This window comes from Marmota marmota, unplaced genomic scaffold (genome assembly GCF_001458135.2).
Source record: "Marmota marmota marmota unplaced genomic scaffold, marMar, whole genome shotgun sequence".
NCBI classification, from domain to species: Eukaryota; Metazoa; Chordata; class Mammalia; order Rodentia; family Sciuridae; genus Marmota; species Marmota marmota.
In genome coordinates this window covers 20,073,702-20,145,790 of record NW_026000174.1, presented here as the reverse complement: position 1 = coordinate 20,145,790, position 72,089 = coordinate 20,073,702, and the positions used below count along the sequence as shown (strand labels likewise).

General features: G+C 37.0%; 5 protein-coding genes and 2 non-coding genes across 7 annotated transcripts; 4 read left to right on the top strand and 3 right to left on the bottom strand.

The window, feature by feature from the left end:
* The first annotated feature begins 10,568 nt into the window (after positions 1 to 10,568).
* Positions 10,569 to 11,492, top strand: LOC107133902 (olfactory receptor 2D3-like). The gene has a single exon (XM_015476053.1). The coding sequence runs from the start codon at positions 10,569 to 10,571 to the stop codon at positions 11,490 to 11,492; it is 924 nt and encodes a 307-aa protein (XP_015331539.1).
* A 20,008-nt stretch (positions 11,493 to 31,500) lies between these two features.
* Positions 31,501 to 32,436, top strand: LOC107133891 (olfactory receptor 2D3-like). Its single transcript, XM_015476043.1, has one exon. The coding sequence runs from the start codon at positions 31,513 to 31,515 to the stop codon at positions 32,434 to 32,436; it is 924 nt and encodes a 307-aa protein (XP_015331529.1). The 5' UTR covers positions 31,501 to 31,512.
* A 9,093-nt stretch (positions 32,437 to 41,529) lies between these two features.
* On the bottom strand, positions 41,530 to 42,490 carry LOC107157760 (olfactory receptor 2AG1-like). Its single transcript, XM_015504154.1, has one exon. It carries the CDS (start codon positions 42,478 to 42,480, stop codon positions 41,530 to 41,532), a length of 951 nt encoding a protein of 316 aa, XP_015359640.1. The 5' UTR covers positions 42,481 to 42,490.
* Positions 42,491 to 49,053: 6,563 nt separating this feature from the next.
* LOC125612221 lies at positions 49,054 to 49,157 on the bottom strand. Its single transcript, XR_007342555.1, has one exon. It is a non-coding gene; the product is annotated as a U6 spliceosomal RNA (small nuclear RNA).
* Positions 49,158 to 55,100: 5,943 nt separating this feature from the next.
* LOC107133870 (olfactory receptor 2AG2-like) lies at positions 55,101 to 56,051 on the top strand. Its single transcript, XM_015476023.1, has one exon. The coding sequence runs from the start codon at positions 55,101 to 55,103 to the stop codon at positions 56,049 to 56,051; it is 951 nt and encodes a 316-aa protein (XP_015331509.1).
* Positions 56,052 to 61,650: 5,599 nt separating this feature from the next.
* LOC107133880 (olfactory receptor 2D3-like) lies at positions 61,651 to 62,574 on the bottom strand. The gene has a single exon (XM_015476031.1). The coding sequence runs from the start codon at positions 62,572 to 62,574 to the stop codon at positions 61,651 to 61,653; it is 924 nt and encodes a 307-aa protein (XP_015331517.1).
* Positions 62,575 to 62,618: 44 nt separating this feature from the next.
* Positions 62,619 to 62,725, top strand: LOC125612203. The gene has a single exon (XR_007342540.1). It is a non-coding gene; the product is annotated as a U6 spliceosomal RNA (small nuclear RNA).
* Positions 62,726 to 72,089: the final 9,364 nt, after the last annotated feature.

Below are 72,089 nucleotides of genomic sequence, written 5' to 3'. Positions count from 1 at the left end.
AGGTAGAATCACATCAATAGGGTATTTGTATCAATTTCCTGGGGGCTGTCTTAAAAAATTACCACAAAATTTGTGCCTTAAAAAAAAGCAGAAAAATAGAAAAACAAACAAACTAACAACAGCAGCAACAACAAAAACGAAAACAGGACAAAAAGTTCTGGAGGCCAGAAGTCCTAAATCAAGATGTCAGTAGAACAAGCTCCCCCTCAAGGCTCTGGAGGAGGAGGCTTCCTTCCTCTTTCAGTTCTTCTGGCTTCTAGGCTTTACTTTTCTTTTTTCTGTTTATTTTTTTATTTTTTTAAATTTTAGAGACAGGGTCTTCCTGGGTAGCTGAGTTGCTTGGGGCCTTGCTAATTTGCTGAGGCTGGCTTTGAACTTATGATCCTCCTGCCTCAGTCTCCCCAGCCATTCCCTGTTTTTTTTTTCTTTTTTATTTTTTTAACATAAATCCAATCTCTACTGCTGGCTTAACATGACCTTCTACCATGTAACACGCTGAGAACTTCAACGTGGACATACCTTTTTGCATGATGAAATTCAACCTTTTGACAGTTTTGAAAGTTCTGAAAATGTGACTTGATTTCATTTTACTTTCAATAGAAAACCATCCTGATATTGTGTTTTGAAAAATCACTTTGAGGATTACTTGGAGAATGAATGGTAAAAGAACCAGCATGGAAGCAAGAAAATCCATCAGTGAATGAGTTCTAGCTCAGGTAATAGATGAGGGTCTGAGCTACGGTTGTGCCAATGGTGAGGCCAAGCAGATGGCAAGACAGGTGGATAGGTAGGACACACAGTTGATAAAAGAGAAGCCTGGAATCTTTGCTAATTTTTGGCCTCAGAATTCTGTGGATGGTGGAGAGACTCAAAAGTAGAGTATTAGCAGGGGAAATCAAGAATTCTTCTGTTGGACTTGTTCATATTGGCTTGTGGTGTGTGCTGACTTCACACTACTCTTCTGTATCTCAGAAGCTACATTTCAATTTCAATACCTTAGTTTACATAGTATGTACATCTTGGTTTGTGCCCATACCTCTAGGTTTTCGTGTGTGTGTGTGTGTGTGTGTGTGTGTGTGTGTGTGGCGGAGTGGGGGGAGGGCTTTGGATGTCTTTAGCAGAAGACAGTTCGGACATTTTGAGTAGAAGTGTAAAGGTTCTGAACTACCCTGGTAATTATTAGTTTGTGATGTATCATCCAGATGATGCATGATATGCTTGAGTCAGCTGCCTTACATTTTATTATTAATACATTGATTTTAAATTTTTTGACAAGGAACATGGCAACCCCAGAAAGTCACACTCAAAAAGCCTCATTGTAGTACCCAATATCAGATGAGACTTGGGCTTGTAATTATAATTTTAAAATGCTTCAGGGATCTCTTATTGTAGAAAGGTTAAGAAAGTTCACTGCACTGGTTGCTCCAGGGAATTCCCTGAGTATAACAGCTCTCAGGACCTCAGGTTTGAAGACTTCCTTCAGGAAGATCCTCCATGTTGGTTCCTTATGATTTGGGATTGTGTCCTATATTGAAATAGTACTCCTTGCCTTGGGACAGGGTAAGATGATGTCCCAACCTCAGCATATTTGGGAAACTGCAGTGAAGGTTGCCTATTAGGAGAAGAATTAGCAGGCTGCAGATCTGCACCTTTCCTCATTTGCCAATCCTCTCCATCACTGCACTCACTTCCTGGGCTTACACCTGCCAGTGCTCCAGGTGAGAGTGGGTAAGATGATGGGAGGGGGTGGGGGGAGTTCATCCTTTTAAGCAGCCTGATTCTTGATTCTCTCCATGAAGAAGCAGGCTTTGCTTTTCACTCTCCTTTCTTCCCTTCCTAGCTGGCTTCTATAGATAATAGGTGTTCCTCATGAATCCTGTTCTGCAACTCCTCTGGGGATGGTTAAGGTCTTGCAGGACCAGAGCAAGGGCTGTGGACACCCACTGCCTCTCCTTTGTCACTAAAGGCTAATCTGGAGGTTCTCCTCTGCCTCTGGCTGTCTCAGAGCACCCCCTTCAGGGCTTCCTCCCTCATTCTCTTTAGCCACTTGAGTTTGGGCATTGGGAACTGATAGGACCAGGCTAGAATCTGAGCCTTCAGTCTTGGAGACACAAGCAGGGACTTGTTGAGTTCAGACCTCCCTGGATGTCCACAGCAGGCTGAGTGATGTTTTGAGCAGTATGTGAAAGCAGGCAGCCACCTTCCCTTCCCATAAAAGAAGTGAACTCACCCTCCTCCATGGAGACATGGCTGGTGTTGAGTTCCTGAGCTTGTTAACCTGGTAATGAATTCTGGTGGTTCCTAAGTCAAGACCTTGCCATCCTGAAGTCAGAGCTCAAGGTCTCAGTCGGCCCCCCGCACCCCCCCCCGTTCTCTCTCATACTTCCCTTGAAGGAGTAAATGTGTTAGCACTAGGGTGTCATCATGAGCCCATTTATTCATTCATTCACTCATCCAACCCGGTATGTGTGAAGGAATATTGAAATACTGATCATAGAGATAAATAATATATATTGTTTATTGAAGGAACAACTCAGTCTGGAAATATGTTAACAAAGAATTAGAAGACAATGTAACAATGACAAGTATGTGGAAATCTTTTTTCTGTATATCGTGAAGATAAAGGTCAACTCTGGCTTGCCCAGTGAGTAAAGAACATTAAAAAGTGGTTCATTTTAAGATGCTTGTAGGTAATTGGGGAGTTAAAGTAAAAGAAACTAGAATAATTTTGTGAAAATTTTTCAAGTTTAGGAGAACTGTGGAATTGTTATTTATTTATTTTTTTAATTTTTTGCTAAATCCCAGATTTAAAGCTGTGGGAAGAGGTGAAACCTGTGCTGTATATTTTTAATATGTGTCCTCATTTTTATATGCATCCACTTTCCAGGGTTTTAGTTATACTTGGGTAAATTATTTTGAGAAGAAGTGTGAATACAGTACAGGAAGATATTTAGAGAAACCATGTTCATGAAACTTTTATTACAATATATTGTTATGTTTTCTTTTTTGTTATTACTTTTTATTGTCTGTCTCTTCCTTTGCCTAATTTATAAATCAAACTTTATCATAAGATTGTACATGTATAGGAAAAAACAGTAAACATAGGATTCAGTGTTATCCACAGTTTCAGGCATTCACTAATGTTTCTGGAAGGTATCCCTTGAAGTAAGGGAGGACAACTGCAACGGAATACTATTTGTCCTTAAGAAAGAAGGAAATTATGTTGTTTGCAAAACATGTATAAACTTAAATGTCATTATGTCAAGTGCCATAAACAAGGCACAGAAGATAAATTCCAGAAGATCTCACTTACATGTGATAAGCAGATAAAACAAAAAATTAAATATCAGAAAAGGCAACTAGTGTTTGTTTGTGTTGGTATACAGCAAATGAAAAGGGGCTTGATTTCACTCTTCCTCTGCTCTGCCACTAATTGTTATTTCAACTACCAGGTTTTGAAAAGAGAGTCAAAGACCCTTAGAAGAGTCTTGGATAAATTATTGTGAGAAGAAATGTGAGTACACTACAGGAAGCTATTTAGAGATACCCTGTTCATGTAACTTTCATTACAATATATTGTAATAAAATAATCTACTCATAGTAGATTAAGAGTCTGGGAGCCCAAGATGGAGAAATCTTGGATCCATTTCAGTGGTAGAACAGTGAGAAACTTAATTTTATCACTGTCAGGCTCAGTTTTATTGTCTACAGAAAATGGACAAATGGTACTACCAAAGGGAAAGATCATACTGAAGATTAAATGAGATAACACCAACTTAATCAATCTTAATGCTAGGCCTCTTAATGAACTTTAAAAAAGGATGTTTAAAAGAATATTTAAAATGTTCCAGTATGGAAAAGAAGGAAGAAATGTTAGGGAAGAAGTAGGCAGGGTCTGGATTTCCAAGAATTTGTTGCAAGCTATTATTTGTTTTCTGGTTACTAAACAATGTATTTTTGTTACAGAATATTTGAATAATATAGAAACAAAAATAGATGAAAAGAAAAACCTACTTTTTTCTGAGCACCATCACTCAGAAAAATACAAACATGCACACCCTGGGGAGACAAATATTAAAATGAGAATTATATTGTGTAGTATATTTTGTGAATTTTTTTTTCTTGCAGTACTTAGGATTGACCCCTGGGATGCTCTACCACTGAATATATCCACAGCCCTTTTTGAGTTTTTATTTTGAGACAGAGTCTCACTAAGTTTCCAAGCTGGCCTCAAATAAATTTGCAATTCTCCTGCCTCAGCCTCTAGAGTAGGTGGGATTATAAGAATGCATCAATGTGCATATTTCACTTTTTTTCTAGTGTTTGTATAGCATCCATCATTTGAACATTTTATGTTCATGTAAGGATACACTAGTACCTTCATATCCACAGTGGAGATGTTCCAAGACCCCTAGTGGATGTCTGAAACTGCAGACATTACCACACCTTATATATATCTTTCACCTGCAAATTTAATGTATGTTTTATCTTAACTAAGCATTTAGCCTGCACTGTAGCCATAACTTGCAGTCGTACATTTAACAGCAAAACTAGCAACAATTTTTTTCTTCATAATTTCACAGACCAATTCATTAGTACCATAGATCTTATCAACCTTAGCATATGAGTTTTTTCCCTTCCTTATTTAGTTGGTAACTTTCGCCTTTCATTTAAAAGAAGCATTTTCCATCTTTTCTTTTGCCTATACAAATCACCAATATCATGATCTTACATTTGGAGGGGCATTATTAAGTAAAATAAAGATTCCTTGGACACAAGGACTGTGATCCCTCCTTATCTATATGATAACTTAACTGGCTGTCAAGCAACTAATGGGTTAGTAGCACATACAGTGTGAATACACTGTACAAAGGAATGATTTACATCCTGGGTGAAACACAGGGTGACAGCATAAACTATCACTCATAAAAGTGTACAATTTCAAACTTAAGCATTGCTTTTTAAAAAATTTTTCACTTAATATTTTTCATCTAATATTTTCAATTGAGTACATTTGACCACAACTAAATGACACCACAGAAAACAAATCACAGAAAAGGGGAGGGGGCTACTATTCTACTATTTTTGTCTTTTTTAAAACCTTTATTATATAGTTGATATTTAATAATTATCCTCACTGATTCACTTTGTACACATTATTTTAGACAAAAATCTTGGTATTTATATATTGTAAAATAATATTATATTTAAACTTAGATATTTTCATTTTAATGAATTTTAATTTAAAAGAAAAGCATCCAGTTTAATTTTCTTTTTAAAAATTTTCCCGAGATTGAAATTTATTATAATTGTCAATTCATAATTATACTTTTTCTTTTATAGTATTTATCTTTTAGTTTCTTCTTAATTTATTACTTTCTATAGTAAAGGTATTAACCATTGATCTGCTTTGTTTTTCATAGTTATTTTTCAGTATTATTGTTTACTTTCAATTTGTATTTTGGAAATGTGTATAGATTTAAAATATTTTTTGCAAATAAATGTTCAATGTTTTGCTTTATACTTTCTTTGTCCCTTGGTTGTCAAATATAGCAAAGTCTTCTACCTCATGAATCAATGTAAAATCACCTTATTGTCAAATGTTTAATGTTGCTTACATATGTGTGTCTGTATGAAATGCACAAACACATCCTGATTTCTTCTCGAATGTTTTCTCAATGATAAATTATGTGGACAAACATCATTTGTTTGTCAACTACTAAGCAATTGTCCTAGTATAAATTACAGAAGTAGGTGCATTTTTCTGGAAGTGATAACTTTAGCATATGCTCTACTGATTCTGATTTCTACTCAGACTCATAATTTGTCGTCTATTTTTCCACTACTCTAACATTGTTGTCATTGCTACTACTTAGATTTTCTGTATTCTATTAAAATTCATGTTTTATTTTAAATGATTTGTATTTTATTTTTTACTTAGAAAATGTAGGTTAAATTGTAAAGTAAATGACACACATAAGCATAAAAACAACAAAGAGGAAGCCTCTCCTCAGCCATTAGTCCTATTCCCATTAGAATCCTACTTCCCAAGGGCCATCACTATTAACAGAATATTTTTCTGTGGATTGACTATCCATGCATACAAACTGTTCTGCTATGGCATGATAATAGTTTTCCTAAGAGTCTTCATGTATGGTTATTTTTATATTTTTAATTTTTTACATCTGGGAAAGATTAGGTTCCAATTTCAGATTTATATAAAATGATAATTTCTCTTGCAGAGTTTCAATAATAAAGGAGTTTTAAACTAGTTTTCAGTAATTTTGTTATTTATTTTTGTGGTACTGGGAATTGAACTCAGGGCCTCATGTGTGCTAGGCAAGCACTCTATCAGCTTTATCCTTAGACACTGGTAGATTTTTATTATAAAGTCTAACAAAATAAATTATCAATTGATAAAAATTAATTGATATTTTGGAATTTCATCAACAGATATTTGAAATTTTGTTGTGCAATCATCTATGAATTTACATGTTTGAAATCTTTCATAATAAAAAAAACAGTTTTTTAAAGTAGAGAGAATAACCTTATTAAATATACCTGGATGTCTTTCAATTTCCCATACCACATTTGACCTTGAATTTGGATTTTGCTAGCAATAAAGTTGTAATCACAAAGGATGAGCAAAGAACAGAGGATGCAATGGGTAGAAATAATTAATGAGAATCATAATCTTCCTCAATCAAATACAGTAGTCATATGTTACAGCTTTGTCCTTTATAACTCTTGCAATAATAATAGGATGGAGATCATGATCTCATTTTATAGAGAGATATATATCATTGTGAGTTAGCCATATGTGTTGTCCTCATTTCTTCAAATTCTTTATGTTTTGTTGAATGGTTACATAAAATCATTAGATAGGTGCAATTTGCATCACCTTTTTATAGCTAGGCAAAGCTAGGCACAGACAACCTAAGTCATTTGCTGTTGGTCACACATCAACTAAACAAGCCAGGATTCAAACCCAGCAGCACAACTTTAGAACCTAGTGCTAATCTGTTAGCTTAGCTGACTCCATAGAACTGAGAGCCTTCCACGATAGTGCCTTGCTAGGTTGCTGTAGAAATGGATACAGATTGAAAATGCATGCACGTATGCAAACACACTTCATCTAAAAAGCACTAAGATGTACATCACAAAGGAAATCTGACGGCTGTTTTTCACTTAACCATCTATCATAGCTATCTTGCTATATCATCAAACTTGGAAGCTACATCATTTTAAATTTTACCTAAGAGGCAAAATATGATGTCTTATTTTTTCAATCTGCATTTTTTTTCACATTTATTTTTCAGTTTTACCTATCTTTTGTGAATGTGAATTTATATTCTTCACATTATACTCTAATGGATTTCATACCTTTTATTACTGATTATAAGAGATCTTCATATACTAAGAATCATAAAATAATTAGGAATTTTTGTAAATATTTTCATAGATACATTTTGATTATATTTTTATTTTATTCATGATGCCATCCACTACACAGAAATCTGATATTTTTAATTACCAAGGTCATTAGCATTTTCTTTTATTCTGTCTATATTTACTTATTTATTTTACAGCAGTGAGGATTGAACCAGGGCCTCATGCATGCTAGAGAAGTGCTCTAACACTGAACTTCCTCCCTCAGCCTTTTTAAAATTTATTTTGAGACAGTGTCTCACTGAGTTATCTAGATTGGCCTTGAACTTAAGATTCTCCTGTCTGAGCCTCTGAGTAGTTGAGATTGTTTATGTGCACCAATGAGCCTGTCTAATTTTTAAAAATCTTTGATACATATTATGGAAAGCTTTACAATCCAAAGATTGGATAGATGGATGGGTGACAGAATATATAGGCTATTTAATTTCACATGAAACCTTAATGATATATAGTTTGGATGTGAGATGTCCCCCAAAAGCTCACATGTGAGACATTGCAAGAAGGTTCAGAGGAGAAATGATTGGTTGTGAGAGTCTTAACCCAATCAGTGAATTAATTCCCTGATAGGGATTTGGTAGCTGAAGTGGTAGGGTGTGGCTGGAGAAGGTGAGAATTGGGGAGTGGTTTTGGAGCATATATATTCATATCTGGGAAGTGGAGACTTCTCTCTCTTTGCTTCTGATCATGATGTGAGCTGTTTCCCTCTGCCATACTCTTCCATCATGATGTTGAGCCTCATCTCCAGTCCTGAGGAATGGAGCCAGCCTTCTATGGACTAAGACTTCCTCCTCTACAATTGTGCTGGTCAGGTCTTTGAGTCACAGCAAGGAAAATAAATGCCTTAAATATTAAATTATTACTGCTTCCACAGAGACCTATATACATAATTTTCTAAAGTGATTAAGCAATTCTTCCATAATTTTGTTAAGTAACACACTGATGTAAGATGGTATTTTATCATACATTTCTATTTATACTAAGGTCTATTGCAGTTCTAAAATATACTTATTGGTTGGAGGTTTTATGCCTACTCAGTGTACACTATATAAAATAAAGGGAAATTGATAATATATTTTATATCTTCCAGGATATGTTTTCTGTGCACCTTCATTTTAATAATTTTATTATTATTATTTTTTAATTTTAATTTTTATTACTTTTCTTTTTGTTTTGTTTTTGGTACCAGTGATTGAACCCAGGGGCACTGAACCACTAAGCCAGATCTGCAGCCCCTTTTTAGTTTTTATTTTGAGACAGAGTCTTAGGACCTGCTTAGGGCCTTGCTAGGTTGTTGAGACTGACTTTGAACTTGGGATCCTCCTGCCTCAGCCTCCTGGGATGCAAGAGTGTGCATCTTCTGACTCTTTTGAAATATACATTAAATCATCATTAATGAGAATCACCCTACTGTGCTATAGAGCTCTAGAACTCTATTTTCCTGTATAACTGTATTTTTTTGCCTGTTTACCAATTTTTGTCTATGCCTTTCTCTCCTCGCCCCTGATGACCATCACTCTACTCTCTACTTCTATGAGATCAACCTCTATAGCTTCTATAAGTGAATGATTTGTCTTTCTGTTCCTGGCTTATTTCTCCTAAAATGAAGTTATCCAGTTGCATTCATCTTGTGGCAAATGTTAATATTTCATTTGTTTATGACTGAAAAACATTCTAATGAATGTATATACCACATTTTCTTTAATCATTTAATGGTTGAGGGAAATATTGTTTTTTTTTTCCTAATCTTGGCTATTGTGAATAGTACTGTCATAAGCATGTCATTTTTCCTATTGCAAAACATTTTCCCCCAATTTTACTTGATTATTTTGGTACATAAAACACAGGAATGTTCAATTATTAACCTTATATCATATAATATTTCTTCAGTGATTAAAGGCTTGATTCAAGTTTTTTTAAGTTTTTATGTACACCATCAAATTATCTACAGATATTGGTTTTTTATTGGGGGGGTACTGGGCACTTGACCACTGAGCCACATCCCCAGCCCTATTTTGTATTTTATTTAGAGACAGGGTCTCACTGAATTTCTTAGCACCTTGCTGTTGCTGAGGCTGAACCAGCAGTCCTCCTGCCTCAGCCTCTGGAGCTGTTGGGATTACAGGCATGCACCACTGTGCCTGGGTGTTTTTCTTTTTCTTTTTAAAAAATTTTTCATTGAATTCTTTCAATTAATTTAACATGGAAACATTTAATTTAAAATGGAAAATCTTGTGGGTTTATATTCAAGGAATGGATGTGAAGGAGAATTTGGCCTTCCCTACAACCTGTTTTTGAAAAGGAAAGACTGGTTAGTGGCAATGAATTCCCTCTGCTTTTGCTTGTCTAAATATGACATTATTTCTTCTTCATTTCTGAAGGATTGGTATGGTAGGCCTAGTATTCTTGGCCTGCAATTGTTTGCTAGTTTTTGTTTTTTCTTTCAGTACTCGTATATTGCCCTATTGTCTCATAGCCTGCAAATTGTCTGCAGAGAAACTTCTCGAGGGGATTCCTTTATATGTATGACTTGAATTTTTTCTCTTGCTTTAAGGATTCTGTTTGACTTCTGACAACTTGTTTATAATAAATCTTGGAAAGGATATTTTTGTATCGAGTCCATCTTGTATGAACTTTGTGGATCTGGATGTTCATATCATTCCTAAGACTTGGGAAGTTTTTACTGATTATCTTATTAAATATGCTTTTTAATGCCTTTTCCATCTCCTCTTCTGTACTGTTTCCATCTTAAAGCATTTATTTGCTTAATGGTATGACATAGGTTTAATGATTTAAGAGATGGAAATATTTCTTCCCTGATTCAATAATATACATTGTATACCTGAATTACATGACCATATTATAACCCATAAAGATATACAAATTTAAAAATTTAAATGGTAAATAAATAGAAGATTCAAGAGGAGAAAAATAGAAATGATTTTCATTTGTTAAAGCTGAAAAAAGAAACCTCAGTCTTTGGCATATGGAAACTAAGTATAAGAGAGGAATCAAGAACCAAATTTGATGCTGATTAAAAAATATCTATGTTATGCAGGTTTTCTGAAATAACTAACGCACTTCTTATCTTGATGCTCTTCTATAAACAGGGACAGACACTCATGGGAGAGGAGAACCAAACCTCTGTGACAGAGTTTGTCTTCCTGGGCCTCTCACAGGACCCACACACCCAAGTCCTGCTCTTCCTCCTTTTCCTCATCATCTACCTGCTGACCTTGCTGGGAAACCTGCTGATGGTGGTGCTCATTCACATGGACTCCAGACTCCACACTCCCATGTACTTCTTCCTTAGAAACCTGTCCTTTGCTGATCTCTGTTTCTCTACTACCACTGTGCCCCAGGTGCTCGTTCACTTCCTGGTGAGGAGGAAAACCGTTTCCTTTGCTGGGTGCTCAGTGCAGATCATTGTTCTGCTTCTGACTGGGTGTACAGAGTGTGCTCTTCTGGCAGTGATGTCCTATGATCGGTATGTGGCTGTGTGCAAGCCCCTGCACTACTCCACCATCATGACCCACTGGGCATGCGTCAGGCTGGCTGTGGGGTCCTGGGCCAGTGGAGCATTTGTGTCCCTGGTGGACACCACATTCACCTTGCGTCTTCCCTACCGAGGAAACAATATCATTAACCACTTTTTCTGTGAGCCTCCTGCCCTCCTGAAGCTGGCCTCAGCAGACACTTACAGCACAGAAATGGCCATCTTTGCCATGGGCGTGGTGATCCTCCTGGCTCCTGTCTCCCTCATCCTGGTCTCCTACTGGAATATTATCTGCACTGTGATCCAGATGCATTCTGGAAAGGGGAGGCTCAAGGTCTTCTCTACCTGTGGCTCTCATCTCATGGTTGTGGGTCTCTTCTATGGCTCAGCAATATTTGCCTACATGAGGCCAAACTCCAAGCTAATGAATGAGAGGGATAAAATGATCTCTGTGTTCTATACAGTGGTGACTCCAATGTTGAACCCCATTATTTATAGCCTGAGAAACAAGGATGTCAAAGGGGCTCTCCGGAGAGTAACTGAAAAATAATTTTTTTTGGTGATGGAGCTCTTGAATTATGATGACCAGCTCAGTGACTTGGAGAGAAGAGATTTTTCTTGAAAAGTTTTCTGCTTTCTTCCCATTCTTTCACTTTTTTCTTCTCTTTTCCAATTTCTTCTCAGATCAATTCAATACATTTCAAAGTAAAATACCTTGGTAGACAGAAAAGAAGTTAAATCAAATCACAGGAAATGAACAAAAGTAAAAGAGAAAAGAAGAAAACAGGGAGATAGGGAAGGGCAAAGAAGAAAAGAAAGAAGGAAGGAAATAATCACTTCTCTTTTAGGCCATATAAGCAAATTGGGAAATTAAAACAAGCAGGCACATAAATGTATGTCAAAAAACAAAGACAACAAATCATCACTAATAAGAGTATGTTTCTGGCAATGGAGTAATTTCCTTCATTCTTGCATGATTTTTAACCTGGTTTATATATTCTAGGCACATTGATGGAACTTAGGATACAGACACAAAAATTGTATTATATTCTATGTGGCCTTCAATCCTAAGTTTAACAATTTCTAAAAGTGAAAAGAGTATATTTAGGGAATAATGAGTGGTAGGATTTTTTTAATAGTATGTGTAAGGAAAATGCATATGAGGCTGAAAATAAAACAAAAAGTCTAGTTCAATAAATACCTTGAATTTCATACTAAAGAAACTGCCCATCAGGTAATCATAAAAAAAGCTGAAGATTGGAGGATTTAGGAGAACAGTAATAGAAAATTAGAATAAAGTAAGAAAAGGAGGTCTGTCTATCTTATATGTTGGTAGGACAGTTGAACTTAATAGTGTAGCCCAGAGTTTGTATGCAAGACTAAGTTGGTTCCTGAGTTGCTTGTTAAAAATAGTATTTCTCAGTATAGAACGAGGAGGGGAAGCTGACCTGAGGAATTTCCATTTAAATCAATCTTCAGGTAATTCTTAGTAATAAAAACAGTGCCCTTTAGAGCAATAAGATGCCTTTGAACACAAAGGAGATGTGCAATTATGTGCTTAAGTCTGAATCCTCTATTAGACTGTGAACACCATGGCAGTAAAGCCTGTGACTGTTTTATTGATGTCTGTGTTACCACTGCAGTAAGTGCCTAGTCACTGCTGTTGCTCCGGAAATAAACTTCTCTATTTCTAGAGTAACTAATAAAGCTGGCATTTAAAATGAAAAATGAGGAGGAGAAGTGAATTTAGATATAAACTTAAGTATATGCAAGGAGTGTTTAATAAATCTAAGAAAGTGTGCCAAAAGTTGAAAATAGAGAACCAAGTGTCTGGGTGGTTTTATTAAAATGAAGGTGACTGGCCTTATAGCATACCATAGGAGTGGTGAAGTATATATAGAAAGACATAAGGATAAGGACATATTCCATATACATCATATACTCCATCTGCTCACACACACACAACATATTATAAAAAATGTAATTGTGCATTATAATCCCAGATAAGACTTGATGTTTCTGAAAGGCAGAGGGAAAGAATCCTGGACAGAACCTTGAAGTTACCAACAAGTCAAAGAGAAGGAAGAGTCGCCATTCAATTCTGACATAGCAAGAGTCAGACACTCAGAATGGGGACCCAAATAAAGATGTGTCAAAAGCAGCAAGAAAAGAGGCCTTTCTGGAAAGATTCTAAAATGCCTCAGACTTTTATGGATTAACAAAAAGTTATTGAATTTGTCAATGAAGTCATTATTGAACTTGGCAAAAACTGCTACAACTGAATAATGGAATCACATAGTAGTTATAGATTCACAAATGCTACAGAATGCATTCCTGATAAGGTGTTGTTTTGTTTTTGTTTTTGGTACTGAAGATTTAACTCAGAGGTGCTTAACCACTCCATCCCCTTTTAAAAATTTTAATACAGGGTCTCTCTAAGTTGCTTAGGGCCTCATTATATTGCTGAGACTGGCTTTGAACTTTTGATCTTCTTGCCTCAGCCTCCCACGCCAAGGAATTACAGACATGTGCTGCCGTGCTTGGCTCCTTTCTACTTTTAAACTTGTCAAGATCAAATTTTAAAATGCCACTAGAAATTTATAGTTATTATATTGAATTTGTAGATTATTCATAAAGTTAACATTTAAGTAATAGTATTAATTATTTTTCATTTAGGAATGGGTATATTCCACTATTTCTCAGGTGAAGATATGAAGATACATACACACAATTACAAAATTCCTAATGTAGATATTATGCTGAAGTTATTCCCAGATTTTATGTAGAGGCAACAATGATACCTGTAATGGTTAATTTGAATTGTCAACTTGATGGATTAAGAGAGGCCTCTGGGTGTGTCAATGAGGGTGTCTAGGAATGATTGGCATGTGGGGTAGTGAACTGAAGAGGAGACCTGCCCTAAGCATGGGGAGCACCATCCATTAGGCTGGAGGCTTGGATGGAATAAGTCAGAAGAACAAATAAGTAGCAGCAGTTGCAAGCTAGATTCTTAGAACAGGTTCTTGATTGCTATTGCAACTGCCTGAGGATATCAGACTCTCCATCCTTTACTCTTCCAAAGTGGACTCTGCCAGTGATTCTCCAGGGAGTTTCCAGAAGCCTTCAGTCTCAGACTGAGGCAGCATCATTGATCCTTCTTGTTTTGAGGTGTCAGCATCATGGACTGTGTAGCTATTGGTTCCTCTGGCTCTCCAGCCTGCAGATGGCCATGTGGGCTATCCAGCTTCTGGTTGTGTAAGCCCATCTAATAAATCTCCTTTTATACTTCCTGTTGATTCTGTTCATCTAGAGAACTCTGACTAATACAGCACCCATACCATAGCCATACTCTTAAGTTAGAATCAGAGAGTAATGAAATAAAACAATGCATAAAAAACTAAGTTTTGAATAAAAATAAATATGATGATGAAAATAAAACAAGATGCCTGGTAATGTCCTTTGGTTTGGGTGCATGTTGCTTAGAATTAGTAAAGATTGTGGACAAGGTATTTGAATCGTATTTCAAATCCCAGGGGAGGGGAGTACTATTTGAGTTACATGTAAAGAAAAACAAAAGCCTACAATGTTATACTGAAAATTTATTTCTTTAATTTATTCTGGCTTGTATCAGAATGGTATCTATGGAGAGTGAGAAAAGTAGTCAGAACTGGGGAAAATATTTTAGAAGTACAGCTAACAGGATTACTGTTGTAATAGAAAACAAGTCAGAGAAGTTCAGATAATTCTTGCATTAAGCACTGGGAAATGGAGTAAATGGTAGTCTTATTTACTGAGATAAGAATCTTGGAAAAAAATTGAAAATAATATTTTGAATATGTTCATGTTCAGGTAGAGATTGCTGATAGACATACATGGCTACATCTGGCTTTAGACTGCACACACTACTACTTCTTTTGGGAAACTTGCCTCCTGATCTTTCTATTTTCCTTCTCTTGTCATCTGAATAACCTTAATTGGCCCTTAGGTTTTTATGAGATTGTTTTTTCCACCTAGAAACCATGTCTGAACCTCTCTAGACTTGGTTATTCTGTATTTTTTGTGTTCTATGGCACCTTTTTCATGACTTTTCCCTTGGGATTTATTATTTAATTTTCCTTTCACTTTTGTATTTCACCAAAAAGGTAAACTTATTATTTTTCTTTCCATTTATCCAATCTGCCATATTCTATAAGCTGATTGTTGATACTACTATTCCTCTTGTTATCTAGAGCTCAACTTCTCAAAACATTCATGATAAAAGTTAGTTTTTGCTACTTTTAAAATTCAATGTGAATGAACACATTGTCCTGCTGTACATGACTAGCAGGTAGCTCACATCACCCCACAAGCTAGGCAACCACAGAATGGGTCCATTTTCTCATCAACAAGCCCACTGATTATGTACTTCAAAAGCACAGCAGTGCCAATTTGCCATATTTATAAATATTCACTCCAGATTTCTGAACTTTCTTGTCTGAACTGGTACCAACCTGTTGTCAGATCCACAGCAGTTTACCCATCACATTTTGGCACTAATCCAAAACATACCAGACTCCATTCTCCTTGGAATTATCTTTATATCATTAAATTTTAACTCAAATGAGCATTTTGTTTTTAATTCTCATTTCTGCCTTTTTCTGCACTTTCCTGCAGAAATTACTGAATCCAGTCAGTAATCACCTTTTGGCTGTTCTATCAGAGACATTTTCCAATTAGTTTTTTTTTTTCCCATTGTGGCAGACAGTGTGCTGCTGAAATAAGCAGAGAATCCTCCCATATTCTATTATCTTCAAGTTTCACAAGGGATGATTGACTATTATTTCTGACCAATAAAGTCTCAGTAAACAGGACTTGTATCATTTCCAGTCAGAAGTGAATGGGAGCAACCTCAAGGTCTCTGCATTCTCCAGTCCCTTTGGTGGCAACTGTGGAAGCTGCATGCTGAGAGCAGAGAATCAGAGTGACATGAGGAAAAGTTCTTCTTTCAAATTGTTCTTATTAGCACATTATAGTTATACATAGCAGTGGGGTTCATTTTGACATACTCATACATGCACAAAGCATAATTTGCTGCATTTCAGTCCCCTGTTCTTTCTCTTTTCCTCTCCTCCTCCCTTCCCTGTTCTTCTTCTGGTCTTCCCACAAGATAGAAGTTTTTGAATCTCCCAGTCACTATGTGGAAAATGCTCCCCTGAATAGTCACCTGAGAATTCAACTTTGTTGAATTAAATTAGAAAAAATTGTAGGCAATTTGTTATGAAGAATAGTTTAATTTATTCCAACACAACCTCATTATCCTAATAGGCATCAAAATGATTTTTTAAAAAATATGTTTCATTCCACCATTTTCATATTTAATTTTTAATGCCTTGTTACTATTTAAATGATGAAGTAAAAATAATCCTTACACATTACATGTTCTGAATGTAGCCTATCTTTATGGTTTTGTTTTATGTAATTCTTTCAAGAAAACATCTATTCTAGCTATACTAAAGGAAAGGGCCCTCATTCATTCTACATGTGCTGCCTCCACCTGTCAGAGACATACTTTTCTCCCCCAGTCAGTCCTGTCTAACCAGGGTGTTTATTATTCAATAAGACTCCTCTTTAATATTGGTATCATCAACTTCTCACAGTTGACAGTTCAATCAGCGCCCAATTCCTTCTTTGTTCTGCCACAATTGCTAATTCAATTGTGAAAACATTATTCACACTTTCTTGTGATTGGAATTTTTCAGTACCTACTATGCTACCAGACACATACTTTATAATCTCTTAGTTTAAGTATTTAAATATTCAGAACAAAGAGAATTATAACTTATTATAATTTTTAAATAGGGGTAATTGCAATACTAAGAATAACAGTAACAAGCCTCCAAGTACCATCATTTGCCACATAATGTCATTCCAGTCTATGATGAACTGTAATACATGATGATGATGTAGCTCACATCACCCCACAAACTAGGCAACCACAGAATGGGTCCATTTTCTCATCAACAAGCTAGGCAACAACAGAATAGGTCCATTTTCTCAACAATTAATGAAGGTCATATCAGTAGGTACTGTATAATGATGTCATAGTCACTGTAGTTTGCCTCCTATGCTGTATGTTGCTTCTACAGTGAGAAAATCACTTATAACCCATTGCTCGAATGAACCCCTGTCATTATGCTGTTCCTGATTATTTGATTACAGGTAGCTCAGGAAGTGTTTGCTAATTGAGAAAATAAGAAAGGGGACTAGACTGTTAGAAAGATACTGAAATGATAAGATTCCTCTTCAGCAAAAATGAAAGTATTAGGTTAAAATTCTCTTCATAAAGTGAAAGTCACAGACTGGTTGGCATTTATCAGAATATCAAGCACACAAATTCTTTGAAGAATTTTTTGCTCTGTGAACATAAAAAATGACAATTAATTTTCCATTCAATTATACACTTTCTAAAATTAAGCTCCTAATGTAAAATTCTGATCAACATCTCTCAAGTCTGCCTGTAGGGTGAATTGGTTAGTCTGGAGCATCAGGACCTCTGTGATAAAACTCCTTAGTCTTGTGAGAAGTCCTTGTGTCTTTGTTCATTTATGCTGCTACAACCAAGTATTATAGACTGATTAATTTGTAAGGAGAATAAATTCATTTCTTCCAGTTTCAGAGCCTAAGAGTTAAGATCAAGGAGCCAGCAGGACCAGAGTTTAATAAAGGCTGTTCCAAGCTGGCAACTTGTGGCTGCATCCTGCAGAGGGAATGACCACTGTCCTCACATGGCAGAGGGTGAAAGGAAAAGTGAGCTGTACACTGTGAATCCAGCTTATAAGGGCCTCAGTGTTGTTAGTGTGGGGAGAACCTCATTATTAGTTCTTCATGAGATGCACCTTTTAATATTATTATGTTGTCATTGAATTTCAACCTGGATTTTGGAGGGGGCATAGTCAAAGCATAGCATTCCACCCCGTTCCCCCCAATCCATGTCCTCACATGAAAAATACATTCATTGCACCCCAATGCTCCCCAAAATTTTGAAGTTTAGAGTCATTTATAAGACTTAAGACTGAGACACATTGCTCTCCAGCTATTAACCTGTGAGATCAAACAAGTTATGTACTTTAAAAATTCAGTGATGGGATAGCCGGATCAAATGGTGGTTCCATTGCAAGTTTTCTGAGGAATCTCCATACTGCTTTCCATAATAGCTGCACAAATTTGCAGTCCCACCAGCAATGTATAAGTGTATCTTTCCCTCCACATCCTCGCCAACACTTATTGTTGCTTGTATTCTTGATAATTGCCATTCTGACTAGAGTGAGTTGGAATCTCAGTGTAGTTTTAATTTGCATTTCTCTAAATGCTAGAGATGTTGAACATTCTTTTTATATAGTTGTTGATCTATTGTATTTCTTCTTCTATGAAGTATCTGTTTAGTTCCTTAGCCTATTTATTGATTGGGTAATTTTTTTTGGTGATAAGTTTTTTGAGTTCTATATATACCCTAGAGATTAATGCTCTATCACATGTGCATGTGGTAAAGATTTTCTCCCTTTCTGTAGGGTCTGTCTTCATGTTATTGATTCTTTCTTTTGTGAGAAGAAGGGGTTTTTATTTGAATCCACTATCCCACTCCTCAGTTTATTACCCAAAGGACTTAAAATCAACATATTACAGTGATGCAGTCACATCAATGTTTATAGCAGCTTAATTCACAATAGCCTAATTCTGGAACCAACCTAGATGCCCTTCAATAGATGAATGGATTAAGAAAATGTGGCATGTATGTGTGTGTGTGTATATATGTGTGTGTGTGTATATATATATATACACACACACACACACACACACATATACACACACACATATATACATACACACACAATGAAATATAACTCAGCCCTAAAGAAGAAGAATGAAATTATGGCATTTGCAGGTAAATAGATGGAGCTGGAGAATATTATGCTAAGTAAAATAAGCCAATCCTAACAAACCAAAGACCAAATGTTTTCTTTGATACACAGATGCTAATTTACGATAAGGTGGGGGTAGGCTAGGGAAAAATAGAGGTACTTTGGATTAGGCAGAAGGGAGTGAAGGGAGGGGAGGGGGCGTGGGAGGAGGAAGGATATTAGAATGAATCAGACATTATTACCCTATGAAGATATATAAGACTGGTGAGATTCTACACCATGTACAACCAGAAGAATGAGAAGTTATACTCCATTTATATATGATGTGTTAAAATGCATACTACTGTCATGTATGACTAATTAGAACAAATTAAAAATTCAAGAATGGTAAAAGCAGACACTAGATATCCCCTGTTGAAAAGGGAGCAGTGGGATAGAAAGGAGGAGTAACAGGTCACAAGTAAGTCTGAAACCCAACCAGGGAAGTGACACCAAAATGTGAGTCTTGAGAATAATCTTTGACTCCATATCATACTTCTGGTCACATTGGGACAAGATTTGGACCCCAATACTTCTGGAAATTCTCTCTTGTGTCTCTGCTGGCTGTGGCCCATGCTGCAGCTCTCGAGGATTGGGTTGGTGTGCCTTCAGGTCTCCCAAGCTGGTATTGTACACTGGTGGCCTACAGTACTGAATTCTCAGGGTCAGCCCCACCCTCAAAATTTGCTATGGAAACCTCACTTTTGGAGAAAAGTTTAGTTGGCCTCCAAGACTGTCTGAAGCATCATTTGAAATTTCGGTGGAGGTAGCTGTGACTTCACAGCTCAAGCACTCTTTGTGCCTGCAAAATTAGCACCATGTGGCTACTAATAAGGCTCACTGCTTACATCCATGGGAGTACTGGTCCAAACTGTGCCTACATATGCCTGATCCACAGGTAGGATACCTAAGGAACACTGCACCAGAATGGGGGGAAGCAGAGACTTGAGGAAAACATAGGATGGCCTGTTGTGAGATTTCTCAGCTGACAGAGGTTGTATGTTTTGCATTTAGTAACGCATAATATTGATTTCAATTGCACAGTGTAAGTTCATTTATTCAGTGAATATGTAACTCATATATTCACAAAATATTTATCATATACTCTCCAGATGTTGAATACATAGTATTGAATGATGTTCACAATTCCTATTTTCATAGAACTTGAATCTCAGAAAAGGGTGATAAAACATAAAAATCAACACATATATGTCTGACATCAAGGAGTGTTATAAAAAAAATAAACCCAGGGAAGGAAGGTTGCAATTTTAAATGAGTGATCAGGGAAGGCTATATTACAGTTAAAGAACTTTTCACATCTCTCAGAATTTAGCACTTGTACTGTGGCCAAAATGTTGAGAAGAAAGCAACAACCAAGGAGAGACTTGGGAGAAGAAGGTCCAGACAGAGAAACAGGGAGGCTATTGGCTTGAACAGGAACAGGAATATGATGATTGAGACTCAGACTTAGAAGATGTGTTTGGAGACTAATGAGTGAACAAAGAGTGATAAAGAAGGATATCATAGAAAGAGGTAGAATCACATCAATAGGGTGTTTGTATTGATTTCCTGGGGCCTGTCTCAACAAATTATCATAAAATTTGTGACTTAAAAAAAAGGTAAAAAACAACAACAAAAACAAAACAAAACAAACAAACAAACAAAAAACCAAATAAACCACCACGAACAACAAAACAGAAAAATATTCTCTATTAGTTCTGGAGGCCAGAAGTCCCAAATCAAAGTGTCAGTAGACCAAGCTTCCTTTCAAGGTTCTAGATGAGGGGTCTTCCTTCTTCTTCTAGCTTCTGGTGGCTTCTAGCCTTTCCTGTCTTTTTGTAGCATAAATCCAGTCTCTAATGCTGCCTTCACATGACTTTCCCTCCATGTCTGTCTTCCTGTCTTTTTTTTTCTTTAATGTTTCTTTTTTAGTTTAGGTGGACACAGTATCTTTATTTTATTATTACGTGGTGTTGAAGATTAAACCCAGTGCCTCATGCATGCTGGGCAAGCACTCTACCACTGAGCCACAACATCAGCCCTGTCTTTCTCTCTTTCAATAAGGGCACTTCATTATATTTGGGTGCCACTTTACTCCAGAATGACCTCATCTCTATCTGCAAAAACTATATGCAAAGTTGTTGTTGTTTTAATAACACATTCAGAGCTTTCACATAGATATACCTTGTTGGATGATAAAATTCAACCCTTTAACAGTTTTGAAATCATGAAAATGTGACTGAGTTTATTTTACTTTCAATAGAAAACCATCATGATATTGTGTTTTGAAAATCACTTTGAGAATTATATGGAGAATGAATGGTAATAGAACAGCACGGAAGTAAGAAAGTCCATCCATGAGTAAGAGTTCTAGCCCAGATAAGAGATGAGGGTCTGAGCTACTGATGTACCAATAGTGAGGCCAAGGATATGGCAAGACAGCTGGATAGGTAGGACATATTGTTGATAAAAGAGAAGACTGAAATCTTTGCTGATCTTCGGCCTGAGAATTCAGTGGATGGTGGGGAGATTAAAAAATAAGAAGTTGGGAGGGGAAATCAAGAATTCTACTGTTGGACTTGGTGATATGGTCCTGTGTTGTATGCGGATTGTACCCATACTACTCTTCTGTACTTCAATAGCTATAGGAAAGCCTTAATTTATACAATATGGATATCATGATCTGTGCCTGTACCTCTAGTTGTTGTTGTTGTTTTTGTGTGTGTGGTTTTATTTTTCTTTAGCAGAAGACAATTTGAACATTTTGAATAGAAATGTAAAGGTTCTGAACTACCCTGGCTATTCTTAGTTTGGGAGGTGTCATCCAGATGATGTATGATATGTTTATGCCAGCTGCCTTTCACTTTATCATTAAGAACTCTATTTTACCAAGACCTCAGGTACATACCTGTAATCCCAGCAGATTGCAAGGCTGAGGCAGGAGGACCTCAAGTTCAAAGCCAGCCTCAGCAATTTAGCAAGGCCCTAACCAATTCAATAAGACATGGCTCTAAATAAAATACGAAAAGAGCTAGGATCTGGTTCAGTGATTAAGTCCCCCTGGCATCAATCCCCAGTACCTGCTGCCCCCACAAAAGATCTCTATTTTAAAATTTTGACAAGAAATATGGCAACCCCAGAAAGCCACAGAGTGGATATAAAGATCTCATTGTAGTACCCAATATCAGATGAGACTTGTGATTCTAATTTTAAAATACTCCAGGGATCTTTTATTGTAGAAAGGTTAAGAAAGTTCACTGCACTGGTTGCTCCAGGGAATTCCCTGAGTATAACAGCTCTCAGGACCTCAGGTTTGAAGACTTCCTTCAGGAAGTTCCTCCAGGTTTGTTCCTTATGATTTGGGATTGTTTCCTATATTGAAATAGTACTCTTTGCCTAGGGACAGGGTAAGATGATGTCCGAACCTCAGCATATTTGGGAAACTGCAGTGGAGGTTGCATATTAGGACAAGAATTAGCAGGCTGCAGATCTGCACCTTTCCTCATTTGCCAATCCTCTCCATCACTGCACTCACTTCCTGGGATTACACCTGCCAGTGCTCCAGGTGAGAGTGGGTAAGATGATGGGAGGGGGTGAGAGGTTCATCCTTTTAGGCAGTCTGAACCTTGATTCTCTTCTTGAAGAAGCAGGCTTTGCTTTTCACTCTCCTTTCTTCCCTTCCTAGCTGGTTTCCATAGATAATAGGTGTTCCTCATGAATCCTGTTCTGCAACTCCTCTGGGGATGGTTAAGGTCTTGCAGGACCAGAGCAAGGGCTGTGGACACCCACTGCCTCTCCTTTGTCACTAAAGACTAACTAATCTGGAGATTCTCCTCTGCCTCTGGCTGTCTCAGAGCACCCCCTTCAGGGCTTCTTCCCTCGTTCTCTTTAGCCACTTGAATTTGGGCATTGGGAACTAATAGGACTAGGCTAGAATCTGAGCCTTCAGTCTTGGAGACACAAGCAGGGACTTGTTGAGTTCAGACCTCCCTGGATGTCCACAGCAGGCTGAGTGATGTTTTGAGCAGTATGTGAAAGCAGGCAGCCACCTTCCCTTCCCATAAAAGAAGTGAACTCACCCTCTTCCTTGGAGACATGGCTGGTGTTGAGTTCCTGAGCTTGTTAACCTGGTAATGAATTCTGGTGGTTCCTAAGTCAGGATCTTGCCATCCTGAAGCCAGAGATCAAGGTCTCAGTGGCCCACACAGTCCCTCTTCTCTCTCATACTTCCCTTGAAGGAGTGAATGTGTTCATGTGAGGGTGTTGGCATTAGCCTATTCGTTCATTCATTCATTTAACCTGGTATGTGTGAAGTAATATTGAAATACTGATGATAGAAATAAATACTACAAGGACATTCTTGAAGGAGCAACACACTCTGGTAACATGTTAACGAGTAATTAGAAGACAATGTAACAATGACAAGTATGTGGAAATGTTTTTCTGGATATTGTGAATATAAAGGTCAACTCTTGTCTCATCCAGTGAGTAAAGAACTTTAGAGAGTGGTTCCATTAAAGGCGACTGTAGGTGATTAATGGGGAGTTCAAGTCAAAGGAACCAGAATAACTTTGTGAAAGACTTTCAGGTTTAGAACTGTTTTTTACTACATCTCAAATAATAAAGTGTGGGAAGAGGTGAAATACGGCTGCACAATCATCCCCACTTGTATGTAAGTTCACTCTCCAGGGTTTCAGCTACCTTGGTAAATTACTGTGAGAAGAATGTTGAGTATGGAATAGGAAGATATTTAGAGAGAAAAACAACATTCAAGTAATTTTTATTACAATATATTGTGAAGGGTTGTATTTTGTAATTCGTTATTGTTGTCAGTCTCTCCCTGTGTCTAATTTATAAATTAAATTTTATCATAAGATTGTACATACAGAAAAAGCATTATATATAGGCTTCAGTGTCATCCACAGTGTCCTGTATCTGCTGATGATTTTGGAAGGTATCTCCTGAGGGAAGGAAGACAACTGTATTTGAACACTGTTTGTCCTTAAGAAAGTAATCATGTTGCTGCAAAACATGGATAAATTTAGAGATCATTATGTCAAATGGCATAAAGGAGGTACAGAAAGACGAATTCTAAAAGATTCTCATATGTAAAAAGCAGAGACAACAAAAAATTAAATATCAGAAAGGCAGTTAGTTGTCTGAGTTAGTGTTAAGCAAATGAAAGGGAGCTTGATTTCACGATTCCTCTGCTCTACCACTAATTGTTATTTCAACTACCATGTTTTGAAAAAAGAGGTAAAGACTCTTTTGTAATGATTAAGAGTCTGCAGCCAGGATGGAGAGATCTTGGATCCAGTCTCAGCTGTGGAACAGTGGGAAATTAGTTTTAATCACTGTGAGACTCAGTTTCATTATCTATATAAAATCAACAGATAATACTACCAAAGCAAAATGTCTTACTGAAGATTAAATGAGATAATTCCTACAAAGAGCTTAATGCTGGGCCTTTTAATGAACTCTTAAAAAGGATGTGTAAAATGTTCCAGTATGTAAATTAAGAGAAGAGAAAGAGGAAATAAATAATAGAGAAGATGTAGGTATTATTTGTTTTCTGGTTGCTAACCAATGTAGTTTAATTACAGAATATTTAGATGCCACAGAAAAACAGGGGAAAAGAAAAACCTACTCTAGCACCATTACTCAGAAAAACACAAACATGTCCACTTTGGGGAGACAAATATTAAAATGAGCATTATAATGTAAAGTGTATTTTATAATTTTTTTTTCTTGCAGTACTTGGGATTGAGCTCTGGAATGCTCTACCACTGAACTGTATCCCCAGCCCATTTTAAGTTTTTATTTTGAGACAGGGGCTTACTGAGTTTGCCAAGCTGGTCTCAAATGAACTTGTGATCCTCCTGCCTCAGCCTCCTGAGGAGCTGGGATTATAGGAATGCATCAATGTGCCCAGTCTTGCAAACATTTTTGATGTCATAAAATATTTTGCTTTTTCTCTAGTGTCCGAATATCTCATTGTGTCCTGCACAGAGAGGGAGCAGTTAACCCAATGGAGGTTGTGATCCAGATGAGAAAATAAAGGTCTGAAGTAATAATAAGAAATAAAGAGAAAAGACATGAAAAATCATTTAACAACAGGGCGGGGTGATTACACCTGATGGATCTGATCCCCAACAAAGAGAAAAAGCCCACAAAATTTTAATATATAGCCAAACACATCAAAGGGATTTATTGTAAGAAAAGGTTCTTCAAGATAAACAAGAAGGCAGTGAGACTCTGTCTGTAAATAAAATACAAAACAGGGCTAGCGAAGTGGCTCAGTGATTGAATACCCCTGAGTTCAATCCAAAGTACCAACAACAACAAAAGATAAAGAAGAAGGAAGAGGTTGCGAGAAATTGGCCTGATTGGAGCCCACAGCAATTCTCCTCTAGGCATCTGGGACCTTGAGGTTCTGAGAGCCACCTAGATCTTGTCCAACCCTAGGGAGTTTGAATCTAAGGCTTTTTGAATCAACAAATTCCATGGAATCACAGAATTTTTTTTTGAGCAGGAGAAGAGAGCTCTCTCAAATTGGTGAGATAAACACCAAGAGTTCTCCAAAGGGCATCACCTCTGCCTAGACATAGCTCAGACACACCCACAGTTCATTTGTGGCCACTGACATGCATAGTATTTCATTATTTGGGCATTCCACCTTTATGTCTGGATGCACTAGTATCCACAGGGGATATGTTCTAAGACACCTGGTAGATATCTGAAACTACACATAGTACCAAATTCTATATATGACTTCTACTGCAAATTTAATGCATTTTCATCTTAACTAAGCACTTAGCCTGCACTGTAGCCATAACTTGCACTTTTAGGTGTCAAAGCAAAACTAGCACAAATTTCTTACCTTCACAGTTTCAAACAGCCACATTATAACTATAGATCTTAGCAACCTTAGCATATTTTTTCCCCTTACCTTATTAAGTTGAGAATTTTTACCTTTTCAGAAACATTTTCTATCTTCTCTTTGGGATATATAAATTGCCAATATTACTATTCTTGTACTTAGGGGCATTATTAAGTAAAATAAGGTATCAAAAGGACTGCGATAACTCCAGTCTGTATGATATTCTAAATGGCTGTTAAGCAACTTATGTGTAGGTGGCTTGTACAGTGTAGATACACTGGACAAAGGGATGACTCACATCCTGAGTGAGACATAGTGGGACAACATGCAATTGCATTCTGAATATTTTACAGTTTTACACCTGTGAATTGTTTATTCCTCTAACTTTCCATCTTATGCTTTCAGATTGTAGTTGACTACAAGTAACTGACAGCACAGAAAACAAAATCACAGGTAAGGTGGCACTAGTGTTTGTCTTTTTTTTTAAAAAAAAACTTTATTATAGTTAATATTTAACAAGTATTCTTACTGATTCACTTTGTCCAAATTATTTTGACTGTAGTTTTGTATTTTATTTATTATAAAATAATATTATATTTATATTCATGTATTTTTATTTTAACTAATTTAAATTTAAGTGATAAGCATCTGATTCAGTTTGTCTTTTTAAAATTTCCAGGGATAAAAATTTATTAGAAATTGACCATTCACACTTCTACTTTTTTATTGGAGTATTTATCATTTATTACCTTATTAATTTATTATATTGTCTGCCTATGCTAAGGATATTAATTATTGATCTGCTTTGTATGTTATGGTCATTTTCCTGTCTAATTGTTACTTTCAATTTTTATTTTGTAAATGTGCATAGATTTAAGGTATTTTTGCAAATAAATGTTTCAATGGTTTTTCTTTATACTTTATCCCTTGGTTGTCAGGGTCTACCTCGCAAGATCAATGTAAAATCTCCTTATTGTTAAATGTTTAATGTTACTTATACATGTGTGTCTGTATGAATTGCACAAACACACAACCTGAATTCTTCTCAAAAGTTTTCTCTATGACAAATTATGTGGACATGATAACATCATTTGCTTGTCAACTAAGTCACTTGCCCTAGCATAAGTTTAGAATAAGGTGCACGTTTCTGGCTTATTGAAAGAGGTAACTTTATTATATGCTTAATTTTTAGGCATCCTCTACTGATTCTGGTTTCTATTCACACCCACAATTTCTCTTTCTGTTCTTCCACTACTCTATCATGGCTTTCCCTGCTACTACTTAGATTACCTATATTTCTATTAAAATTCATGTTTTATTTAAAATAATTTATTTTATTTTTTTTACTTAGAAAATGCAAGTTAATTTGTAAAATAAAGCAAAAGACTCACAAAGGCAGAAAAACAACAAAGAAGAAGGTTTTCCTCAGCCATTGGTCTTATTCCCAATAGAACCCCACTTCCCAAGGGCCATCCCTATTAGTAGACTTTTTTCCTGTGGGTTGACTATTCCTGAGTACAAGCTATTCTGATATGGCATGATAATTATTTCCCTAAGAGTCTTCATGTATGGCTATTTTGAAATTTAAAATGTTGAACAGTTGGGGAAGATTGATTTCTAATTTCAGACTTATATGACAATGTTAATTTATTTTGCAGAGTTTCAATAATAGAGGAGTTTAAACCTAATTTTAAGTATTGTGTTATTTATTTTTGTGGTACTGGGAATTGAACCCAGGGTCTCGTGCATGCTATGTAAGTGCTCTAACACTGAACTCCCTCCTCAGTTTTTTTTTTTTGTTTTTGTAGTTCTCAGCTTCGGGTCTCCCAGAACAGGGTGGGAGACAAATTCTGCATTCCTATAGTGGGAGTGACACAAAGTTCTAAATTGGAAGCTCCAATAGTTAGGTTTTAGTTTTAGCTCAACTTTGGAACTCTGTGGTGGTTTATTAGAGATCTGATACACACCTCCTATTGCTCGGGTGATGCCAGGCTCTGCAGGACATCTGGATCTCTAGGGCCTTTGGTAAAATCTACCTTTAAGGAACAGGAACTAAACTTCCACAGTTTTCACCTTTACCGCTATGAGTATAAATTCCCTGGTGTCTGCCCTAGAGTACACATGCTCCTGTGAGGCTCCTAAAGTTGTGTCTTCTCAATAGCCCTTAGGGGGCGCCAGCCAAAAGAGCTTTCTCCCATGGTATCTAGAGCCTGTCTGGTACAGGGGCAGTTTTCTTTGTGCCTATTTCAGTCACTCCGGATGCACTCACACTCTGGGAACCATAACATGCAACTCTGGCAACTTCCTTTATGAGTTCTCCATAAATCTCTTGTCTCTGCTCGCTGCTGCACAGAACCTACAGATGGTTCCCGCACCATGCTGCGACCAGTTTCTGAGCCCTAAAGCATTTTTCTGTGCTTGCTGGATGCTTTCCATGCCAGCGATCCTGGTTCCTACCAAACTATCAGCCCCTTTTTGGGGTTGGCTTTCATTAAGCTGCTTTCCCCACCAATTCTGTGTCCATTAAATTCAGCTGTCCTGGCTAATCCACTAATTTCCCCAAGCTGTTTAATTTTTCATTTATTTTTGCCACACTTGGCAGTCTTCTCACTTTCTGCCTTTCTCTCCTCGCCCCCTCAGCTGCCAAAGTCACAGCTGCTGTTGGCCAAGCTGGCGCATCTCTAAAATATTATTTTCTTGTATTATACTCAAAGTTTCGGACTTTCCATGTCTGTGTGGTTTCTTTCACAGTCCAGTATTAAGTTTCTGTGAATTCCCTTGGTTACCTACCTCACTGAGGAGCAGTCTTCCTGCTTTGTAAATCAGGTGCTAAGGAAATGCTGAGAAATGCCTCCTTCCTCTAATTTCCCATCTTCTCTCTCCTCCCTCAGCCCTTTTAAATTTTTTTTTTTGACAGACTCTCACCAAAATGTCTAGGTTGGCCTTGAACTTATGACCCTCTTACCCCAGTCTCTGAGTAACTGGGATTAGAGTATGCACCACTGTACCAGACTATTTTTTTAAAGTAAATATTTTTGGTTGTAGATGGACACAATACCTTTATTTTGTTTATTTAGTTTTTTTATGTGGTGCTGGGGATCGAACCCAGTGCCTTACGAGTGCTAGGCAAGCGCTCTACCACTGAGCTACAACCCCAGCCTCCTTATTTTTTGATACGTATTTAGGAAAGCTTTTATAACCCAAAGATTGGATAGATGGATGGATGGATGGATGGCAAACAAATGTATAGACTATGTAATTTCACATGAAACTTAAATGACTTAAATATTAAATTATTACTGCTTCTACAGAGACCAGTATACATAATTTTCTAAAGAAAATAAGCAATTCTCTCATACCTTTGTTAAGTAACACACATATGTAAGATGGTACTTTTATCATAAATTTTCATCTATACTAAGGTCTTTGTGGTTCTAAAACATATATATTGGTTGGATGCTTTATATCTACTCAGTATACACTATATTAAATAAGAGAAATATATAGTATAATTTGTAATTTGCACAAGGTTTCCTGAACTCCCTCATTTTAAAAATTTTATTTATTTTTACTTCAATTAACACATAATAATCATATATGTCTATGGGATTCACTGTGATATTTTGTTACACATAAAGCTAATAAATTTATCACCTCAAACATTATACATTTTTTGGGGGAACATTCCAAATCCTCTCTTCTAGCTCTTTTGAAATATACAATAAATCATCATTAACGATAGGCACCCTACTCTGCTATAGAGCACTAGAACTTTATCTTCTTGTTTAACTGTATTTTTATACCTGTTAGCCAACTGTTCTCTATGGCTGTCCCAACCTCTGGTGACCACTATTTTACTCTCTACTTCTATAAGATCAAATCTGTAGCTTTGACAATTGAATGTGAACTTGATTGTTTTTCTGCTCCTGGATTATTTCTCCTAACATAAGGTTGTCCAGTTACATTCATCTTGTTGCAAATGAAAATATTTCATTACCTTTTAAAAACTATTACAATGAGTATATATGCCACATTTTCTTTAACTATTTATCAGCTGAACAATTTCTTGTTTATCTCCCATATCTTGGCTATTATGAATAGTGCTGCAACAAACATGTCATTTTCCCTTTCTATACAGCATTTTCTATCTTAAATCTATTTTACAAGATAAAATTTAGAATAAAATTGTTAATTTCCTTACCACAATCTTCTGTGAACCTGGTTAGAAAAATCTATGAATTTATAGAGTAATTCAGAGAAATTATCATGTTCATAAAACTGAAGATAATATATTCACAATTTTCTTCAAGTACATTTTAAATGCTTCTGAAGTGTTCACCTTGTTCAGTGTTGTTCTTATTGCAAATGATATCTCCCCCCCAGCACAATTTTACTTGATTATTTTGGTGTATAATAACACTGTAATGTTCAGTTATTCATCTAAGTCCTGTCACACTTCTTTAGCTGTTAAAGGCTTGAATCAGGTCTTTAAATTTATCTTTATATATGCCATCAGATTATCTCAAAATATTAATTTTCATTAGTCCTTGAATTCTTTTAGTTGTCCTTTGAGCAAGACCCCAACATTTTGAAAATAATTTTTAAGCATGCTGTTTGTACTTTCAAGGTACTTATATTGCTACCATTAATTTTAGATAATTAGTTCTAATACCTTTAAATGGAAATCTTGGGGACTTAAATTCAAGGAATAGATGTGAAGGATAGTTGGGCCTTCTGTACAACCAGTGTTTGAGAAAGAAAGACTGGTTTAGTGGCAATGAATTCCCTCTTGTTTTGCTTGTATGGAAATAACATTATTTCTTCTTCCTTTCTGAAGGATAATTATGGTAGGCATAGTCTTCTTAATTTTTGTTTTTTACTTTAGTATTCTTAGTATATCACCTTATTATCTCATGGCCTGCAAGTTGTCTGCAGAGAAATCTGCTCTAGATCAAATAGAGATTCCATTATATGTGTGATTTGATGTTTTCTCACTGTTTTTAAGGATTCTATGTTTGGCTTTTGACAACTTCTTTCTAATGAACTTTGGAGGGATCTCTTTAGGTTAAGTCCATCTGGGGTTCTGTGAGCTTTATGGCTTTAAATGTTCATATCATCTCCAAGACTTGGGGAAATTTTGACCTGTCTTCTCATTAAATATGCTTCCTAGGGCTTTTTCATCTTCTCTCTCTCCTCTATTGTTCCCATCTGCAAATATTTGTTTGATTAATGGTATACCATAGTTTTAAATGATTAAAGAGATGAAAATATTTACTTTCCTGATTCAGTAATATACCTTATATATATGAACAACACTACCATAATATAACCATAAAAATGTACAAGTTTAAAAATTTAAACTATATAAATAAAAGATTCAGGTTGAGAAAAATAGAAATAGCTTTTCATTTGTTAAAGTTGAATAAAAAAAAAGAATACTTAGTCTTTTGCATATGGAAACTATGTATATGATAGAAATGAAAAACCAAACTTTGGATGTTGATTAAAAAATATCTAAGTTATGCAGGTTTTCTGAAATAACTAATGCACTTCTTATCTTTTTAAAAATTTTTTTAGAGAATTTTAATATATTTTTAAAAGTTTTTGGCAGACACAACATCTTTGTTTGTATGCAGTGCTGAGGATCGTACCCGGGCTGCACGCATGGCAGGCGAGCGCACTACCGCTTGAGCCACATCCCCAGCCCTGCACTTCTTATCTTGATGCCATTCTGTAAACAGGGACAGACACTCATGGGAGAGGAGAACCAAACCTCTGTGACAGAGTTTGTCTTCCTGGGCCTCTCACAGGACCCACACATCCAAGTCCTGCTCTTCTTTCTTTTCCTCATCATCTACCTGCTGACCTTGCTGGGAAACCTGCTGATGGTGGTGCTCATTCACATGGACTCCAGACTCCACACTCCCATGTACTTCTTCCTTAGAAACCTGTCCTTTGCTGATCTCTGTTTCTCTACTACCACTGTGCCCCAAGTGCTTGTCCACTTCCTGGTGAGGAGGAAAACCATTTCCTTTGCTGGGTGCTCAATGCAGATCATTGTTCTGCTTCTGACTGGGTGTACAGAGTGTGCTCTTCTGGCAGTGATGTCCTATGATCGGTATGTGGCTGTGTGCAAGCCCCTGCACTACTCCACCATCATGACCCACTGGGCATGCGTCAGGCTGGCTGTGGGGTCCTGGGCCAGTGGAGCATTTGTGTCCTTGGTGGACACCACATTCACCTTGTGTCTTCCCTACCGAGGAAACAATATCATTAACCACTTTTTCTGTGAGCCTCCTGCCCTCCTGAAGCTGGCCTCAGCAGACACTTACAGCACAGAAATGGCCATCTTTGCCATGGGTGTGGTGATCCTCCTGGCTCCTGTCTCCCTCATCCTGGTCTCCTACTGGAACATCATCTGCACTGTGATCCAGATGCATTCTGGAGAGGGGAGGCTCAAGGTCTTCTCTACCTGTGGCTCCCATCTCATGGTTGTTGTTCTCTTCTATGGCTCAGCAATATTTGCCTACATGAGGCCAAACTCCAAGCTAATGAATGAGAGGGATAAAATGATTTCTGTGTTCTATTCAGCAGTAACACCTATGTTGAACCCCATTATTTATAGCCTGAGAAACAAGGATGTCAAAGGGGCTTTCCGGAGAGTAACTGCAAAATAATCATTTTGGAGATGGAGATCTTGGATTATGATGACCAATATAGGGATGCGGAGAGAAAGAATTTTCTTGAAAAGTTTTCCAACTTTCATCCCATTCTTTTACTTTTTTCCCTTCTATTTTCCTATATCTCTTCTCAGATAAATTCAACAAATTGTCTATTTAAAATACATGAGCATTATTTGTTAACTAAAAATAAAAAAATATAAAACAAAGCAGGGAATCTTGACAACCATGGGAACGAATTTAAAAGGAAAGTAAAATAAAGTGCAATAGAGAGGGAAAAAGGGAGGGGGAAAGATAGAGATAGAGAGACATAAGATAACTAGGGAAGCAAACAGATTAACTACTTTTGAGTCCACACAATCTAAAAAGGACACTGAAGGAAGGAGATGTATAACTATATATAAAAAACTAAACAACCATATAAAATAATTACATTAATATGAAAATATGTGATGGTAAATGGGTTCATTTCCTTTATTCCTACATGTAATTACTAAATATTTCTTGAATGTGTTCAATATGTCCCAGGGACCATTCTAGGAGTTAAGGATATAGACACAAAGTATAAAGTCTTTATGGCGCTATATTTCTAACATGGCCGTTAATTCTAAATTTAACAGTTTCTGATACTGAAAAGAGAGAATGTTTAAGTAACAACAAATTTTAAATTTTCTAAAGTTACATATATAGGAACATAGTGAAATGGAAGGTTTGAGAAGATAAAAAATCTATATTGAAAAGTGCCTTGAATTCAGTACTAAAGAATCTGACCAACATGTATTTTGGGGGAAAAAATTGCTGAAGATTGGAGAAATTATGGTGACGGTAGTAGAAACTGAGAATGAGGTAAGAAAAGGAGGTCTAGGAAACTGATTGTCTGTTACCACTGCTATTGCTGTTGCTTAAGGAATACTCTCTTGAAGTATTGAATTAAGTTTAGGAAAGAGTTACTTCCTAGAAAAATATTTAAATGGGTTGGGCATGGTGGTACACACATTTAATTCCAGGGGCTCAGAGGGTAAGGCAGGAGGATCTCCAGTTCAAAGCCAGCCTTAGCAAAGATAAGGCACTAAGTAACCCAGTGAGATTGTGTCTTTAAATAAAATGCAAAATAAGGCTGGGGATGTGGCTCAGTGGTCGAGTGCCCCTGAGTTCAATCCCCAGTAATTACCCATAAAAAATTTAGATGGTAGCTTCAAATAAATTAATGCAATTTGAGTTTGAAATACCTAAGGATATATGCCCAAAGTATTAACTAGGAAACCAAGTGATAAGGTGGTTTTGTTAAAATACAGGTAGTAGGTTCTATACCGGATCATGTGAGTAGTGAAGATGGAAGAGATATATATTGTACATTGTGTCAAAAACCCAAAGTAATTCTTTAATGGGATCCTGGATAGGACTTGAGGTTGTCAAAAGTAGTGGATAAAAATTCAGGACAGAACCACAGAGTATCAACAATTCAAGAGGGACCAAGGGTAGTCAGTCAAGTCTGACACAAGAAGCCACAGACTTAGAAGCAGGACCCGGATGTGTAGGAAAAGTTTCTATATCAGAGTTTTGTTATATAAATTTGTCAGTTACAACATTATTAATCTTGGCAAATGCACTTCAACAAAATAATAGAACCACATAATTACAGATTTTAAGGAAAGGAACAGAAAGAATTTCTGAAAAGGTACTTTAAGTTGAGAATTGAAATATGAAAGAGTTAATCAGGCAAAAGTTGTGGTAGAAGTGAGAGACAGGGTATAACAGTATAGAGGAACATCTAGATTTTAGTTTTTAAAAGGCACTATCCTTACCCCTAATGTATTAATATTTTCCCCCTATGTCGTCATTGAATTCTAGTTTAAATTTTTTTTTTTTAAACTAAGGTAGTTGTACTTGCTGAAACAGAGGGATCAGTAACCTTTTACTATGAAGGGCCAGATAGTGAATATTTCAGTCTGTGGGTCTCACATCTCCATACCAAATACTCAAATCTACTGTGATAGAAGGAGAGCATTCATGGACAAAACAAACACAAATGTGTTCCAAGAAAACTTCCTTTGCAAAAGCAGGGAGGTTGGATCTGGCCTCAGTGCCATAGTTGGCTACCTAGCAGTCACCATCACTCAGTCCAATAAACCTTAATCTCAATGGTTGAACAGGTAAAAGTTATATACATAAATGCTAGGTGAGGGATCAATTAGCTGGTTTGTGGACCCAAAGTGACAAATCAGCCCTTCAGAAGATTCAAGAATTTCCTGCTTGTTAATATTCAGAAACTGAAATTAAAATGGTTGTTCACAGGTAGGTTTTGTGGCTTCGAAGGAGAACAAATCCTACATGGGCATATTGTATTCATTGGAATGCAATCATATGGTCCCAAGTAAATGCAGACAGGTTCTGGGAAACATGAAGAGTGTGACTCTGATGTGGACAGGCTGACATAGAACATTTATTATAATCATTTTGTCTTTAAAGTATCGGAATTCATTTTCGGAGAATTTATACTTGTTAGTTAGTATGGTAGTTTTTCTCTAGTTATTTTGTAGTGGTTCATCTTCTACCGTCCTACTAGTCATTCCTTATCATTAATTTCAAATTCTACCATAATACATGCTTACTTTTTTCATGTATGCTGGTGTATATTGCCACAGTCTGGCTGGGCACAAATAACTGAGCTGCCACAAAGCCTTGTAGATTCAAACAGCAACTCTTTATTCCCCAACTCTCACCGGCACTGCATACACCACACGGGAACACACTCCCTTCACCACACTCCATCCAATCTCTCCGAACCCCCCGCGAGAACTGCACGGGAACTCCAAAGTAGCGGGCACCGGAGGCAGCAAGAGCTGCCTTATCGCCTGACAGTAAAGGTCAAATATACAATTCAATCAATCCAGCATCACAGGAATTATATATAGCTTAACTCAAATCATCATCTCAATGGTTCGCTGGCTTCATTTTTCAACCATTCTCTCTGGCAAATGCCAGGAGTCATTCTGACTGGGCCGTAGCTCTCAACAGTATATGTCAATTATTTCACTTATCTCATTACATTTTGTTTCTTTAGATACATTTTTTATTTCATCATTTTTTTGATTATTTTTATTCTTTCTACTTTTCAGAATTTCCTCATCCACATTGAAAGTGCCATGTGAATATTGATGGTTGTTACATTGAATTTATAGGTTCTTTAACAACAACAACATCAAAAAATAAAAATAAAAAATAGATAATTAACATTGTTAAGTAAGAGTGTTAATTGTTTTTCCACAAGAAACTTGGCATATTTCTCTATTACTTCAGTGAATATATATGTACATACACATATTTTTCATATTGCAATTGTAGATATTGTACCACACGCGTTCTTGGAATTTATGAGAAAGTAGTTATACACATACAGCATAGTTCATGCTTCTAGATCTTATTCTGGAGGGTATAGTCAAAGAAAAATGGAAGAGACTGTCTTTTTCCAACGTGTGTTTCTGGCACCTTTGTCTAATATAAGATAAGTGTATTTAGGTGGGTTTATCAGAATATTAAGGGAAGTTTTGAAGAATGAACAAGGGGGCTGCGGTTGTGGCTTAGTGGTGGAGCATTTGCCTGGCATGTGTGAAGCACTGGATTCAATCTTCAGCCCCACATAAAAATAAATAAACAAAATAAAGGTATTCTGTTCACCCACAACTAAAAATAAAAAAAAGAAAAAAGAAAAAAAGAAAAGAATACAAGAAACATGGTTACATTTTGGTTTGGGTGCATGTTAGTTAGATTGGTAAATTCTTTGACAAGTTAACATTTAAAGTGAGATTAAATTATGAGAATTTGTAAAACCGGAAGCTTTGAAGATAACAGGTTATGAGAATAATTAACTGGTCCTAAAGCTGGAACAATTACAGACTGTGTGATGGGCAGGAAAGAGGTCAATGCAGTGAGGTTCGAGTGAGGGCAGGGGATAGATTTTCTGACATGGGTTAAAAGTAAGTGGAAACACGATCACACGCACTCATGTTAAAAGTAACATGATCTGATTAATGGTATTGGTACCAAAACAGGCTTGAAGACCAATGGAATAGAAACAGAGATAAACCCACCTAAATACACTTATCTCATATTAGACAAAGGTGCCAAAAATACATGTTGGATAAAAGCCTCTTCAACAAATGGTGCTGGGAAAACTGGAAGCCCATATGTAGTCCACATGTAATCAACTCACCCTGCACAAAACTCAATTCAAAGTGGACCAAAGTCCTAGGAATTAGACCAGAAATCCTGCACCTACTAGAAGGAAATGTAGGCCCAACTATCATGTCAACTTAGGAAGTGACTTCCTCAACAAGACTCCTAAAGCACAAGAAGTAAAATAAAAAATCAATAAATTGGATGTCATCAAACTGAAAAGCTTCTTCACAGCAAAGGAAAGAATCAAGAAAGTGAAGAGGGAGTCTATAGAATTGGAGAAACTCTTTGCCACTCACACCTCAGATAAATGCATTAATTTCCAGTATATATAAAGAACTCAAAAAGCTTAGTACCAAAAAAAAATCCACAAATAATACCATCAATAAATGGGCAAAGGAACAGTCAACAAATATATGAAAAAGTTCAACATCTCTTGCAATTAGCGAAATGCAAATTAAAATTACACTGAGATTTCATCTCCAGTCAGAATTGCAATTATCAAGAATACAAGTCACACTAAATGTTGGTGAGGATGTGGGGAAAGGATACACTCATACATTATTGGTGGGACTGCAAATGGGTACAACATATGGAAAGCATATGGAAATTCCTTATCATGGAGTGCTTGCAGATCTTAATGACAATAAAATCTCAATATGTTTAAAAAAAAACTAGGGCTAGAACCACCATTTAACACAGTTATCCCATTCCTAAGTACATATTCAAAGGATTTAAAATCAGCATACTAGGGCTGGGGTAGAGCACTTGCCTAGCATGTGCAAGGTGCTGGGTTTGATCCTCAGCACCACATAAAAATAAATAAAAGAAAGGTATTGTGTCCAACTGCAACTAAAAAATAAATATTAAAAAAATCAGCATAGTATAGTGAAGAGATCACATCAATGTTTATAGCTGCACAATTCACAACAGCTAAACCATAAAGCCAAACTAAATGACCATCAATAGATGAAGGATAAAGAAATTATGGTGTGTATATACACAATAGATTATTACTGGGCCATAAAGAAGAATGACTTTATGACTTTGGCTGGTAAATGGATGGATCTGGAGAAGATCATGATAAGTGAAACAACCCAATTCCTCCAAAAAACCAAAGGGCAAATGTTTTTTGTTTTTTTTTTTCTGTGATGTGGAAACTAAACCACAATAAGATATGGGGAGAATAGAAGTTCAGTGGATTAGACAAGGAGAAATGAAGGGAGGGAGAAGGGATAGGCATAGGAAAGACAGTGAAATGAATCTGACATAACTTCCCAACACACATATATGAATATATCACAGTGAATTCCACCATGTGTACATCCATAAGATGGGGCCCTAATTAGAATAAGATATATTCCATGCATGTATAATATTATCAAAATCGGATCTACTTTCATGTATAACTAAAAGGAATCAATACAAATATATAAATAATAAATTTAAAAAAATATTTTTAGTTGTCAATGGACCTTTATTTTATCTATTTATATATGGTACTGAGGATTGAATCAAGTGCCTCACACATGCTAGGCAAGCGCTCTACCACTGGGCCACAACTCCAGCCCCTATAAATAATATTTTAAAAATTAACATGATCTGATTTGTATTTATGAAGGTGAATTTTTACATTGGATAAAACTAATTATAGCAGGGCAAGCCAGGGAAGAGAAAAACCCAATTAGGAAGGCACTGTTGAGCAACAGATAATGGATCATAATGACCAGCTGAGGCATAAGTGTAGGGGAGAACAAGAGGGGCACACGTATGTAGCATTTATTGTACAGATGAAGCTGATAGGATTTACTTTTCGAGGAAGTAAGGCAAAGGAGGAAACAAGGTTAATACTTTAGATTTTAGTTTGATCGGTTTCATGGATGGTGATGTTACTGGTGGAAAAATTTTAGTATTGAAAAAATGAGGGCTGGGGATGTGGCTCAAGCGGTAGCGCGCTCACCTGGCATGCGTGTGGCCAGGGTTCAATCCTCAACACCACATACAAAGATGTTGTGTCCACCGAAAACTAAAAACAAAAATAAAAATATTAAAAAAAGATTCTCTCTTTCTCTCTCTCTCTCTCTCTCTCTCTCTCTTTAAAAAAAAAGAAAAGAAAAAATGAGGGAAGAACAACAGGAAGATGAATTAAAAGTGTATTTTGGGTTATGTTTGAAATCCCTATTAGACATGGAAAGACATCTTTGGGTGTCAAGAGCAGGCAGATGGTATTTAAACCTATGCAGTCAGATGAAATTACTCAGGAAGAGTTCTTGAGAGAGGGAAAAAGGGAGGTTAAGATGAGTACCATGGGAAGCCGGGCATAGAGGCATATACCTGTAATCCCAGAGGCTCAGGAGGCTGAGGCAGGAGAATTGCAAGTTCTCAAAGCCAGCCTCAGCAAGTTAGCTAGGCTCTAAGCAACTCAGTGAGACCCTACCTCTAAATTAAATATTAAAGAGGACTTGGGATGTGATTCACTGCTTAAGTGCTCCTAGAATCAACACTATTACACTCCCCATGCCTCAAAAATATTAGTGGAGAACTTCCACATTCATAAAGGGATCCAGGAGCTGGGGTTGTAGCTCAGTGGTAGAGCACTTGCCTAGCATGTGTGAGTCACTGGGTTCAATTCTTAGCACTGCATGTAAATAAATGAACACAATAAAGGCCCACCAACATCCAAAAATACATTTAAAAAAAAAAAGATAAAGGGATCCAAAAAGTAAAAGAGAGTGGAAAGAAGAAGAAGCCAAACCAGGAGTGTGTGGTGTCTGGAAGCCAAGAGAAAAAAAAATTGTTCAAGAGGAAGAGAGTGATCACCTGCGTCAGTGTCATTGAGAGGTTGAAGGAGGAGGATCAAAAGTGACCCTTGTATTGAGTACATCAATGATGACTCTGTCAAAGAACAGATCCATGGAAAGAGAACAGAGCTTGATTGGGAATGAGGTAAAATGTGAATAGAGAATCAATAAAAGAGAAGGTGGACATAGAAACTCCTTTAATATATTTTTTTAATATTATTATTTTATTTTTTATTTGTTTTAATTAGTTACACATGGTAGTACAATGACATTGACATATCATACATTTGAATCAGATGGAATATAATATCTCATTTTTCTGAGTACACAGGCTGCAGAATAATATTTGTCATGCATTCACATGAGTTTTGCCTATTTATAGTATACTTATTTTTCTTTCTCTCTCTTTCTTTCTTTCTTTCTTTCTTTTTAATTTATGTGGTATTGAGAATTGAACCCAGTGCCTCATGCCTGTGAGGCAAGCACTCTACCATTGAGCTTATAGTATACTTATTTTTATTAATTTTTAAAACAACTTCTTTTTCATATAGTTTAAATGATTTACAAAACACAAAAAGCTGTATATTTTGATGGGGTTTCATGTTATGATTTCATATATGTATACATTGCATAATATTTAAGTTAGGTTAAGTATGCTTGTACCTTGAACATTTACCATTTCTTTATGTTGAAAACTTTCAAAATCCTTTTTTTTTTCTAGTTCCTTGAATGCTACTGTATCATTATCTGTAGTCATCCTACTGTGAAACACCACACTAGAACTTCTTGCTCATGTCTAACAGTAACTTAGTATTCATCCCTTCCCTCCACTCAACCTTTCTCTGGCCTTAGGTAACAACTGTTCTATTTTTCAACTTCTATGAGATCAGCTTTAAAAGATTTTCTTTCAAGGCTATCAATAAATAAATATAGTATGTGATTTTATTTTTAAAACAAACAAACAAGAAAAGAATAGCCAATTTCTACAAATAGCAGAACCATCCAAAGTAGTGTCACAAAGGATCAAATTTATTATTTTTAAGCTTCAAAATTCAACTTGAAGCTTTTGTTCATAGCCTGTGTTCTAAATATTTCCAGACTTATAAACAAACTAATAGCAGTGTAGAATATTTAAATCAGCAAGAAAATGAATTACGTTGTCTCTTCCTTGTTTTCTTAAAATTTGAAATTATTTTAATTAATATATAAGAACAGAAAAAGTGTACCTATAGAGGTACATGTGAAATCTTGATACACATATAATGTTGAACACAGGTACACATGTCTCACATATGGGAACAATGTTCCAATAGTTGAAATATTTAAAGACAGGATTAGAAAAATAGAAAGGAAAAGTTTTGTTCTGTTTGCTTTTATTATTTACAAAACAGAAATACAGATGTTAACCATGGCCTTTGCTCATGGAAAGCCCTCACTTTGCAATTTATTCATTTCTTTAATATTTGAACTTTAAGCACTGCTAAATATACTCATGTCAAATGCAAACAAACACGCATGTGCATACACACAACAACAATGCAAAGACACCTGTGGGAACATCCATATTGGCCAATGCTTGGAAAGAGGAAAAGTTTGAACATGATGCAAGTACATGCAAACTACTACCAACAGGGACATTAGACCGAACTATAACTGTATGATCTTTAATCAAGATCAGTTGGTTTTAAATTTGTGCAAACCTCAAGACTCCTACCCCATTCTTATCTGAACCTTGTTTAGAGCACACACTAGAAACCATTTTCTCTGACTCTAAAGTTGATCCAGTATGGGCTAAATAGCTCAGAGGTCATGTCCAAGTTCATTCCCTACAGAATCTCTTAATTAAGTAGCTACTTAATTAAAATTAAGTTAATTAACTTAATTAAAGAGTAAATTTTAAAGAAAGTCATTAGCAATTTTAAAGGGTATGGCTGAAAATACCTCATGGGGAGATTTAGGGAGAACTTGAAAAGTACTGTATGTACATACGTCAACTTCTCTGTCATAAGATATATTCTTCACTATATTGGCTTTTCCATAAACATGTGATTCTTAATAGAAACCCTCTGACTTTGAGGAGGAATGAATTTTAGAAACCAGCCACCAGACCAACCTAAAAGGCTGAGTGTGTTGGCAACAAGTGTTTTCCAAGGACCCTCCTCAAGGCCCCCATGATCTCCTTATTCCTCAGGCTATAGATGAGAGGGTTCAGGGCTGGAGTGACAATTGTGTAGAAAACAGAGATGACGTTGTCTTGTTTGGGACTGTGGAAGGAACTGGGCAGGACATACATGAATGTGGCAGCCCCATAGAACATCCCAACCACAGTCAGATGGGAAGAGCAGGTGACAAGGGCTTTCTTTTTCCCCTCATTGGAGGGCATGTGGAGCACAGTGAACAGAATTAGTGTGTAGGAAGCCAAGATAGCAGCAAGAGGGGGGATTAGGAAGATTACGCCCATCACATAAACCATAAGCTCATATCTGGAGATATCTGTACAGGTCAACTTCAGCAAGGGTGGAATTTCACAGAGCAGATGCTTGATGTGGGCTTTGCAGTAGGGATAGTGCATGGTATACACAGTATATCCTAGGGCACTTAGGGAGGCCAGGATCCAGGATGTGGCCACCATGAGCCAGCAGACCCTTGGCCTCATGAAGATCATGTAGTTCAGAGGATGACAAATGGCCACATACCTGTCATAAGCCATGAAGGCCAGGAGGAGGTCCTCTGCACCACCCAGAGTCAGTGCTAGGAACATCTGAAGGGCACAGCCTCCAAAGGAGATGCTGTTTTCTCTGCGAAGATAATCCAGGAGGGTTTTGGGAGTGACAACCGATGTGAACAGGAGGTCCATGAGAGAGAGCTGTCTGAGCAAGAGGTACATGGGCACATGGAGCCGGACGTCCACTGTGATGACCAGAAGCAGCAGTCCATTGCTTGCGAGGGCCAAAATGTACAGGAAAGTGATCGTGGCACAGAGCAGATCAGGAGCCCCGCTGTCATTCAGAATCCCCACCAAGATGAAGCTGCTTCCCCAGGTGGAGGAGTTCCAGAGCTCCATTATGCGTGATTGCTTTAGTTACTTAGAACCAGATGTATTCTCAGAGAGGTTTTGCCAAGATGAACCCTAGACTTGTAATGTCTCAAGCCCCTTAGGATACTGGGAGAACTAGAAATACAACAGTGGAAGCACTCCCCTGGAAGATGAGGGTTGAATATTGTAATTAGGCCCACTAATTCTCTGCCCTCTCCTGCTATTGACCCTGACATTCACTCTCCCTTCTGAAAATCCAGAGCATTTGCACTGGATAGAAGGGGCACAGGGACAGTGAGGAAGAGCTCCCTTTCTGAAACCTGTCTTTCATACATGTAATCCACTCCCAGAGAGAAACCAATAGAAGCCTTAGATTGACAGGTGTCAGTACTGTGCCCATAGAATGGGATAAAGAAAACTAATTCACTGCATGCAGTTAAAGATTTGAAAGTGAACCAACCTTCTGTCAATCATTTAGCTGCCTTATGGCATATATGTGGTAAAACTTCATTGTTTGCCCTGATATCTTCTGGGGCTCTTAGTTCTTAATAGTTAAAAGATATGAGAACATCCAACAAGATTATCATCCGTTGTTTGCTGGCCCTTTGTGGAGGCGTGCATCCTCTGATACATGCAAAAAATGGCCAGAGGCCAGCAGCAACCACAGGGTCTAAAGACAGGTTTTGATAATCCTACCAAGGAAGCAAATACTCAGGCCTGGGCTAGAGCACAGAGTAGCAATCCTAACTAGTTCTCTATTCATGTTCAGGAAATAAAAAATGCAGACATTGGGATGGGCAATGAAGCACAAAGCATGAGAGAATCTGGCAGACAGAGTAGTTTACATTCTTAGGGTTTGCTTTCAACTCTCTTTTTTGACTCAATGTACTTAGAAGCTATATATACATATTTCTCTGAAAGTGAGAAAAAGCCTTTACCTCCAGCTGTGAGAAACCTCCCTGCCTAACCTCCCAAACTCCTCTGGGATTGTTTAAAGGGTGATAAGATGCCAGTAGAAATGGGGAGGTAGGATGTGACTTTCTTCAGCAGTGTTTGTTGGTTGAAGTTTTGCTGAGTTGGTTAAGTATCTTTGATATTTATTCCAGATCAGGTGTCAGGATGCTTCTGTCCCTTCCTCTCATCTGCAGATCTGTGAAGATGACAGTGGATACAGTGGCAGCTAATGCAGTCTTTGAGTAGTTTCCTGTGGCTTTCCTGCTTTCACACCTGAAAAGAATTAGTAGAAACTCCTCCTGTCATACAGGTTTCTGGGGAGGGAGGCCCTCTACCTGGTGGTAATGGTCAGACTGAGTTCTTGGTTCCAGATCACCAGACCCTTCTTTCTTCCTGTTGGCATCTGGGAGTGAAGATGGAAGCTGTGGGGCTGTGGAGGAGCAGATAATGGAAGAGCTTCCCAAAGGAGACCTTGCCATGCCAATTTCACTGTCCCTTGGGCCAGCAGTGAGCCAGGGCCATGTTCTAGAAGAGGCTGATTTTATTTTTCTCCCTTTACTCTGTCCTACATCTATCTTCAGAGGGACTTAACCTGTCAGCTGAAATGTCCTCCCCTGAAAATGTTGATCCTGGAAATAGGCTGTTAATGAATCCTCTTGGGTATATTTCTTGAATTGGTATTCTGCATTCTCCCCTCATTAAATGAATCTGAGGCCCTAAGTTTCTACTCAACCCTAAGGGAGACACTGATGATCCACTCCTAAATTTCTTCCTGATTAAACCAGGAAGCAAAGGCTCCTTGTGTGGCCAGAGCTTTGCCTCAGAGCAAAAGGCATTTTCCTGCCTCTGTGGGATGCTGGTTCCCTTCCTCATGGCCCTCTTCACCTGGACTACTTCCCTTCCCATATGACTGCTCTGTGTGGAGAGTGTAGACATGAAATCTTCTCTTCATTGACCTCTCCAACCCCATAGATCTTACCTGTGTCCACATGTCTTGGTATTACAGTTACTTGTCTGTCACCAATGATGTGAGAAGAGAGAGCTCAATTTTCCAAGTATTGAACATAAAATAAAGAGAAGTCCATAGAGTACTGAAGTTGTAGAGGTCAATATTTCTTAAAGTCTTTTAAATGCTATCAGAGATAAAAGACTACCCATTAATCAAATATACTTAGATGACAGTAAACTATGAATGGTGTTAATAGGATAAGAGAGAAATACAATTTAAAATGCTGAGGAAATATAACTTTACAGGTAGAATTCCATATGAAACGGAACCATCATTAATGAACGAGGATGAATTAAAAACAACAACAAAAATAATTTTCCTTCAAGGATTCCCCCCAAAATAATTTTGGCAGTTGGCATAGTAACATCAAAGGAATATATGCAATGCAGGAAGCAATGGTGAGCTCAAAAATTGATCTAGTATTGAGTTAGGAAGCTTAATTCTTGAACAATGATAAATACATTTGTGACTTTTCAAAAGGTAAAATGAAATTTTTTTCCACAAGAACAATAACATGGGAGTGGTATTTTTTCCCCCATGTTTGTTTAATAAAGGCTAAAGAGGCAGAGTATTAACAGCCATAAATTCATTCATTTGAAATTATCATTATTATTTTTTATTTTTAAATAAGGTACAATTTAAATACAGTAAGATCAATCTTTCTTTAAATGTTTTTGTTTAGTTTATGACAATTATACATAATAGTGGATTTGATTTTGACATAGTCATTCACACATGGAGTATAATTTGCTCTATTTCAACCTGGATATTAAACCCCTATTGGAGGAGTAGCTAACAGATTTTCTCCCATTCTGTAGGCTCTCTCCTAATGCTTTTGTTTCCTTTGCTGGGAAGAAGCTTTTTAATTTGATGCCCTTCCCACTTATTCATTCTTGACTTTATTTCTTGAGTTTTCGGAGTCTTGTTAAGGAAGTTGGTGTCTGTGCCAATATGTTGGAGTATTCAGCTTTTGTTGTCTTTTAGCAGTTGCAAAATTTGTGGTCTAATTGCTAGTACTTTGTTTTACTTTGATTTGTTTTGTGCAGGATGAGAGATAGAGATCTAGTTTTATTCTTCTATAAATGAATATCCAGGTTTCCCATTTGTGAGAAAGGTTATTTTTTCAACCTATATATTGGCACCATTGAACAGCAAGAACCAACTACATCATCCATCATATTGTTCACCAAAAAAATGGTGGGGGATGAGACTATATAAACTAAATAGTTCTAATGGGCAGTAAAATTATAGTACCTTAAGTGAAGAGAAAATAGGGAATTGCAAGAGAAACTTGAAATATTTAAAAAGTGAACAGAGGGGAAGTGGGAGAGAATAGCTGATGGCTATAAAGATGATTAAAAAATAACTAAAAGTAATAAATTGAGGAAGAGGGAAAAAGGTAATTTGGGTTGTTAGAGGAGGTAAAAAGTGAATAAGAAGTAAAAAGAGTAACGAAAACAAAGGTAAGAACAATTAAATGAATAAAATTTCAAATTAAAACAATCCTTGAAATTTCTAACCCTAAACCTCAAAGTCAAAACTATGGGGGAAAAAAACTAGGCCAAATACATGGCTGAGTAAAAATTGATTAAAAAGAGAAAAATTACATACAACCATGCACACACATACAAATTCACAAACCTATCAGTACAGCAAGAAGATAAAGAGAAAGAGACTAGAGAGAAAAATAATTTTTAAAAAAAAATTTAAAAAGGTATACAACTAGGAAAAATAATCTTAATGAAAAATGAAAAGCTTGTTTCCATTGTGGTCAAAACTATTGACAAGAATGTATGTTCATGAATATCCTGTCACATCCTTCTTTGCATTTCCTTTTGGCCTATATACCCTATGGATCAAGAGCTAGGATTATTAAATCCAAACACTTTGTGTTTCACACCAAGTTGCTATTTGCTGTGGCCTGGAACAGAAGCTGGTTGGAGTAGCTCTCAGCTTCTACAATAGTATGTGGAAGAACTGCTTCTCATGGTATCTGGGAAGCACTGACAAGCAGAATTTTGTCTGGACCACTAAGTTGGTGCATTCCTAGAGCTGAGCTAATGTAGAGTTCTACATGAGAAGTTCAAGAACTGGGGTTTTAGTTCTGACTATCCTTTGGAACTTTGTCTGGAGGTATTTACCCCTGTTGCTGGGCAGATGCTGATCTCTGCTGGAAGTGTGGGTCTCATAAAGTTCTGGCATATTCCCCTCATAGAGTGCAAATCTCACCTTATAAGTCATCACATACTTTACCATCATGAATGTGGATTTCCCAGGATGAGACTTGGAATGCAGAAGTGCCTATTTTACCAATTTTGGCTTCTCCCCAGCTGGTTTCCTGGGCCACCAGAAACAAAGAGAACACAAGCTTCTCTCCCCTCTGTATCATCTGGGAACAATCATCTTTGTGCCTGTTTCAGTCAGACTGGACCAAGCACACTCTGATCCTGTTTGTTGGGGGAGACTGGCAATGCTTTCTTAAACTCCGGAGTTCTGCCGCTGAAAGCTGCCTTGTGGGTACTTGCACATGACTCCCACCTTACTCTCCACTTGCCCAGCAAGACATTCTAAGTGCTTTTCAATCATGAACTCGCCCTGTCCTGTCTGGGTTATTTAAGATCAGCCTCCCTTTCTGTTCCACAGGTTTTCACATGACAAATTTGTTCATGGTGCTTTCCATTTCCTCTCTCTCTCCTCTACAGTAAAATGGTGGTACTAATGCAAGCACCACCAACAAAACTGGTTCACCTTTACTGTATTTCTTCTTGTTCTCTGCTTAAAGCTTCTGACTTTCTGTGACTCTGTGATTAGTTTACCAACCAATATTAAATTCAGTGGATTCCCTTAATTGCCCACCTAGCTGAGAGGCAATACTCTTGAAGCTTTAATCTCAACCTGTGGAGCAACTGGAAAGTGCTCCCTTTGTCTAATCCACCATTTTCACATTCCTCACTAATCCTTTTTTTTAATATATTCTTTTGCAACTTTTGATCAATGAATATAATCATGTACACACCACCAAAGTCAAGATATTAACCACCAAAGTTTTGTCAACTGCTCAAATGCCCTTTCATAATCATTCTCTCCCTTCACCGCCAGGTATCTGATCTGTTTACTGTCAGTATTATTGTGAGCTTTTCAGAGTGCTTCTTTCACAGAGTGTAATATGTTTGAGATCCATCATTCTCTTTGTGTTTATTAAAGTGCTTTCCCATTAACACTAAGTAGTACCCAACTGTATGAATGCATCATAGTTTGTTTATCCACTCAAAAAAGAATGGCCATTTGTCATTTTACAATTTATTTATTTATTTTAATTAGGTATATATGACAGCAAAATGCATTTTGATTCATCATATACAACTGCAGCACAACTTTTCATTTCTATGGTTGTACACCATGTAGCATCATACCATACGTGCAGTGTTACCTGTACCTAGGGGTAATGATATCCATCTCATTCCACCATCTTTTCTGTCCCCATGCACCTTCCTGACCCTCCCTCTCCTTTGCCCAATCAAAGTTTCTCCATTTTCTCATGCCTCCCCCCTCATTTTGGATCAATATCCACTTATCAGAAAGAATATTTGGCCTTTGTATTTTGGGGATTGGCTTATTTCACTTAACGTGATATTCTCCAACTCCATCCATTTACCTGAAAATGCCACAATTTTATTCTCTTTTGATGCTGAGTAATATTCCATTGTGTATATATACCACAGTTTCTTTTTTCCATTCATCTGTTGAAGGGCATCTAGGTTGCTTCCAGAGTTTAGCTATTTTGAAGTGAGCTGCTAAGAACATTGATGAGGCTGCATTACTACAGTATATATGACTGTATACAGTATGCTGATTTTAAGTCCTTTGAGTATAGACCCAGGAGTGTGATAGTTGGGTCAAATGATGGTTCCACTCCAAGTTTTCTAAGGAATCTCCATACTGCTTTACAGATTGGTTGCACCAATTTGCAGTCCCACCAGCAATGTAGGAGTGTTCCTTTTCCCCCACATCCTTACCAACATTTATTGTTGTTTGTATTCTTGATAACTGCCATTCTGACTGGTATGAGATAAAATCTTAGAGTAATTTTGATTTGTATTTCTCTAATTACTAGAGATGTTGAACATTTTTATATATTTATTGATTGAATGTATATCTTCTTGTGAGACATGTCTGTTCAGCTCCTTAGCCCATTTATTGATTGGGTTATCTTTTTTTTTTGGTGTTAAGTGTTTTGAGTTCTTTATATATCCTGGAGATTAATGCTCTGACATGTGTGTGGCAAAAATTTGCTCCCAAAATGTAGGCTCTCTGTTCACCTCATTGATTATTTCTTTTCTGAGAAGAAGCTTTATAGTTTGAGTCTATCTCATTTATTAATTCTTGATTTTATTTCTTGCACTTTAGGAGTCATGTTAAGGAATTTAGAGCCTAGTCCAACATGATGAAGATTTGGGCCTACCTTTTCCTCCAGTAGGTGCAGGACCTTGATCCACTTTGAGTTGAGTTTTGTGCATGGTGAGAGATAGGGGTTTATTTTCATTTTGCTCCATATGGATTTCAGTTCTTCCAGCACCATTTATTGAAGAGGCTATCTTTTCTCCAATGTATGTTTTTGGTGCCTTTGTCTAGTATGAAAAAATATGGAATGCTTCACAAACTTACACGTAATCCTTGCACAGGGTCCATGCTAATCTCTGTATCATTCCAATTTTAGTATATGTGCTGTTGAAGTGAGCATTTAAAATTTATTGATTATGAAAAGAGCCATTGAACATTTGTAATATAAATTGCCCATTCACTTAGGTAAAGAACCCAACATAAACAACTTGGGATATGGTATGGACATGTTTAGGTTTATAAGAAATTGCTAAACTATTTTCCATAAAAGTGGTGAGCTCATAGATGTGGAGAGTAGAAGGGTAGTTACCAGGGACCAGTGGGAGGGCAAGGAATGTGTGTGAAAATGTTGGTCCCGGGATACAAAATTTTAGTTAGATAGAAGGAAGAAGTTCAAGAGCTCGATCATATAGTATAGTATTTTAATGTTCTTATCACAAAAATGATAAATATGTGAGGCAATGGAAATGTTAATGAGCTCAGTTCAGCAAATCTACAGTGTATACATTTATCAATTCCTCATGGAGACTATAATCAATATAAACTTTTACTTTTCAAGTAAAACAAATTTTAAAAAGAAAGGTATAATAAGCACATCAGATAGAGCACTAATTTCTAAGATATATAAAGCACTCAAAAACATTAACACCAAAAAAACAAATAACTTAATCAATAAATGTGCCAAGGACCTGAACAGACACTTCTCAGAAGAGGATATACAATCAATCAATAAACATATGAAAAAATGTTCAACATTTCTAGCAATTAGGGAAATGCAAATCAAAACTACTCTAAGATTTCATCTCACTCCAGTCAGAATGGCATCTATCAAGAATATAAACAACAATAAGTGTTGGCAAGGATTTTGGGAAAAAGGTACACTCATACATCACTGGCAGGATTGCAAATTGGTGCAATCAATCTGGAAAGCAGTATGGAGAGTCCTTGGAAAACTGGGAATGGAACCACCATTTGACCCAGCTATCCCACTCCTTGTTCTATACCCAAAGGACTTTAAAACAGCATACTACAGAAACACATCCACATCAAAGTTTATAGCAGCACAATTCACAATAGCTGAATTGTGGAACCAACCCAGATGCCCTTCAGTAGATAAATGGATAGGGAAACTTTGGTGATTATATACACATGGAACAGTACTCTCAGCATTAAAAGCGAATAAAATCATGGCATTTTTAGGTAAATGGATGGAGTTGGGGAATATAATGCTAACTAAAGCAAGCCAATCCCAAAAAAACAAAGACCAAATGTTTTCTTTGATATGAGGATGTAGACTCATAAGGGCGATGGGTGGCGGGGAAGCATGGGAGGAATGAAGGAACTTTGGATTGGACAAAGGGGAAGGAGGGGGGAAGGAAGGACCAAGTGGATAGGAATGCTGGTGAAATGAGTTGGACATCATTACCCTAAGTACATATATGAAGACACAAATGGTGTGAAAATACTTGTGTACAATCAGTGACTTAAAAAAATTGTGCTCTATATGTGTAATATGAAATGAATTGCATTCTGCCATCATGTGTAACACATTGGAATAAATAAATAATTTAATTAAAATATACTTAAATAAAAATAAAGAAAAATAAGTGGGTTAAAAAAAGACAGGGGTTTAGGCCTTCTGGTTCTCTTGTTTGATTTCTGTATAGTCCCCCTTTGTGTTAATATTAACCTATTCTTCTGTTGGTGGGCAGAAGTGTTGTTTCCATTTTTGTTCTATAATGAAAAGTCCTGCTCTATTTTACCTATGAAAAACTTCCTCCAATAGTTTTGATATAAAATGTTCCCTTAATTCCATGTGTTAAGTGTTTGGTCCCTCAGTCCTACCCTTAAGATGTAGGCCCTACAGGGTGTACCTTAGGTAATTGTTAGTGTGCTCTTGAGGGGGATTTTGGCCTCTTTCTCACTATTCTTTACTTCCTGGCCATAACATGAGTAGTTTTTCCCTGTTGCACACACCACTCTATTGCTATTCAGCACACCCAACAGAGCCCCAAAGCAAGAATCAGCCCAGACCTGGACTGAAACTCCAAAATAAAACTTTTCTCTTTGTAACTTAATTTTTTTTTTAGTTATTTCATCATTGGGATGAGATGCTAACCAATATGTCTCCTTATGAGTGTGTTACTTTTATACATGCTATATTTCTTTTGTTGTGCAATAGTTTCTAGGGTTTATTCTTTTTATACTGAAAAAATAAATATTTGATTTTAACTTTTTTGAAATTGAAAGTAAATGGAGTGAAAACTCTAGCAGTCTTTCCCAATATTACTAGTGAAATGAGTGACTAAGGAATTAAAACTGAGGAGGATGAAGCAAAGGTTTGGGTGAGAGATGAGAAATGCCTGAACCAAAACCACGATGGTGGAGCCCAGTGCTGTGTCCTCATCCCTTTGAGCAGCTGAGCCCACTGGGCAGAGAACACATAGGCACATGATCATGTGCACATGCATGAGAGAGGGTGGAAATGAGAAAGAAATAGAAAAGCATATGAAGATCCAATAAATCACTGTAGAATGCTAACTAAGGTCAGTGAAGGAAGATCTGAAGTTAGTATTGTTAACTCCCTCCAGCTGGTAATAGCCCAGACAAGCGCCTCATAGAGGGAGATGGAGAGTGGTAGCCCTTCCAGAAGCCAGAAGATACACTCTATGATTTGGACAGAAGAAAGAATAGGGGTTACTTGCTTCTTGGACCAGTTCTGGATACCATCTACTCAGTCAGGCACAGTCTCAGCAAGACCTCACAGGGCAGAACAAGTCCTCAGGCTTCAGAGCCCATAATCAGTGAAATGTTGGGCCAAGATACATGCCCAAGAGGATTCATTAAAATCCAGTTTCCTGGAGTGGCATTTTCAGGGGAGGACATGTCACTTGAGAGGAAGAGACTCTAATATGTCCCCCAGGACAGGCCAGAGCTCACAATTGCCCAAGGAAGAGTGGGGCTAGCCAATAGTGGGTCTCTTTTGAGTAGCTCCTCCCATATCTCCCCGTTCCCCCCAGCTCCTCTGGTGCTTCACATTTTCATGAATCCCAATAAGAGAGGAACATATGAAAATATGAGGACAGGGATTCAAGAATTCAGCCCAAATCACTCCATGACTGTGAAGCACTTTCTCACAAGGAGAGTGGATGGGAGCCTTCCTAAGGGATTCAGTTCCTTACGTCCCCAGGATCCTGCCCAAGGTTCTCAGCTGCCTGTCTGCATCTGTCTCTTTCCCCAGGAAAGAGAGTTAATGACAGTGACCATTAAGAGCCTTTGACCCCTGGTCCCAGTCACGATCATACACATACGTATATCCCATCCTGCCAGAAGAACCACCTCCTCTTTCTTCATCATCTTGACCTTCTGGAACCCATAAGTGAATCCCAGGATCCTTGCTGAGGTCTAGCAGTGGTATTTTTCCTCAACGAGGTAAGGACTCTCTTTCTGTTTCTAGTCAGTAGACCCTCTAAGTCTTGAGAAACAGAATCAAGATGGTATATACTCTTCAGCTCAGACTCTCTAGTGCCTTAGGCTTTACAGCTCATTCACTCCTGTCTGTTCAAGGTGACTTTAGGCACTTTGAACATGTTAGAACTTTTGCAATCATTTAGTGCCACTGGCCAGTACAGAGCCTCTAGAATTCCTGATGCTGGCTTCCCAATAATATTCTCAGTACTTACCCTTGGTGCACCTGATTTTCCTGGACTCTAGTAGTCTGATGAGGTCCCCCAAAGGAAAGCACCTTCAAAGACGAATACCTAATATCAGCTGAAGTTTCTCTTGAACATGCCACAGAAATCCAACTAAAGTCAGTAAAAATGTTTAAATATACTGATCAATGACAGAGAAAAAACTTATAAAAATAAGCTTCTAAGCTTTAGCATTATCTGAATGGACTGACCATCTACAATGGTCCTGTATTCATCTCAGCCTCTGCTGACTGACTGCTCTTGGTTTGAGGTACCCATATATTTCTAGCAATTTTCCAGAGAGTAGTCCTTCCTTTGTTGGTCCAGTTGGTGCTCCCTGGCCTTTCTCCTTAGAGATCTATAGACATGAGAAACCAGTGAATGGAAAAGGAGAGAAAGCAAGAGTCCTGAAACAGAAAGAGGCGGCATGTAGGTAGGAATCTGGAGGCCTGGCGACACCTCCTTAACAAAACCCTGCTTTTTTCCTCCTCTTTGAAATCTCTCCCTATATTGGCCCAGAGATCTGGAGAAATGTGCCCAATTATTTCTTTCCCTTTATTTCTCTATCCTTTCATCATTTTATTCAAGAAAATTAAGAGCATTTCAAGTCTCATAATTACTAGCAATCGTGCCCAGAATTGTCCTTAAATATCTTTTTTTTTTTTTGGTTGCTGTTCATAGGCAGTATTCCAATCAATGTTTTCCAGGTAGTCGTGTAGTTTTGGTTTCATGAAGCAGCAGGAATATCATACACCCCAATGGAGGGTGAGGCTTCACTTTAAGGAGTGTGTTTCTCTGAAGGTCTCCTTGCTTAGCGATCCTTATGGCAAAATTGCAGGAAGAACATCACTGTACTGTATGTCAGTGTCCTGACTTTTACAGCACTATCTGCTCTCTTTTTGTTATGTCCTGTTTTTGACCTTGCCAGTTTCTATTCATTCTCAACCTGTAGCTTGTACCCATTTTATTGGGGAATCCTTTTGTGAAACCTCCCTTATTTGTTGTGAAGTATGTCATATTTCCCTTCACATATTGGTCATTGCCATTGGGTGAGGTAGGTGTTTTTGTGATTAGTTTTCACATCTATGCTACCACCCTAGCATCAAGTGTGGTACTGGATACATCAGAGTTCCTTATCAAATATCCACTTGTGTAAATGAAAGGGACTGGATCATATGGGTCTCCTGATATCAAGTTTTTATGATCCCAACTCTGAGATACTGAGAGTGTTGACGTAAAGAAAGATAGGAGCTGGTGGAGATATTACAAGGGAGAGATGATGAACTTTTTGTTAAAATTTTCTCTTCTCTTCCAGAGTGTCTTCTATATACTCCACCTAACTGTGAAAGATCTGCATTCATAAAGTGCATGCTGAGTGGATACCATCAGCTCCATTCAAAACATTCCTCCTCAGTCCCTTCCATTGGTAGTATCATATGGATTCAGGACTCAGCAAGGCCAGCATCCTTCCATATGCTCCTAAGATTTGTGAAGCAGAGGAAGGTATTTTTTATGGTCAGAATGTTGCTTTGACTCCCAGGTAAAAGAACAGTTTTGGTCATTTTCTATAAGGCTTCCTCTTTTGTAACTCACACCTTTTATCATATACCATAAATACCAACAACTTCTATGTCTCTGTGGATCCCATAATTTTATTTTTCTTGTCTCCTTCCGAGTAAATAGCTCATCACTTCCTTCGAATAGGCAAGTGTTCTTTTTCCACTGTTCCTACTAATTTGCATTAAAAACCTACATCAGGCTGACCATTCAATTAAGCCCAGAATTGTTTTTATCTAAAGCAGAGTCACTGTATCCCCCCCAAGGAGGTGAGGATGGCTTAAGAGTATAAGAATCATGTGACCCAAGATCCCTGAAATCCTGCTAGTGAGGAAGGTATCAAAAACAATGAGGGCAGAACATAAAGGCAGACGTCAGGTTAAGCAAGAAGATGGCAAACAGGTTTTATGAATAAAATTTTAAAAGTAGAATTGTGTCCCAAAGTCAACTTTAAGTAGAAAAACAGCCAGCTTTTAAACACTGTCCAGTGTACTGGTTTGTTATGAAGAGAGAGATGTTTTCATCTATGTAGAAAGATCTTTGGGCTTATTCTTTCCCATATCTTATGTAAAGATATTCTTAATAATTAGCATTATCCGACATGCCTATTTTACATTTACATGGATGGGCAAATCAAAATTCAATAGAAGTTTTTAGAAATTCAGAATCCAGAGGGGAAATTTAGCTGAGAGAAGGAAAGGACATTTCATGGGATTTCTATTGACCACTGCATACTGTCCTGGGATGGACCAAAAAGGTAGGTTAATGCCTCTGAATATCTATCTTGTTTTAGGCAATTGAAAGAACTAAACAGAATGGAGCTCTGGAACTCCTCCACCTGGGGAAGCAGCTTCATCTTGGTGGGGATTCTGAATGACAGCAGGGCTCCTGATCTGCTCTGTGCCATGATCACTTTCCTGTACATGTTGGCCCTCACAAGCAATGGACTGCTGCTTCTGGTCATCACAACAGATGTCCGGCTCCAGGTGCCCATGTACTTCCTGCTCGGGCAGCTCTCTCTTGTGGACCTCCTTTTCACATCGGTTGTCACTCCCAAAACCCTCCTGGATTATCTTCGCAGAGAAAACAGCATCTCCTTTGGAGGCTGTGCCCTTCAGATGTTCCTAGCACTGATGCTGGGTAGTGCAGAGGACCTCCTCCTGGCCTTCATGGCTTATGACAGGTATGTGGCCATTTGTCATCCTCTGAACTACATGATCTTCATGAGGCCAAGGGTCTGCTGGCTCACAGTGGCCACATCCTGGATCCTGGCATGCTTGACTGCTTTAGGACACACCATGTATACAATGCATTTCCCTTTCTGCATGTCCTTGGAAATCAGACATTTGCTCTGTGAGATCCCACCTTTGCTCAAGTTGGCCTGTGCAGATACCTCCAGATATTTGCTCCTGGTTTATGTGACAGGTGTGACTTTCCTCTTGCTGCCCCTTTCTGCTATTGTTGCCTCCTACACCCTAATTCTGTTCACTGTGCTCCACATGCCCTCCAATGAGGGAAAGAAGAAAGCCCTTGTCACCTGCTCTTCCCATCTGACTGTGGTTGGGATGTTCTATGGGGCTGCCACATTCATGTATGTCCTGCCCAGTTCCTTCCACAGTCCCAAACAAGACAACGTCATCTCTGTTTTCTACACAATTGTCACTCCAGCCCTGAACCCTCTCATCTATAGCCTGAGGAATAAGGAGGTCATGGGGGCCTTGAGGAGGGTTCTGGGAAAATATGTGCTGCCAGTACACCCCACCTAGTAGAGAGGGCTCTTGACTTGCCTCTTATTATTCCTTTTCAAAGTGAAATTGCTATGTTCCTTCATTCTTTAATATTATCCTCTGAGATGATACTTATACTTTTGAAAATCCCACCTTATTTTCTTGTATGTAGCTCTAGTATAAACAGACTTCAATGTAAACTCACTTGGCACATATCAGTGACCTGTGAAGCCCACATAAAAAAAGGGACTAGGACAAGAAAAAGCTTTGAATGGATGTCTTTGACTCACTCTGGTGAGGCATCATCCTGACACATACCAAATAAACATGGTAGGAGACTGTCTATTTCAACATTGTGTAGCAGTAGGGACTTGGGATTGCTTTGGGACTGAGCAAACTCCAATGGCCTGTTAGCACTGAAGGACTGTTCCTTTGAACTGGATTCTTAAATCTTTAGTAAATAAAAGGTCCACAGAAGATATATTAGACTTGCTGTTTATTAAGATGTTAGCTGCTAATGGGGAAGAGTAATAGAGATGTGACTGCATTTGCATTCCAGCCCTGAGGAGTCAGTCATACTGACTTCATAAATAAAGGCATAAACCTGAGTTGGTGTAGTGGTTGGGGCTAAGAAAAAAGGATCCTGGCATTTCAATTTGAAAATTGTCAGAGTCTTTTTGATGTTGGGGGCATTTTTACAGTGCCTAAGATTAAAATTAAAGGAATAGAATTGAAAGCACCCAAGTTTAAACAGAATAGTGTACAATAACAGTGAGATAAGTCTATGGTATATATTTTCTTTGAATTTTGTTAAATGCAGATACACATATGTGTTTTGGAGCATTGAAATAGCTGCAAGGAGATGAAATCCTTGAAGTGAATGTATGTGATGTCTCTGTCCACTGGACAGGAGGCATAAATATATATATATATAACTCACTCTCTAGCTAACCTAAACATGCTTTCTTTTATCATATTTAGTGTCATGGCAAGATTTATAAGAAAATGTAGGAACTTGAATTTGTTGCATGCAGAAGCTCTAAAATACCTCACCTATGTAAAGATTATTATGGTTGGGAACAGTGTTTGTGAGAGCTTGGAAGTTCTTGTTTTCTTTCTAAAAATAATTGTAAATTATTTAATCTATTTAGATAAGCCATAATATAACACCTAAAACTGACTGATGTGAGTTCTTTATAATGAAAAAATTCAGAAATTTAGACAGAAGCAAAAATCACCTGTATAATTGTTCTGTTGTGTTTTTATTATGCATACTGTATTTGACTGAATTTATATGTAACTGACAATTCCTTTCGTCATTTAAAGCTTAGTGAATTTTCTTCCTTTGTATGAGGGTATATTTTAGAGTAATGACAGAGAGGAAGGGGAAAAGAGCACCTCAGTTTGAATCCCTGGCTCCCTTTTTATCCTCAGTGCACAATAGGAAACTGAATTAAACCCTTTGTATCTCCATGTACTCAACTTAAAAGTGGTGATAAATACAGGCCTGCAGTCTTGATGTTATTGGGTAAATGGAATAAGATAATAAATGCCAGGCATTTAGACCTTAGCCTGGCTAAATCGTGCTTAAACTGTGTTGGCTATTATGGATGAATAAACAGTCTCCAAAAAATTTAATCTTACTTTATTGTATTTTTTAAAAAGTGAACACTTGCACATTTTATTTATTTTTATTTTTATCAGCAAAAATTTTATCTATTTTTGGTGTCCAATATAGTGTCTTGATATTTGAATACATTGTGAAATTGCTAAATCAAGCTAATACGTGTTTTACCTCATATATTTGCACTATTGTGATAAGAACAGTTAAAATATACTTCTTCAGCAATTTTCAACTACACATATATTACTGTTGTCGCTACTATAATCACCATGATGTGCAACAGATTTCATGAACTTCCCCTTGTGTCTAACTTGAAGTTTGTATTCTGTGATCAGCATCTCCCTGGTAACGACCATTTTGCCTTCCCTTTTTGTGTTTGACTATGTTAAATTTCACATGAAAGTGAGTCCACACAGTGTTCTTTTTTATCTTACTTAACGTCTTCCAAGTTCATCCAGGTGGTGGTAAAGGACAAAATTTCATTCTTTCCTAAGGTTGTCATTGTTTATTTACACCAGATTTTCTTGATTTAGTCATCCATTGATGAACACTTATGTTGTTTTCATATCTGGGCAACTGTGAATAATGCTGTAATGAATCTGGGAGTGTGGGATTTCTCTTTGCTATAATGATTTCATATCCTCTGGATATGTCTCCATCATGAAATTGCCAGATTATATGGGAATTCTATTTTCAATTTTCTGAGGAGATTCCATGCTGCTTTCCACAGTGTCTGTACTAATTTGCATTTCCATCAGCAATGTGCAAAATTTCCTTTCCCTACATTTTTGATATAGCACTTGTTATCTTTCATATTTTTGAAATAGCCATGCTAAAAGGTGGGAGGTGATACCTCATTGGGTTATTTGTATTTTCTTGGTGATTACTGATGTTCAACATTTTTTATAGACCTCTTAGCCATTTGAATATCATCTTTGTATAAATGTCTCCTCAGGTTCTTTGGGCATGTTTTACTTGGGTTGTTTACTTGTTACTGAGTTCTTAGGATATTTTGGATATTAGCTCTTTTTTAGATATATGGTTGGCAAATACTTTTATCTAGTCTGTATATAAGTTCATGTTATCTGCAGAGACAAGTTTACTTGTTCCTTTCTGATTTGGGTGCATTTCATTTCTTTCTCTTGCATGGTACTGTGGCCACGACTTCCAGTATTAGGTTGAATAGAAATCTCAAAACAAGGCATCCCCGTCTTGTTTCTCATTGTAAAATAATTTCTTTGAACTTTCCTCATGGATAATGATGTTAATTAAGTGCTTATCTCATTTAGCCTTTATTATGTTAATGTATGTTCTTTCTATACCTAATTCACTAGACTATCAGGAAGATATATTGAATATTTTTCAATGATTCTTACATGTCTATTGAGACCATCAGCTAGTTTTTGTCTTTCATTCTTTAAATTTTGCTTATCACACTTACTAATTTGTATGTGTAGAACCATCATTGCATTTTTGAGATAAATGATGCTTAATAATGGTGAACAACCTTTTTCATGTTTTGCTCAATTTTATTTGCTATTATTTTTTGAGAATTTTGGCATCTATGTTCATCACATTGGCCTGTAATTTTGTTTTCTTGCAGTGCCCTCAAGTGACTCAGATACCTCTTCTGTAGTGACTGGCCTGTGTTTACAGGCTATGGGATTCAGCCTGACTCTGAGCCTTATCATGGAGAGACTAATCTCAGACTCCTAGGCAGTAACTGGGTACCCACACCCTTTTCTTCCCCAAGTGGAAAATTCTGTCTATATTGTTCTTCCAAAGGTTGGGGGAGATATGAAATGGACAGTCCCATGGCAACCAATTCCACAATGCTGGGTCATACCTGGAGCTCATAGATTGCCAAATTCAGTCCAGCAACAAAGCAAGATCAAGGTCCATGCCTGCTTGTTGCTACAGGACACCCAAGGCCTGAGACCTCTGCAATCAGCATCAGGTGAAGCCCTTTCTTAATTCCCTTACTATCTCCCAAGCAGGACACATCTCTCCACATAGTGTTGTTGTAGTTGAAGGGAGATCTCTTTTCTGTATCTTTTTTAATTATTATGTTAAAATGAGGTACTGTGCTGTAGTGAAAGTAGTTTGGTGCACGAACAGCTGTGCAAATTGATGTTTCTGTGGAGAAAAAAAACCCTGGAGAATCATACCAGCGTCTTGCTCTTCCTCCACAATCTTTTCATGCACATTTGTAAAGTGGATTCCTAGGATCAGAACTGCTTAATCAAATCATATGATATTGATTCTTTAAAAAAGTAACATGCTTATGTTTTATTTATTTAAATTAACAAATAAAATCATAGACATTCATCATGTATACTATGATGTTTTAAAATATGTGCACATTATGCAACAGTTAAATCAAGTTAAGTGATACATACCTTTCCTCACAGTGTTGTAATTTTTGCTTATTGGTCTTTGCTCAAAGAAAGCTTCTTGTGCTATGCTAAAGAACTTTTTCTTCCATGCCTCATTTACCCCACACATTTTCTCCACCTGTCTGAGGTATGCTTTTCTCTCCCAGTCCTATCTACCTAGGCTATTATTTGTCCTGATTCTTCTTACTGGTGTCACCATCAGCCCCTCACAATGACAATTTAGAAGAATTAATCCATTTTGGGTGTGTTCTGACACTTTTCCTAATATATCTGTTCATGATTTTGTTTTGTTTTGTTTTTGGTGTTATCAGGGATTGAACTCAGTGGCATTCGACCACAGAGCCACATCCCCAGCCCTATTTGGTATTTTGTTTAGAGATAGGGTCTCACTGAGTTGTTTAGTGCCTTGCCATTGCTGAGGCTGGCTTTGAACTTGTGATCCTCCTGTCTCAGCCTCCCAAGCCGCTGGTATGACAGGTCTGCATCACTGTGCCTGGCCAGAAAATTCTACTCTTTAAGACTGAGCTATTCATGCTTAATTGGCATCACAATTTTTTAGTGCCTATCATACTGTCAGATAGCTATTAAAATATCTTTCAATTTAAATGTTTCCACAGACAAAGTTACAAATTATCAGAATGCACAAGTAGTAATTAAATACTAACAATTATTAAATACTACCAACTTCCTAGGCATTTCAGTACAGGAAGCTCAGTAAATATGTGTTGGTTGAGAGAATTACTGATTAAAGCAGAACATGATTGTATATTTTGAACAATAAGATTCCCTTCATAATTGAAATTAAAAGAAAGACAAGATAAAAATTATTTCAGATATTAAATATCATAGACTCATAACCTCTGAGATAATATCTAGACCATAAGTCCTTTGACTAACTTTGGTACTGTGATCACACAAACTGCCAAGCACAATATTTCACTCTGTTACTGTCTTTCAGAATTAAGCTCCTAAGCAAAGGCATAACCAGATCATTTCTATAGGGCAAGACTTCCTATAGGGCAAACTGGTTCATCATGTGCATAAAACCCTCTACAGAATAATATAAAGCTAGCTAATCCTGTGACAATATCATTACTAAGCTTTATTTCTTGACATATATTCCTGATTTTAATGTACCCTCTCTGGCCATCTTTGTTTTTGTTCATGATATAGTGTCTCTTAGGTATCTTTTCGGACCATTGATACTTGTTGAAATTGTATATCCTACTAATAAATCAATTATCATTTCAGTAGAGACATCTACATAAAGTATTTCTGATCTTCAAATAAGCTATTGCCTTCACTTTGGGTCTACACAGTGTTTTTTTTAACCTTTTCTAAAAATAGTCCCTCTCATTGAAATTTTAAAATGGTTATCACTATGTTTATGATCTCTTGTTAGTGGATTGCCACATCTTTTGAGGAAAGCACTGAGTTTTACTCATCTCGTGGATGTAGGCACAGTGCTTGCATAGAGAAGTCATTTAATGAATATAGAAGCAAATAAGCTGAGAAATGAAGCAAGGGAAGGAAAGGATGAGGATGTCAGAACCATGTTGTCAATCAAAATGTTCAAATATTTTTTTCAGATTTCAGAACTCACTGCCTCTGAGGCATACTATCTTCCAGCCAGCTTCCTGAGAGCCCCCTTAACGTCCTTGTTCCTAAGGCTGTAAATGATGGGGTTCAACATGGAAGTCATGACTGAATAGAACACAGAGATGACCTTATCTTTTTCATTCATCGTCTTGGAATTCGGTCTCATGTAGGCAAATATTCCAGAGCCGTAGTAGAGAACCACAACGGTGAGGTGGGAGCCACAGGTGGAGAAGACCTTGAGCCTCCCCTCCCCAGACTGCATCCGGATCACAGTGGAGATGATATGCCAGTAGGAGATAAGGATGAGGGAGACAGGAGCTAGGAGGATAATCACCCCCATTGAAAAGAGAGCTATCTCAGCATTGTAGGTGTCCCCAGATGCCACCTTTAGGAGAGCAGGTGGTTCACAGAAGTAGTGATTAATGACATTCCGTCCCTGGTAGGGGAGATACAGTGTAAACGCACTGTCCACTGAACATACAACTGCCCCACTTATCCAGGACACTGTGGCCAGCTGGACACAAGCCTTCTGGGTCATAATGGTGGAATAGTGCAGGGGCTTGCAGACAGCCACATACCGGTCATAGGACATCACTGCCAGCAGTGCACACTCTGTACACCCTGCAAGGAGGAAGACCGCTATCTGTATTGAGCATCCAGTAAAGGAAATGGTTTTCTTTTTCACAAGGAAGTGAACCAACATCTGGGGTACGATGCTTGTAGAGAAACAGAGGTCAGCAAAAGATAAGTTTTTGAGAAAAAAGTACATGGGTGTGTGAAGTTGAGAGTCAACTTGGATGACGAGTATTATCAGCAGATTTCCAAATATGGAAAGAAGGTAGATGATCAGGAAAACACAGAACAACAAGATTTGGATCTGTGGATCCTGTGACAGTCCCAACAAGACAAATTCAAACACAGAAGTTTGGTTTCCTTCTCCCATTGATTCTTATTCTTATTTACCTGTCATCAGAAAGAGAACAGAGGGTGCTCGCTTCGGCAGCACATACACCAAAATTGGAACGAAACAGAGAAGATTAGCATGGCCCCTGAGCAAGGATGACACACAAATTCGTGAAGAATTCCATATTTCTTTTCAGGAGTTACTGGATTTGGTATTTATGAAAGCTTTGAGTACTACATTACAGTATAGTTTAAAAACTGTAACTTAATAACACTGGAATTCATCAGAGTTGTTGACAGATTCTTTGGTGCTTTTCACTTGTTTTGTTAAGTAAGGATTTTTCTGTTACTGATAAACTATATTTCCCCTAACCTGTGAGAAACAATAAAATGCTTTATAAGTATTGTAAGAGAGAGAGAGAGAGAGAGAGAGAGAGAGAGAGAGAACACAGGCATTCTGAATGTTATCTTTCGTTGCTTTATAAATATGTATAATTCTAACAAGTACAACTTTTGACTATCAGATTTCATCTGCCTCCTACAAGGGGTCAGTTAGCCTTAAGGTTCATATTTTTGTTTCCTGCAATGCATATAGCTTTCAAACACATTTTCCTTTGCTTGATAAACTTGCAAGTATGAGTATCACACACTGGCTTCTTCACTAATCCAGATGTTTATATACTTAGGTATTAGTAAATTACTATGTAGATATTAAGAGAATTATTTTGATTAAATTTCATTTTTATTTTTTGAAAAATACTTTGAAAACACTAAAATTAGATGTAAGAAAATTCAGTGAACTGATTTAAATAATAAAATGTTTTTACTTTTAGATTTAAAAATATCTATTAGCTCATAAATCACAGATTATCAATGGAAAAAATTTGTTCACAGTAATAGTAGGAAGTCAAAATATGGTTTGTAGATCAAACAGATAAGTTGCATATATTAGTTTTTGCTCTTTTCCATAGTTATTTAAAGTAAAACCACTCTTAAATAGTAGTCAAAATCCAGGTAGGACAGCTAGACTGATTTAAGGAGGTCATCAGATCCATGCCCGGTCTGCTAGGAGAGCCAGTATGGAGCCAAAAAGTGAGTTTAAATCTGGTATTTTGATGTCTACCTAATTTTTGTAAATTTATTTTTAACATTGAGATTCATGGATTCCATTCACAATGCAGAAGGTATGGGAGACACAGGAGCTGACCCTCATGTCTAGCACTTGGTGTCCTAGGCAGCAGAACACAGAACTGTTAACACTAGTAATAATACTGTCATCATTATAACAACAACTAAAAAAACTCACTTTATTTAGCATTGTGGTATCTCAGGAATTCTTAAAAGAAGAATTTCAAGATTTGAACCCTACTGACCACCTCACTTTATAGACAAAGATTCTGAGGCCTCATGATGATTTAAAAGAACTTTCAAAGCCACAGATTTGCAAATTATTAAATCAGTATTTAGTCCCAGCAGGCTGGTCCCTGATTTTAGACATGATATTTTTGCACTAAAAAAAAAAAGAATATAGATGCTATTTCTAAAGATGCACTCTGGTATTGGGCTCTGTCTGAATGCATAGAAAGAGTCATAAATAGAATGTACCTTCAAATTAGGATTTGAGACAGGGTAAGGCAGAAGTTAATGGTATACACTGAAATGAAAAACACCTGCTATCTTTCAATGGTTTGAATGCAGATGGAAAAGAAATTAGGCAGCAATTAGGCAGCATTTTAGCACCCTCTAAATATGCCTTCTGCCCATTCTTCTTTTCCTCTGTGTTATTCTTTGGAAATCTTACTTAAATCTGTTGCCTCAAATATTACACAACAGAATGTCTCAAATACTATCTGGTGGATGACCACTAACCTAAATTTAAAGAGTTAATGCTACCATTTAACCTAAGAAGAACTTTTTAGACTTGGCAGTGAGAAAGAGTAAGTACCTTGCTTCCATTATTAACCTATTTGATTTAGTATTTTGCTAACTAGTCTTTCAGTACTCTACTTAGAACACAATTTTGTTATTATTAGAATGTGTCATTTGTAGGAAGAAGAAAAGGCTACTCAAAGGGTTCAATTTTAAAGTGTGAAATTATAGATTTGAATTACCTAAAATCCAAAGTAGGGCTGGCTTAAGGTTAGGTTCCATCCAAATACTCAACATGTTCCTTTATATCCTCCCAGGTAGTCTTCATCATTGTCAACATCATCTCAGTAGGTACGAGGGCTACATGCTTTCTTTCTCACATCTAGCCATAAAAGTAAAGTCTCTTGCAATGGCATCTAACAGCACTAGATAAAGTCCATTGTTGTATAAAAACCAATTCTCTGAAAAAAAAAATGAGTCCCCAAAAGACATATCCAAAAAATTTAAGCAAAAAAAAGGTCTATTCAAAAGATAATGGACACATATCGTATTTAGCTATGCTATTCCAAGTTAGTTCATTTTAGTTTATAATATATACCAGACTCTAATGTGAAAACCAAACAGAAAGCACACACAATGATACAAGTTTCACATTTGATTAACAATGCAAATATTATAGATGATATACTAGCAAATGCATATATATATATATATATATATATATATATATATATATACACACACACACACACATATACATATTGACAAATATCTGATGACTAAGTAGGATTTTGCCAAGGAATGTAAATATTGTTGAACATTAGGGTAAGAGTCACATGATAACATCAGAACAGACATACCAATACACACAAGCAGATTCCCAATTCTAGTAATTGTGGGATCCATGGTTTTCAACCAACCTTTCCATTGAAAACAGCTGAAGCCCGTAAAGTCTAAAGGTACAAAGACCATGGAGAAAGATGCAGCACAGTGTAGTGAGACTGACAGCAGCATACCCTGTCCCAAGAGGAAGGTTGTGGATTCTAAAGAAGCAACTGAGTGTCTGATAAGCTTAACAACAGAAAGTAGGGCATGTCAGGAGGAAAAGTTGAAGAAAATTTCCAACAGTCTTAAAATAGTAGGAGACAAGGGATAAAAATTGGACTTAATGCTTACCAATATATGTGATATTGACAAATACTCTAGGCTTTGGGATATCTTTGGAATAAAGACTGAAATGAAAATATAGAAATGATTCAAGTTAAATCAAGACAATCTCTATTTTTCATTAGACAGTATGATCTTTTCTTAAGTCCCTGGCCAAACCTAAGTAAATCCTCTATTTAGAGCCTCAAACAGGTTTTATAGTATTGCATGCACAATGCCCTACATTCAACAAAATGAAATTACAAGGCACACCACAAAATAGGAACAAGAACAACAGAGCAGGAGAGGTAGATAGAGAGGGAGAGGGAGAACAGCAAACAAATGAAAACAGGCCATCTCAATTTGAGAGTTATGAAACACAGCCTTTTAAATCCTGTGGAATAAAATACATACATGATGTTAGACAACAGGTTAGAGAATTTAATCAGAGAACACAAGTTCAAGGAGAGCCTCAATAACTTAGAAAGTCCATAAGTAACTTAGTGAGAACCTGCCTCAAAATTAAAATAAAAAGAAGTGGGCTTGTAGCTCAGTGGTTAAATGCCCCTGGGTTCAATCCTCAGTACCAAAACAAACAAGCAAACAAGCAAACAAGCAAACAAACAAACAAAACTGAGTGCAGAAAAGAAACTAGTTGAAAGAGCTCAATATCACTAGAAAGACAAAATCCTCCTAATGTGTAAAAACACTGGAAAAGAATCTGAGCTATATGGATGAATATATAGTTATCTTCAATTAGTCATTTAAATTATATCTTGGCTTCTATATTTATAAAATGAGAATATTAGTATTGAATTTTTTTTTCATTTTTTTCAAAAATAAACTGATAATTTATATAAGCTTTAAGTTAGTATCTGACTCACAAGTTTAAGTTATCTTGAATATTAATAAGCATGTATTCTTTATTGTACATGGATGGATAAGTATTACGTGCATTTTCACATTTAGCGTTTAGCTTCAAATTGAAAATAATAAAACTTGAGGCTATGATATTTTCCCTACAATTTGTGTTATTCAAAAATACTCCTGGTGAGATATAGATGAAATAGATATGTGCAACTACACTAACTCTCACACTGTAAGTAGAATTTATTTTTTCTTCCTTTATTTTCCCACCTACTGAAGAATTTCAGCAGTTATAAGATTTAATTCAGATTTCAAATCTCTTTCCTTGTCTCTCTGCCTGGAATTATTTTCCAACCCAGTAGCTTCTGTTTATTTTAGCTCTGTTATCTCTCTGCCTCTTATATTGTTCCATTTAACCTATTTAAATATAATAGAATAATCTTTTGAGAATGCTAATTTTATCATTTTTCCATTCCCCAATTTGATGATTCTCAATTGTGTATAGGCTTAAACCCGAACAAATATTCTGGGTCTAGAGCATCTCTGACTGGCTGCAGATGTCTGCAAATGAATATCTCCCTACTTCCTTACTCTTAAGCAATGTCCTGCCATGCTCAAAGGCACATGAGCCTATGCCTTTGCTCATCCTGTCCCCTATGTGGAAGTTCACTTCTTGCTTTACCTTTACCTTGCTTTTGGTAAATTCCTAGTCACCCTCCAGTGATTACCTCTGCTGTCACATTTTTGCCCAAGCTCTCACTGCCTCCATTAAGTGAAGTTAATTTTATTTTTAAATCTTCTTGCTTCTCTGGGTTTTATATTTATACTAATACATCTTTTTATGATATAATATATATACTTAATATCAAGGTATTTTCCCCCTATTATATGAATCCTCCAAAGTAGAGACTGCTAGAGATTTTACCCCCACCATTTGATGCAGTTAAATTTGAAAATAATTATCTGTTGGACAATTCACAAAACATCTATCCCATGTACAAATCACCACACATAGAAACTTAGATCTATTTTCACTCATATACTCAAATCAAAATAATTATACAACAAAAAGGGAAAGAAGTATAAAGGACACAGTAGCCATTGGGCCACTGGAATGTCCCCAGAAATGACCAGCAGGACAATTGAATCATGGTCACCTGGACATCTACCAAGATTTGATGAAGGAAATAATATATTGCACAAATCATTATCTTCCACCTGAAACTAGGGCGAAGCACTTACACTGTGGCAGAGGTGATAGAACAAGGTAGTGATTCTGACAGTAACAAAGTCTTTCAGATAGCCATCACATCCAAGACTGTGACCACATATCACTTTCTAGATCCAGGGATTTTTCAAGATCAAAAGACCAGAATTCCCTGTAGCCTACTGTCCACCTGAGATGGAAAAGACAACAGAGGAAGGGAACACTTCAACAGAGGGCTATGGAGGGTCTGGTAGGGTTATAGCTGTTGGGAAATGAGGTCCATGTGGGAGGCTAGATATTTCGGGAATCTTTTGTGTAGGATCTGATCCCTGCAGATGTCCTGGAGAAGGATTTCTGTACTGAGTCCTCTAGGAGGAGGAGGAAAAGTGGCAAAGAAGGAAGGAAGGAAGGTGATGCTGGAGAGGAGAGGAAGGGCCCATTCTTCACAAACCCCACAGAATCTCCTGAAGAGATGCAGCCACACCATAGTCCTGCCCTCACCTGGTGGACCAAGCTGAGCTGAGCTGAGCTCACAGCACTGGGGGTCACAGGTGAAAAGGCTGAGGGAGAGGGCAGGTGTTGAGACCTATGGGCTGAACACCAAAGTCCCACTAGGCTGTGTCACTGCATTTTTATTCCTGGGTACTCAGAGTGTTTTTCCATCTTGAACTTTTGTCAGCCACTTTTCTCAAGGTCACAAGCCTAAATTCTCCTAGGACTTGAACAGTGCATTTTCCTAAGAGGGAGTTATTAAAAATGAGGACCTGAGAACTGATGTAAATAATGCAGTCCCATGAGTTCGAAATTCATAAGATACCCTGCAGCCTTTCTATTATGCTTGTTAACATTACAGCAATTTCTGAATCTCCCCTGATTTGGAACTCCATTAAAAAGAGAGAAAAATTTAAATTGTCAATTTTTCCAAATGATGAGATCAGATTCTCTCTTGCTCTGTGACTAACTTTGTTAATCTCATAAACACAGAAAGGTAAATCCTACTCAGGGTTTATTTATTTCAAAGGCACCTATTGAAATCTAGATTATTATATTGGTTGCCTCTTAGTCATGTTGATTAATATGAATAGATTGTAAAGAAAAAATGTAAAGGCATTTCTAAAATCTAAGCTAACTGCAATATTTGGTTACTAAAAAACTTTGTGTCACCTTAACTGAATTAGCAACAAATTTAGATATTGTTTCCATAATCAAATGGTGCTGAGGTTGCCAGAACAACAACAACTACTACTACTTCTTTTAAAAGCTTTTGCTTATTTTTATTTGGATTTTTAAAATTTATTGTATTTTTTTGTTTTTAGATATACATGACAGTAGGGTGTATTTTGAAATATTCTGCATACATGAGCTGCAATCGATTATAGTTTTGATCCCATTCTTGTTTTTGAACATAATTTGGAGTTACACTGGTCATATATTCATATGTGAGAATAGAAAAGTTATATCAGATTCATTCTACTGTCTTTCCTATTCTCATTTCCCCTCCCTTGCCTTCATTTCCCTTTGTCTAATCCAGTGAACTTCTATAATTCCTTTCCCTACCCACCTTTGTTATTTGTTAACGTCCACATATCAGAGAAAAGGTTTGGCCTTTGGATTTTGGGGGCTAGCTTATTTTGCTTAGATTATGCCAATTCTCCAGCTCCATCCATTTACTGGCAACTGCCATAATTTTATTCTTCTTTATGGCTGAGTTATATTCCATTGTGTAAATATACTGCATTTTCTTTGTTTATCTGTTGAAAGGCACCTATTGAAAATTGAGTTGCTTTAAGCATTGGTGTGGCTGTGTCACTATAGTATGCTGATTTGAATTCCTCTGGGTATAAGCCCAGGAGTGGGATATAACTGGGTGAAATGGTGGTTCCATTCCAAGTTTTCTAAGGAATCTCCATGCTGCTTTCCAGAGTGGATGCACCAATTGCAGTCCTGCCAACAATGTATAAGGAGACCTTTTCCCTACATCCTCACCAACATTTACTGTTACTTGTATTCTTAATAATTGACATTCTGACTGGAGTGAAATGGAATCTCAGTGTAGTTTTAAGTGGCATTTCTCTAATTGCTAGAGATGTTGAACACTTTTTTCATATATTTTTTGACCATTTGTAATTCTTCTGTGAGGTGTTTGTTTAGTTGGGTTATTTGTTTTCTTGGTGTGAAGTTTTTTGAGTTCTTTGTATATCCTGGAGATTAGTACTCTTTCTGAGTTGCAGGTGGTAAAGATTTTCTCCCATTCTCTAGGCTCACTATTCATGTTTTTGATTGTTTCCTTTACTATGAAGAAGCTTTTAGTTTGATGCCTTTCCATTTATTAATTTTTGCTTTTACTTCTTTTGCTATAGGAGTCTTGCTAAGGAATTCAGTTTCTAAGCTGACATGATGTAGATTTTGGGCCTACTTTTTATTCTGTGAGGCTCAGGATCTCTGAAATATAAATGATCCAAACTAATTAAAAGACACAGATTGTCAGATTGGATAGGAAATCAACACCAAACTATATATTGGCCACAGAAATTCATTTTAAATGTAAAGATATAGTTAGGTTAAGAGTAAACTGATGTAATGATGCAACATGAAGATATCATTATAAGAAATCTAGAAAGATTATATTAACATCAAAGTTGAATTGAAAACAGGAAATAGTATCAAGGATAAAGAGACACCTTACAGAAGCTGGGGCTGTGGCTCAATGGTAGCGCACTTGCCTGGTATGTGTGAGGTACTGGGTTCGATTCTCAGCACCATTCATAAATAAATAAAAAAAAAAAGATCTATAAACAACTAAAAAAAAAATTAAAACAAAGAGACACCTTACAAAAAAGTAAAGGGTCATATCACCTAGAAGCCATAGTAATCCCAAATGTGTATGCACAAACTAACAGAGCTTCCAAGTACCTGGAGAAAAGTTGATGAAACTGATAACAAACTAAGCCAAGGGCAACAGCACATACATGTAATCCCAGCCACTTGTGAGGCAGAGGTAGAAGGATTGCTAGTTCAAACCAGCCTCAGCTACTTAGTGAGGCCCTAAGCACTAGTGAAAGCTTGTGTAAAAATAAAATATTAAAAAAAGAAGACAGTTGGGGATGTGGCCCAGTGGTAAAATGTTCCTGAATTCAGTCCCCAGTACCAGAAATACCCCCCACAAAACAGAGTTGGAGTTGTAGATCAGTGGTAGAGTGCTTGCCTAACATGTGTGAGGCAGTGGGTTCAATTCTCAGCACCACATATATATAAATAAATAAAATAAAGGTCTATCAACAACTAAAAATATATCTTCAAAAATCCACAAAACAAAACAAAAACCTAAACTATAATGAGGTAGATCACTATTCCTTTAAAAATAATCAATAAAACAATGAGACAGAAAATAAGATATAGACAGTGTTAAAAACTAGAAATGTCTTCACCTAATTGATTTTTATATAACATTTCATTCAAAAACAGGAGAATACATATTCTTTCAAGTGTCCATTGAAGAATCTCCCAAACAGATCACAATCTAGGTCATAAAATAAGCCCCTAAAGTTTAAAATTATTGTTTCATGCTCCCTATGTTCTAGCAAACCTGTGTGCAGTTGTCTCGCCACCATTAGAGCTCATCACATATCCCAAAGGTCTGGCTACCAGTGGATCCTGCACCTGCAACAGCTCCTGAAAATGCAAAGAATGCAAAAACACCCTCTACGAGAAGAGTTGCTGCTCCTCCTGCACCATGGGCTCTGCCAAATGCACCCACAGAAGCATCTGCAAAGCACAGGGAATAAACACAGCTGCAGGCCTAATGTCAGCAGGGCCCTGCACTGGGATGAAAGCAGACAAAAACAATCAAAACATTTTTTTTTCTTTTTTACTGCAACCTTGGCCCATTCCCTACCATCCCTTTTTTTATGAAATATGTGAAGGATAGTAAAAGGATGATAATAAAAGTTGTTGACTTGAAAAAAAATTGAAGAGAATTAAAATTCCACAAAGGGTTATCTTTATTCACAATGGAATTGAAGTAGAAATCAATATCAGAAAGATATCTGGAAAAATTCTCAAATATTTGTAAAGTAAGCAACATAATTATAAATACCCACAGTATATACACAGGAACAAAGATAAATCAAAAGGGAAATAAAAATATTAAGGTGAAATAAAAATCAATATACACTATATCGTGGTTAAGTGCTCCTAGGTTCAATCCCTGGTACAAACAAACAAACTAACAAAACAAACAAACAAAACAAAACACACATACGGAATTTTGTAGGATGCCTCTATAGGAAAGTATAGAGTTAAGTTTATAGAACCAAGTGCCTAGAATGTTTGAACACAGGTATGGCCTCAAATCAATAATCTTAGCATCCAACATTAAAAAAACAAAGCTAGAAGAACAAATTAAACTGAAAGTAAGTATAAAAATACAAATAACAAAGATACTATCCACTCAGAGAAGTCAGGAA

Excerpts from the sequence above, each read along its gene's own strand:
- LOC107133902 (XM_015476053.1), top strand. The coding sequence starts at position 10,569 with ATGGGAGAGGAGAACCAAACCTCTGTGACAGAGTTTGTCTTCCTGGGC.
- LOC107133891 (XM_015476043.1), top strand. The coding sequence starts at position 31,513 with ATGGGAGAGGAGAACCAAACCTCTGTGACAGAGTTTGTCTTCCTGGGC.
- LOC107157760 (XM_015504154.1), bottom strand. The coding sequence starts at position 42,480 with ATGGAGCTCTGGAACTCCTCCACCTGGGGAAGCAGCTTCATCTTGGTG.
- LOC107133870 (XM_015476023.1), top strand. The coding sequence starts at position 55,101 with ATGGAGCTCTGGAACTCCTCCACCTGGGGAAGCAGCTTCATCTTGGTG.
- LOC107133880 (XM_015476031.1), bottom strand. The coding sequence starts at position 62,574 with ATGGGAGAAGGAAACCAAACTTCTGTGTTTGAATTTGTCTTGTTGGGA.